Source organism: Cynocephalus volans, chromosome 12 (assembly GCF_027409185.1).
Source record: "Cynocephalus volans isolate mCynVol1 chromosome 12, mCynVol1.pri, whole genome shotgun sequence".
Lineage (NCBI taxonomy): Eukaryota > Metazoa > Chordata > Mammalia > Dermoptera > Cynocephalidae > Cynocephalus > Cynocephalus volans.
The window spans coordinates 99205742-99277830 of NC_084471.1; the positions used below are offsets into that span (position 1 = coordinate 99205742).

General features: G+C 42.3%; 2 protein-coding genes across 2 annotated transcripts; both read left to right on the top strand.

The window, feature by feature from the left end:
* Window positions 1-16631: 16631 nt before the first annotated feature.
* HEBP1 (heme binding protein 1) lies at window positions 16632-42726 on the top strand. Its single transcript, XM_063075992.1, has 4 exons — window positions 16632-16756; window positions 30043-30181; window positions 31856-32036; window positions 42178-42726. Exons 1-4 carry the CDS (start codon window positions 16679-16681, stop codon window positions 42347-42349), a joined length of 570 nt encoding a protein of 189 aa, XP_062932062.1. The 5' UTR covers window positions 16632-16678; the 3' UTR covers window positions 42350-42726.
* Window positions 42727-62807: 20081 nt separating this feature from the next.
* GPRC5D (G protein-coupled receptor class C group 5 member D) lies at window positions 62808-70179 on the top strand. The gene is made up of 3 exons (XM_063115521.1): window positions 62808-63702; window positions 68931-68998; window positions 70108-70179. Exons 1-3 carry the CDS (start codon window positions 62808-62810, stop codon window positions 70177-70179), a joined length of 1035 nt encoding a protein of 344 aa, XP_062971591.1.
* The last annotated feature ends 1910 nt before the right edge of the window (window positions 70180-72089 follow it).

Sequence of the window (72089 nt, forward strand, 5' to 3'; positions counted from 1 at the left end):
CCACAGGTGGTCATGCCATCTGACAGCAAGCCGAGTGGTAGCTCTGCCTTCCCTCATGGCCATCCACAGAGCTTCCAGGCCCGGCTGCACCAGTTCACGCCTACTCCCTGACCAACAGAGGATCAGGCAGCAGTTTGCCTTCCCAATGCAGGCCAGGATAGAGATGCTGAGTCCTGCTGTGTCCTTGCAGGCTTGTTACAGACTCAACAGCTAAGCTGGCAGCCCTCCACAGAGCTGCCAAACCCGGCTGTACCCGTGTGCACCTACTCCTTGTGCAACAGCAGACCAAGCAGTGTCTTTGCCTCCCCCTGCTGGGCCTCTGTGGAACTTCTGGACCCTGCTGTGCCCTTGCAGCCTTGCTCCAGGCTCAACAGCTGATCCAGCAGCCCTCTATGGAGCTCCCAGACCCTGCTGCACCAGTGCACACCTGCTTCTTGCTGGACAGTGGATTGGGCAGTGGTTCCACCTCCATCAAGTGGTTCTCTGAGTGGAGGACCAACGATCCAGTGGCCCTCCACAGAGTTGCTGGGCCCTTCTGCATCTGTGCACACCCGCTCCCCGCTTGACAGTGAATTGGGCAACAGCTTTATCTCCTTTAACAGGCTTCCATAGAGTCACCCATACATGCCAGCTTCTGGTCAGACAGTAGCATCCACTCGACTGACAGGCCTTCATAGAGCTATATGACTTCCACCCCCACCCTGCACCCAGGCTCACCTGTTTCCAACCCAGAAGCTAGTCAGGCAGCACACCGCCCCCTGGGAGAAACGACCAAAGCTGCATACCCACACCTGGTTTGATAACTGGTCAGACAGCAACTCTGTGCCTCAGAGAGAACACCAAACAGGCAGTTGGCCCTCTGCAGCTGCACACACCTGACCCAACAACAAACCTAGAGTCTCTGACCCAGAAAAATAGTGCTAATGTTGGCACAAGCTCCTGTAAATGTTGCTGAAGAGAATTACAACCAAAGAAACTGCACAGAGACTACGCTACTGAGTCCACCCAAAATCAAAGCCAATGCAACATATCCAGCAGACACCCTAGGACCCACCTACAGGAAAAAGTCATTTCTACATAGTCCACTCCATAAAATTGGGAAAAGCAATTACTCAATTAAATGTGCAAATATCAATGTAGGGACACAAGAAACATGAAAGGCAAGGAAACAAGATGCCTCCAAAAGAGCATAGTAAGTCTCCAGTAACAGATGCCAAAGAAAAGGACAATAATGAAATGCTTGTAAAGGAATTAATGATCTTAAGGAAATGTAACAAGATAGAAGAGAATACAGACAAACAATTCAATGAAATCAGGAAAACAATTCATGATCTGAATGAGAAATTTAACAAAGAAATAGATATCATAAAAGAAGAACCAAACAGAAATCTTGGAATTGAAGAATTCAATGAATAAAATAAAAACACGATCGAGAGCTTCAACAACAGACTAGATCAAGCAGATGACAAAATTTCTTAACTTGAAGATAGATCTTTTGAAATAGCATAGTCAGAGGAAAAAAATGTTTACAGAATAAACTCTCCAACTAAAAGAATAAAACAAAATAAAGAAAGCCTATGAGACTCATGGGACATCATTAAGTTAATAAATGTTCAAATAATACGTGTCCAGAGGGAGAAAAGATGGAGAAATGCACAGAAACCCTATTTAATAAAATAATAGCTGAAAACTTCCCAAGTACTGAGAGATATGGACATTCAGATTCAGGAAGCTCAAAGGTCCCCAATTAGACTCAACCCAAAAATGATCCTCTTAAGGGCCTGGCCAATTAGCTCACTTGGGAGAGTGTGGTGCTGGTAACACCAACATCATGGGTTCAGATCCCCTTACCAGCCAGCCACCAAAAAAAATAAAGAAAGAAAGAGAGAAAGAGAGAGAGAGAGAGAGAGAGAGAAAGGAAGGAAGGAAGGAAGGAAGGAAGGAAGGAAGGAAGGAAGGAAGGAAGGAAGGAAGGAAGGAAGGAAGGAAGGAAGGAAGGAAGGAAGGAAGGAAGGAAGGATGGAAGGAAGGAAGGAAGGAAGGAAGGAAGGAAGGAAACCCCAAAAGGATCCTTTCCAAGGTACGTCATAGTCAAACTGTCAAAAGTTAAAGAGAAAGAGAGAATTCTAAAAGCCACAAGAGAAGAGTGTCAAGTCACATATAAAGAAATATCCATAAGACTATCAGCAGATTTCTCAACTGAAACCTTGCAGGCCAGGAGAAAATGGGATGATATATTCAAAGCACTGAAAGAAAAAAAACTGTCAGCCATGAGTACTTTATCCAGCAAAGCTATTCTTCAGAAATGAGAGAGAAATAAAGACCTTCTCAAACAAGCAGAAGCTAAGGGAATTCATCACTAGAGAATTCATTCCAGCCTTACAAGAAATGTAGTGCTACAGTGCTTAAGGTAGTGCTACAACTAGAAATGAAAAGATGATAATTACTATCATGAAAACATTAAAAAGTACAAAACTCACCAGATATGGCAAATACATAATTCAAAATCAGAGATAAATTCATAATTTAAACTCACTCCAGTTAGGTAATGATGCTATATAAATCCTTCTATACCCTAGTGAAAAGGTCCAAAGTCAAAATGGTCAAAAAGCAACAATAGCCATAATTAGTGGCTAAGGAACATACAATAGATACAAACATAAATTAAAGCATCAAAAATATAAATTGTGGGGGGTGGGGGAAGTCTAGAGTATTTTCATTTGACCAAAGTTAACTTGCTATCAGTTTAAATAGTTTATTATAACTACAAGACTCTTTACATTAGCCCCAAGGTGATCACAAAAAAATAAATAAATAAAAGAAAATAAAAAATGACAGCAGATGCATAAATGAGAAAGAGAAAGGAAACAAAGCTTAACACTAAAGAAAACCACCAATCCACAGAGGTCAATAACAAGAGAAAAAGAAAGGAACTAAAGATCTACAAAACAACCAGAAAACTATTAAGAAAATGGCATAAATAAGTTCCGAAATATCAGTAGTAATGAATGTAAACAGAATAAACTCTCCAATTAAAAGACACAGAGTGGCTGAATGGATAAATAAACAAGAGCCAATGATATGCTGCCTACAAGAGACTCCTTTAACTATTAAAGATAAACACAGACTGAAAGCGAAGAGCTGGAAGAAGATATTCCATGCAAATGAAAACCAAAAGCGAGCTGGAGTAGCCATACTTATATCAGATAAAATAGATTTTAAATCAAAAGCTATAAAAAGAGACAAAGAACTTCATTATATAATGATAAAGGGAACAATTCAAAAAGAGGATATAATAATTGTTAACATATATGCACCCAACACTGGAGCACCCAGACATATAAAGTAAGTGTTATTAAACCTGGGGCAGAGGTACATTGCAATTCAGTATAGTAGGGGATTTTAACAACCTGCTTTAAAGAATGGATAGATCATCTAGACAGAAAATAAACAAACAAAAAATCTGACTTAAACTACACCATAGATTAAATGGACTTTACATAAATTTACAGAACATTCCATCCAACAGCTGCAGAATACACATTTTTCTCATATGCAAATGGAACATTCTCCAGGATAGATCATATATCAGGTCACAAAACAAGTCTATACAAATTTAAAAGGATAGAGATCATATCAAGTATCTTTACTGACCACAATAGTATAAAGGTAGAAATACACAAGAAAAACTTTGGGAACTTTATAAATGCATGTAAATTAAACAATATGCACCTAAACAACCAATGGGTTAACAGAGAAATTAAAAGGGAAATTTTTAAATTCCCTGAGACAAAAGAGAATGGAGACACACCATACCAAAACCTATGGACCATGGCAGAAGTAGTTCTAAGAGGAAAGTTTATAGCAATAAATGCCTACATTGAAAAAGAAGAAAGATTTCTAATAAACAACATAATGTTGCACCTAAAGAAACTAGAAAAACAACAACAAACCCAACCCAAAATCAGCATAAGGAAAGAAATAATAAAGTTCAGAGAAGAAATAAATAAAATAGAAACCAATAAAACAATTGAAGAGATTAACAAAACAAAGAGTTGATTTTTTTAAAAGATAAAGTTGGTAAACCTTTAGCCAGACTAACCAAGAAAAAAAGAAAGAAGATTCAAATAAATAAAAGCGGAAATGAAAAAGGAGACATTACAACTGATGCCATAGAAATGCAAAGGCTCATGAGAGACTATTATTAACAACTATATGCCAACAAACTTGATAACATAGAAGAAATGGATAAATTCCTGGACGAGTACAATCTACCCAGATTAAATTATGAAAAAATAGAAAATCTGAACAGATCAATAACAAGTGAGGAAACTGAATCTATAATACAAAGTCTTCCATTAAAGAAAAGCTGGGACCTGATAGCTTCACTGCTGAATTCTATGAAACATTTAAAAAAGAACTAATACCAATTATATTCTGATTATTCCAGAAAATTGACAAGTAGGGAAGACTTCCCAACTCATTTTATGAGGCCAGCATTACCCTGATTCCAAAACTGGACAAGAACACAACAACAACAAAAAGAAAATTACAGGCCAATATCCCTAATGAACATGGATGCAAAAATTCTCCACAAGATACTAGCAAGCAGAATCCAACAGCACATTAATAAAATTCACTATGATCAAGTGGGATTTATCCCAGGGATGCAAGGATGGTTTGACACACACAGATCAATAAATGTGATACAACACATTAACAGAAAGACAAACAAAAAATATATGATCATTTCAATTGATGCAGAAAAAGCATTTGACAAAATTCAACACTCCTTCATGATAAAAACTCTCTTTTTTTGACTGGTAAGGGGATTGCAACCCTCAGCTCAGTGTTGTCTGTCCCACGCTCAGCCAGTGAGCACACCAGCCACCCCTATATAGGATCTGAACCCGCGGCCTCAGCGCTACCAGTGCCGCACTCTCCCGAGTGAGCCATGGGGCCGGCCCAAAACTCTTAACTACATGTAGAAGGTACATAGCTCAATACAATAAAGGCCATATATAACAAGCCCACAGCTAACACCAGACTAACAATATTAGATCAGGAAAAAGACAAGGATGCCCACTTTCACCACATCTTTTCAACATAGTACTGGAAGTCCTAACCAGAGCAATTAGACAAGAGAAAGAAATAAAAGCTAACCAATGGAAATGAGGAAGTCAGACTGTCCCTGTTCGCAGGTGACATGATCTTATATATAGAAAACCCTAAAGACTCCACCAAAAACTGTTAGAAATAATGAACTGATTCAGTAAAGCTGCAGTATGCAAAATCAACATACAAAAGTCAGTAGCATTTCTGTATACTAGTAGTGAACTATCTGGAAAAGAAATCAAGAAAACAAAATTCCTTTTGCATTAACTACCAAAAAAATAAGATACTTAGGAATAAACTTAACCAAGGAGGTGGAAGACCTCTACAATGAAAGTTATAAAACTCTGAAGACAGAAATTGAAGAGGACACAAATAAATCGAAAGATATCCCATGTTCACGGATTAGAAGAATTAATATTGTTAAAATGGCCATTCTATCCAAAGTGATCTACAGATTTAATGCAATCCCTATCAAGATACAAATGATTCTTCACAGGGGTTTCAAGATGGCGGCAGCTGCGGCGGCTGGCGCGGAGTAGCTGAGGTGGAAAAGGTGGCCACTGGGCCTCAGGCAGCCGGGAAACTTGTGGACCTTCCTCTGGCCATCTCTTAAGGGAGGACTGCTGCTGCTGGCCGGTCGTGGGGGCTCAACGCCACTTTGCCCCCGGCAGGAGAGGCTGCCTCATTTACAGGCAACAGCTTTGAAGTGTGGAGCAGGAAAAGAACTGATTCTTAGCTGCAAAGGCGAGTCTTGAAACAGGGAACACGGCGCCAGGGCTGCTGTGGATGCAGCCAGGATCCCGGAGGCTGGGGCCGCACTGAAGGCGGCCAGCTGCCCTATTCAGGATTCGAGGTTTCAGGCCGGCATTAAAGAAGATTCCTGGGAGCGCCCGAGCGGCGCCGCGACTGAACAGCCCGAGGCGGCAGCGCCGAGAACACGGAAGGCAACAAACCAGAGACAGAGCGAGCGCCCGACCTGGCACAGCACTGTGAGTGATCCCTGGCCCACGCGGCTCCCGCCTGCACCACCAGGCCACTCACTGCCCCGGTGCTGCCTCCATTTTCCCAGGTGCGGGCAGCTCCGCCCTGCTCGGCCATCACTGAGCCCATTTGCTTGGCCTGGCGCGGGGCTTTCCGGACCCTGCGGGCCGGCCTCCTCTCCCACTCCCTCCGCGGTTCTCTGGCGGGGCTGGGGGTGTGGGGCGTCCCGACCAGTGTTGGGAGGGCTAGAAAGTACGGGCGGGCCGACTGTCACTCCACCACACCCTGGACTCCGGCCCCGGTAAACTTCCTGTTACTGGGAGGCAGATAACATCTCTGCGACCACCAGTTTGGAAAAAAGCCTAACGAATTTCTGGTTGGGAATAGTGTGGTAGGAGAGTTCCCAGGTCCGCTTGAACCTGCCGGAGAGCAGGCTGCAGGCAGGCACTAGACTCGGTTTATACCGGGGGGATACAAAGGTGAACAAGACCCGAGAAAGATCTACACAGTGCTACAAAGGCACCCAGAGAGACCGGTTGTCTGTGCCTAGCAGAAACCTGATAGACTTCCTGGGCGAGGCGGTGCTGAGCAGGGTCTTGAAGGCCCAGCTGATAGACGAGGGGTGCAGAAGACACGCCCCAGCCCAGCACAGTGTGCACAGAGGGGGGAGACTCCACAGAAACCACACACCCTGTGGGGTGGCCGCTGCACGATCCAACAGCCTGGGCCAGAGCGCACGGAACAGGGAGAAGTCCTGCACGGGAAGTGGAAGTTCAGCAGAGACCACACTCCCTGTGGTACCGCCCCGTGATCCAGCAGCCCAGCAGAGTCCAAGCTGACCAGAGACGCGGCTCCCCGGAGAGGCCCAAGACCCGAGGCAACCACACACACAAGACACTAGAGGCCAACTGAGCAGTCACGGCGGGAGCCATACCAAATTAGCAACCACAGCAACATCCTAGTTAGTCATTAGTCTCAAACCGGTGGACTGTGAAACCCCCTGCCACAATGAATAAACACCAAAAAAAAGACACCAGAAATACAAAAAATCAAGAAAGTACACCACCAAAAGTTAATAAATCTCATACTCTAGATCCTATAGAACAAGAAGCCCTTGAAATAACTGACAAGGAATTTCGAGTGATAATTCTAAGGAAACTGAATGAGATACAAGAAAACTCAGCTAGACATCATGATGAAATGAGGAAAAGTATACAGGATCTGAAAGAGGAAATATACAAGGAAATCAATGTCCTGAAAAAAAATGTAGTAGAACTTGCTGAACTGAAGAAATTATTCAGCGAAATAAAAAACACAACGGAGAGTTTAACCAGCAGGCTTGTCGAAGTTGAAGAGAGAACCTCTGAACTTGAAGATGGGCTGTTTGAAATAACACAAGCAGACAAAAAGAAAGAAAAAAGAATCAAGGACATGGAAGAAAATCTGAGAGAGATATCAGACAACTTTAAGCGCTCAAATATCCGAGTCATGGGTATTCCAGAAGGGGAGGAAAATGGAGATTCCATTGAAAACATATTCAACAAAATAGTGGCAGAAAACTTCCCAGGTATAGGAAAAATCACAAATCTTCAGATCCAGGAAGCTCAACGATCTCCAAACGTATTCAACCCAAAAAGGCCTTCTCCAAGACATGTCATAGTCAAATTGGCAAAACTCAGAGACAAAGAGAGAATCTTAAAAGCTGCAAGAGAGAAGCGTCAAATCACCTATAAGGGAGCCCCAATCAGGTTAACATCAGACTTCTCATCACAAACCCTAAAAGCTAGAAAGGAATGGGATGATATTTTCAAAATACTAAAAGACAAAGATTGCCAGCCAAGAATACTCTACCCTGCAAGGCTATCCTTCCGAAATGAGGGGCAAATAGTATATTTCTCAGACAAACAAAAACTGCGGGAGTTCACTACCACAAGACCACCCTTACAAGAAATCCTCAAGGGAGTACTGGGTTTGGTTCCCGAAAAATAACTACCACTGCCATAAAAACCTAAGAAAAATCTAAACCCGCTAGTACAATAAAAATGGCATTCATGAAGAGAAAACAAGCTAACAAAAACACTATCTACAACCTAAGGAACCAACAAACAAAGAAACCAAACAGTAAATCAGAAAGCAAGGAACAAAAGACACCTAAGACAACCAATCAACCAATAAAATGCTAGGAATAAATCAACACCTTTCAATAACAACTCTTAATGTTAAAGGCTTAAATTCCCCAATTAAAAGACACAGACTGGCTGACTGGATCAAAAAGCAGGACCCAACTATATGCTGCCTACAAGAGACCCACCTCACCCATAAAGATTCACACAGACTAAGAGTGAAAGGATGGAAAAAGATTTACCATGCAAACAGAAAAGAAAAACGAGCAGGAGTGGCTATTCTTATATCTGACAAAATAGACTTTAAACTAAAAACCATAAAAAGAGACAATGAGGGACACTACTTAATGATAAAAGGACTGATCCATCAAGAAGACATAACAATCATAAATATGTACGCACCCAATCTTGGAGCAGCCAGATTTATAAAACAAACTCTATTAGACCTAAAGAAGGAAATAGACACTAATACCATAATAGCAGGGGACCTGAACACTCCACTGTCAATATTAGACAGATCATCTAGGCAAAGAATCAGTAGAGAAACACAAGATCTAAACAAGACTCTAGACCAATTGGAATTGGCAGATATCTACAGAACATTCCACCCAACAACCTCAGAATATTCATTCTTCTCATCAGCACATGGATCATTCTCCAGGATAGATCACATATTAGGTCACAAATCAAGTCTCAATAAATTCAAAAAAATTGGAATTATCCCATGTATCTTCTCAGACCACAATGGATTAAAACTAGAAATTAATAACAAACAAAACTCTGGAAACTATGCAAACACATGGAAATTAAACAGCATTCTACTTAATGACATATGGGTCCAAGAAGAAATCAAGCAGGAAATCAAAAAGTTTATTGAAACTAATGAAAACAATGATACATCATACCAAAACCTGTGGGATACTGCAAAAGCAGTATTGAGGGGAAAATTTATTGCATTAAATGCTCACTTCAGAAGAATGGAAAGATGGCAAGTGAACAACCTAACACTTCACCTTAAAGAACTAGAAAAACAAGAACAATCCAATCCTAAAGTTAGCAGACGGAAAGAAATCATTAAGATCAGAGCAGAACTGAATGAAATTGAAAACCAAAAAACAATTCAAAAGATCAACGAATCAAAAAGTTGGTTTTTTGAAAAGATAAATAAAATTGACAAACCATTAGCATGGCTAACAAAAAAAAGAAGAGAGAAGACTCAAATAACAAAAATTAGAAATGAAAAAGGCGATATTACAACTGATTCATCTGAAATACAAGGAATCATTCGAGACTACTATAAACAACTATACGCCAACAAATTTGAAAATCTGGAGGAAATGCATAAATTTCTGGACACACACAAGCTCCCAAAACTGAACCGTGAAGACGTAGAAAATTTGAACAGACCAATAACAATAAAGGAGATTGAAGCTGTTATCAGAAGGCTCCCAACAAAGAAAAGCCCAGGACCAGATGGATTCACAGCAGAATTTTACCAAACATTCAAAGAGGAATTGACACCGATTCTTTACAAACTATTCCAAAAGATTGAAACGGACGCAAATCTCCCAAACTCATTCTATGAAGCAAACATCATCCTGATACCAAAACCAGGTAAAGATATAACCAAAAAAGAAAACTACAGGCCGATATCCTTGATGAATATAGATGCAAAAATCCTCACTAAAATACTAGCAAACAGAATACAGCAACACATACGAAAAATTATTCATCATGATCAAGTGGGATTCATCCCAGGGATGCAAGGTTGGTTCAACATACGCAAATCAATAAATGTGATACACCATATTAATAAACTCAAACACCAGGACCATATGATCATCTCTATAGATGCTGAAAAAGCATTTGATAAAGTTCAGCACTCATTCATGACAAAGACCCTCTATAAGTTAGGTATAGAGGGAAAGTATCTCAACATAATTAAAGCCATATATGACAAACCCACTGCCAATATCATCCTGAATGGGGAAAAGCTGAAAGCTTTTCCTTTAAGAACAGGCACTAGACAAGGATGCCCACTCTCACCACTCCTATTCAACATAGTGTTGGAAGTACTAGCCAGAGCAATCAGAGAAGAGAAGGAAATAAAGGGCATCCAGATTGGAAAAGATGAAGTCAAACTGTCCCTGTTTGCAGATGACATGATCCTATATATCGAACAGCCTAAAACCTCTACAAAAAAACTGTTGGAATTGATAAATGATTTCAGCACAGTGGCAGGATACAAAATCAACACACAAAAATCAGTAGCATTTCTTTTCTCCAATAGTGAACATGCAGAAGGAGAAATCAAGAAAGCCTGCCCATTTACAATAGCCACCAAAAAGATAAAATACTTGGGAATTGAGTTAACCAAGGAGGTGAAAAATCTCTATAATGAGAACTACAAACCACTGCTGAGAGAAATTGGAGAGGATACAAGAAGATGGAAAGATATTCCATGCTCTTGGATTGGAAGAATCAACATAGTGAAAATGTCCATACTACCCAAAGTGATATACAAATTCAATGCAATCCCCATCAAAATTCCAAAGACATTTTTCTCAGAAATGGAAAAAACTATTCAGACATTTATATGGAACAATAAAAGACCACGAATAGCCAAAGCAATGCTCAGCAAAAAAAATAAAGCTGGAGGCATAACACTACCTGACTTTAAGCTATACTACAAAGCTATAATAACCAAAACAGTATGGTACTGGCATAAAAACAGACACACTGACCAATGGAATAGAATAGAGAATCCAGAAATCAACCCACACACTTACTGCCATCTGATCTTTGACAAAGGCACCAAGCCTATTCACTGGGGAAGGGACTGCCTCTTCAGCAAGTGGTGTTGGGATAACTGGATATCGATATGCAGGAGAATGAAACTAGATCCATACCTCTCACCGTATACTAAAATCAACTCAAAATGGATTAAGGATTTAAATATACACCCTGAGACAATAAAACTTCTTAAAGAAAACATAGGGGAAACACTTCAGGAAATAGGACTGGACACAGACTTCATGAATACGACCCCAAAAGCACGGGCAACCAAAGGAAAAATAAACAAATGGGATTATATCAAACTAAAAAGCTTCTGCACAGCAAAAGAAACAATTAAAAGAGTTAAAAGACAACCAACAGAGTGGGAGAAAATATTTGCAAAATATACATTTGACAAAGGATTAATATCCAGAATATATAAGGAACTCAAACAACTTTACAAGAAGAAAACAAGCAACCCAATTAAAAAATGGGCAAAAGAGCTAAGTAGGCATTTCTCTAAGGAAGATATCCAAATGGCCAACAGACATATGAAAAAATGCTCAACATCACTCAGCATCCGGGAAATGCAAATCAAAACCACATTGAGATACCATCTAACCCCAGTTAGGATGGCTAAAATCCAAGGGACTATGAACGATAAATGCTGGCGAGGCTGCGGAGAAAAAGGAACTCTCATACATTGTTGGTGGGACTGCAAAATGGTGCAGCCTCTATGGAAAATGGTATGGAGGTTCCTTAAACAATTGCAAATAGATCTACCATACGACCCAGCCATCCCACTGTTGGGAATATACCCAGAGGAATGGAAATCATCAAGTCGAAGGTATACCTGTTCCCCAATGTTCATCGCAGCACTCTTTACAATAGCCAAGAGTTGGAACCAGCCCAAATGCCCATCATCAGATGAGTGGATACGGAAAATGTGGTACATCTACACAATGGAATACTACTCAGCTATAAAAACGAATGAAATACTGCCATTTGCAACAACATGGATGGACCTTGAGAGAATTATATTAAGTGAAACAAGTCAGGCACAGAAAGAGAAATACCACATGTTCTCACTTATTGGAGGGAGCTAAACATCAATATATAAATTCACACACACACATACACACACACACACACAAATCGGGGGGGGGAGGGAAGAAGATATAACAACCACAATTACTTGAAGTTGATACAACAAGCAAACAGAAAGGACAATGTTGGGGGGGAGGGGGGGAGGGAGAGGGGAGGGAGGTTTTGGTGATGGGGAGCATTAATCAGCTACAATGTATATCGACAAAATAAAATTAAAAAAAAAAAAAAATTCTCACCTTGAATAAGCAAAATACAAACTCCACAAAAAAAAAAAAAAAAAAAAATGATTCTTCACAGAAATAGAAAAAAACTATCCTAAAATTCATATAGAACCAAACAAAACATTGAATAGCCAAAGCAATCCTGAGAAAAATGAACAAAGCTGGAAGCATCACACTACATAACTTCAAATCATACTACAAAGCTGTAGTAACCAAAATGATATGGTACTGGCATAAAAACAGACACATAGACCAATGGAACAGAATAGAGAGCCCAGAAATTAATTCACACACCTACAGCCAACTGATCTTTGGCAATGGTGCCAAGAATACATATTGTGGAGAAGATGGTCTCTTTGAAAATGGTGCTGGGAAAACTGGATATCCATATGCAGAAGAATGAGACTAGACCCCTGCCTCTCACCATATACAAAAATCAACTCAAAATGAATTAAAGATTTAAATGCAAAACCTGAAACTATGAAACTACTAGAAGAAAATATAGGGGAAACAATCCACAACATGGGGCTGGGCAAGTATTTTTTAAGTAACACTTCAAAAGCACAAGCAATTAAAGCAAAAATAGACAAATGGGATTACATCGAACTAAAAAACTTTTGCACATCAAAGGAAACTATTAACAAAGTAAAGAGACAACCTACAGAATGGCAGAAAATATTTGCAAGCTGTACATCTGACACGGGCCTAAGAATATATGAGTAACTTAGACAACTCAACAGCAAAAAACAAATAATTTCATTGAGAGGTGGGCAAAGGATCTTAATAAACATTTTTAACAGAAAACACACAAATGGCCAACAAGCACGTGAAAAAATGCTCAACATCACTAATCATCAGTCAAATGCAAATCAAAATGAGGAGATACCACCTCACTCCAGTTAGAATGGCTCTTATCAAAAAGACAAAAGAAAACAAGTGCTGGCAAGGAAGTGGAGAAAAGGGAACACTGTTGGTGGGAGTGTAAACTACTTCAGCCATTATGGAAAACAATTCCACAACTGGGTATATACCCAAAGGAAATGAAGTCAGTATGTTCAAGAGATATCTGCACTCCCGTATTTATTGCAGCACAATTTACGTTAGTCAAGATATGGAATCAACCTAAGTGTCCAACAACATATAAATGGATTTTTTTAATGTGCTATATATATACACAATGGAATACCATTCAGCCATAAAAAAGAATGAAATCCTGTCATTTGTGGCAACGTGGATGGACTCAGAGGACATTATGTTAAGTGAATACACAGGCACAGAAAGACAAATACCACATGACCTCACTCATCTGTAGAATTTTTTTAAAATTGCCATTAACAGAGGTAGAGAGTAGAGACTGGGGAAGGAATAGGGGAGGGAAAGCAGGGAGAGGTTGGCCAACAGGTACACAATTCAATTAGGTAGAAGAATAAGTCCTGATGTTCTATTGCACAGAAGAGTAACAGTTAAGTTTTGTATATTACATAATAGCTAGAGGAGAAGCTTTTGAATGTCCCGGTCCCTCCGCAGACCAAAGAAATGATAAATGCATGAGGTGATTCATACATTAACTACCCTAACCCAATTGTTATACAACATATGTATGTATCAAAACATCAGATTGTACCCCATGTGTGCATAATTACAATGTGTCAATAAAAAAAGATATGAATTTTTACATGAACTTTTTGAAGACCCCTGTACAATATATTTTGTCTGTAGGACACACACACAGTCACTGTTATTCAATCACAATACCTAATAAATTGCAAAGGGAAGTGTCTCACAACATATCAGAGTCTTTGGATAAAGAAAAATATCTTATAATCTATGCTTTAAAATGATTCATCCATGCAATGCTCTTAAAGCAGCGGTGTTTATTTCTTGGTAGCAGAACAAACTTGACCATGGGGGTAAGGAGAGTCCAGCCCTTAACTGTGTTGTGAAAGTTGTCAGAATCAAAACAGAGTCTCTTGTGTTAAAAATCTTGACAAACAGAGATGGGGAAGGCCACAAAAGGAGGGTTCTCATGCACAAATGCCTGGTAACAAGAACTATCACAAAAGACTTCAAAAACCACAACTGTGCCTAAATGCCATCACAATCTTACACACATACAAAAATAATTCTGCAAGGACATCTGCCCAGCAACTGCTTGTCCATTCTTGGACTGACGCCACGCTTGTTATTGATCCTTGTAGAGAAGAATAATTATTCCAAAACAGTTACGTAAACATTTTTCCTTTAAAAACCTTTGTTTTAAAAACCTTTCTTTACCTCCCGGAATACACACATAGTTTACTATGGCATATGTATGCCCATTGCAACGCCTATTCCAAAACATACATCGTTTCTTTTAGAGAGCCTCTCTGTGTCTGTTATTTAGATTGACAGCCTACATACATGGTGCCTCTAAGTGCCTGAGCTCCTTTAATTCTCCCAACAGCACTGTGAAGTTGGCATCATTTCCCCAACTTAGCAGATGTCAAAACTGAATCCTGCAGAGGTTAGGAAATTTGCAGAAGAGGTAGTAGTCACACTAGTAGGTAGGAACCAGATTGGAATACAGACCTCCTGACCTACTGTCTTCTGATTCCCAAATGCTTTTTGCTGCTTGACCACGCTAACCAATAATACCCATTTACTGTACTAGTTTAATAGCTAAAATAGATTATTAGATCTAATATTAAGAAAAGTTTTGTTAATCATTCCACACTTACTGAACTACGCCCGGGTGTGCCTCCTGATGGAAAAATAGGTCTTTAAGAGATTGGTTTGTAATAAGGGAGACATGGCTATGAGCAGGAAAAATACTCAGGGACTCTTACAAAGCAACATAACAACCTCTTATGAATTGAAAGCTGCGTTTTATTTCACATTTTAATGTTTCTGAATGCTTTTAAAATCAATTGATTGCATAGTTTGGTAGCATTTTTCTTTCTTGGTGGCACATAAAATAACATCTTAGAGTCAAAGAATTGTGAAATAAATGGCAATTTATTTTACAGCAATGAACAAATATTTATTTGTCAAAAAGTAATCTGTTTTATGCTTAGTTAATGAAGTTAATATGTTCCCACAAAACCAGAGGTCATCAGTGTCACTGTTATTGATTGCCACTGCCTGGCTCAGGCTCACCTTTGCCCCTTCTCATGAGGGAGGTACAGCAGCTTCCACAAATTAAACTAACAATTAAGTTAACAATTCCAAATGACAACGTAACCAATGGGTAAAACGTGCATAAAGAATCGTCGTATAGGCAGAACATTAGAACAAACAAAGTGATATACATGGGAGTTAGAAGGACCACGCAGTGTTCATGGAGACACAGTGCTTGAGGTGTACTTTCCAAGAAGTCAAATGTCCAGGTATGAGTCATAGGGGGAGCCCGTCCTGGTGGGAAGACCAGTGTGGCACAGAGGCAGGAACACATAGAGAGTATTTGGAAAGCAGCGCCACATGTAGATGTCAATGTCAATGTGGATCCGTAAAAGGTCGGGCGAAAATGCAATCAAAGCATTCTCGACATTGACACCACAGACTTGGGTTCAAATGCTGACCGAGGTGCACACTGGTTGCTGACCTTGGGGAAGATACTTCTTTTGAACCTCGGTTTCTTCCTTTGTAAAAAGGCTACCAAATATTTCTCTTTAGTGGCATGAAGCATAGACATGATGTTTGTAAAACACTTAGCAGGAAACAGGCATTCAATCAATACATGGTAATAAACTTGGTTAGAAGATTTTTTTAATAGGAGTGAATGAACAAAGAAAGCCACGCTTTGAAAAAATAACATGGAATCTGTGATTAAAACCTATTGGAGGGTAGAAAGTGGTTAAGTAGGACACTAGCTATGAGGCTTTTCGATCGCCCAGATGAGCGGTAATGGGGGAGGGGGACGGCAAACAAGGGTGTCTGCGGGTGGAGGGATGGTCCCAAAGACTGTGACCCAGACTCTGCAGCGCCCGCTGGGACAGAGCGCTCCGGCGGGGGCTGGGAAAGTTGGAGCCCACGTACCGAGAGAGGACGCGGCGGGGGACAGAAACGGGGGAGGGTCGTGGGAAGTTCGCCACCACCAGGGCGCGAATCCTAGCCGGGGAGGATCTGTTTCCAGGTCCCGGGACAACAGTCAGACTCAGTGTGGGGGGAGGGGCGCGCAGCCGGGTCCCTCCGCAGACCCCGCGCGCAGCCCGGGCGCAGGCGGGCGCGGCCACTCGCTGCGGGTCCCGCCGCTTCCCGGCCCCGCCCCCCGCGTCCCCAAGCGCCGTTCCGCTGGGCGGAGCCGAGGTGGCACCGCCCCCCGCCCCGCCGCCACTGCCGCCGCCGCCGCCAGTGTGTCCCGAGCGCCTCGGTGACAGCATGTTGGGCATGATCAGGAACTCGCTGTTCGGCAGCGTAGAGACGTGGCCGTGGCAGGTCCTGAGCAAAGGGAACAAGGTAGGCCCGCGGGGCTGCCGACGACCCGAAGGACGGCTGCGCCCCGCCCCCACCGCCACCCGGCCGGGCCTGGAAGGGATTCTGAGGGACGGGTGGGACAGGGCGGTACCCCGGAATGGGCGTCTGGCACGGCCCTCTACGCCTCGCACTTGGACCGGGACCGGGACGGGAAGGAGCGAGTCAGAGGCCCCTGCAGCAGGGAGGGGGACCGCAGAAGGAGGGGACAAAGAGGAGAGGCTGGGTGAGGGGAGGGACCCGACTCAGTGAGCGGGACACCGCCTGTTGAGTGCCTTCACTTATTTAAACCTAACAGGGCTGGCCGGTTAGTTCAGTCGGTTAGAGCTCGGTGTCGTAACACCAGGGTTAAGGGTTCGGATCCCCGTACCGGCCAGCCACCAGAAACGAACGACATAAATGAACTTTCCAAACATTCTAAACTACTTTGTTTTTTGAGTAATCCTTGGTTGCAGAAATGACCGACCAAGTCTTTGTTGGCAAGAAACTCCCAAGTGCTGGAGAACTAAGTACAGTGGTCCCCCCTATCGGCGGAGGATGCTTTCCAAGACCCCCTGTGGGTGCCTGAAACCTTGGATAGTACCGAACCCTATACATGCTATGATTTTCTTATACATACATACCCATAATAAAGTTTATAATTTATAAATTAGGCACAGTGAGAGATTAACAATAACTAATAATAAAATAGAACAATTAATTATAGCAATGTACTGTAATAAAAGTCATGTGAATGTGGTCTATCTCAAAATACCTTTTCGTAATATATTCACCTATATTTGAACCACGGTTGTCCGTGGGAACCTAAAATAGCAGAAAGTGAAACAAGGTAAGGGGCGACCACTGCATAAAAGAACAAGATCTGTGCTGCATAGGCCTAAGTGTGCTAGGCGGGAACACTGCGGGAGGAGCTATCGGTTCTTGAGCTGGGCCTGGGAGATGGGTAGGAGCGCCCCAAACAGAAAGAGCATGAGCAAAGGCCCGGAGCTGTACCATCGCTTTTGGCCAGTAGAGCTGCAGGAGTGGGGTGCCTAGAATACAGATTGAATGAGGAGGACATGATTTCTGTATTCCCTCAGGTCTACATCGGTGCTAACATGGGCAGATTGGACTGCACCCCTGAAACAAGGAGTCTGCTACTGCATTACAATCTCCTTGCAGAGAAGTGCTTCGTACAATGCGGCTGTGTGTCTAGCTCCCTGCACCGTGCCTTGTTAAAGGACTGTGCTGCCTAGGGGCCACGTTCTCATGCCTAGTACAATGATCGTCATACCAAAGTCCTCACTAGATTCTAGTCTGGACTCCTCAAGAACCAGAGGCCCGTCACTTCATCTGTGTCTCAGTTTCCCCAGCTGTATGTAGAATGAGCAGTTCAACCCTGCATAAGGGTCTCTCATTCAAATGCCTGCAGCTGCCAGGCAGGTCATGGAAATGAATGGAGCTGGCTGTTTTAGACTATAAGGAAGGTGGGTATTGAGGCAAATCAGAGATAGCTTAGGTCCCTTTCTATAAAGGGCAACTCCAGCCAGTTGTCCTGCAGTGATGTGAACCAGTGTCGCCAAACTTTTGAAGAAAACCAGATATTCGAATTCTTCATGTGAAATCTTCCAGTTTAAAATTAATCAACAGATAACTATTTGTTGAGTGCCAACTATGTGCCAGTCACTCTTCTGGGCAATAATGATAAAGAGTGAACAAGCTAACAAAAATCCCTGGCCTCATGAAGCTTATGTTTTAGTGGCTAACGAACAAATAAATAAGTAAAGTCTATCATGTATCAGATGGTGATCAGTGCTGTGAATAACAGCAAGCAGGGAAGGCGAGTAAGGATCGGGAGTATTGGGGGTGAGGCTGAGGTTTTGAGCAGGGCAACCATGTCAGTTTTCACTGTTGCCAACTGACTAAAAATATTTGTAAACACTGTAAGGATTCTGTCTGCAGACCAGACCATGCCTGTGTGCGTGGCATCTGTGGACTGAGCCCTTAGGAGTGTTCTGTTAGCTCTAACAGAAAGCTTTCCTTTCTGTAGCAGAGTGGGCTCACTTATGCTTTGGGGGATGATGATTGTGAATGCAGGTGGACGGTCTGGGCTGGTCTGTGGCTTGTGCCCTCTGATTCTTTCCTCACCCATTCCCTGCTCTGCTTCCCAGTGTGGAGTGGGGGCTGACCCCTGTGGACTCTCTTTCCCAGGCTCTGCTGTCAGCCAGCTCCCAGCTAGGTTGGCCCAGTGGGAGGCACCGTGGGAGATAGAAAGGAAGAAGAAACCAGAGTATTTCGCCTTCTCCACCCCATCAGGTCTCTAACACCAGGAGGTTTTTCTCTATGACTTTGGCTGCTGCTATCCAGGCCACTGTGGTTCTAGTTTCTACCAGGTGATCCAAGTATCTGAGCTCAGGTAACAGGTGCTTACCAACCACTGGGTTGCCATCCTATCCCCTGTTTGGAATCTCAGCTCTTCTGTTATCTGTGTAACCGATTCTTTGCACCAAGGTGACTCTCTTCTGAATACTCTAGTAGTTTCTGTTTCCTGTTAGACCCTTATTGATACAGTGTTATCTGCCACTGGTTTGGTGCCTCTAGGCTTGATTAGCATCGTCCCTCAACATTTGATGGAATTGTGGGACCATACAGGATACTGTTGCCAGGCTGAAGCAAATCGTTTAATCCAAATGAACCTCAATTTCTGCAGCTGTAGAATGGGCATAAAAATATCTTTCCTATCTACTCCCAGAGTTTCTAAAAATATTTTTTTTAAAACATGAAGATGTTTTATAAACTAGTATGCTCTGCAAATACAGTATTATCATTACGTCAGAACATCTCAGCTCTGCTCTTACTAGTTGTGAGGTCACAGACCACCTCTCTGAAGTTAATCATGAGAAAAAATAAGAGTTCATATCTTAATAGATGGTTTTGAAGTTTAAATGAGATAATTATAAATTGTTCAACAGAATATCTTTCAGTTGGTTGGGCACAGTAACTGTTAATTTCCCTTAGTTTTACTTAACTTCCCTTTAGTTTTAGGTGATTTGGGTTAGTTACTTAACATTTTAACTTCTCTGAACCCTCAAATCCCTCAACTCTAAGATAAGAATGACAGTGCCAGTGTGACAATTAATTAAATATTCAAAGATATTTGTAAATCTTTTTTTAATATACAAATTCAGTGGGGGGTTTCAAGATGGCAGTGACTGCGGCGGTTGGCGCGGAGTAGCTGAGGTGGAAAAGGCGGCCACTGGGCCTTAGGCAGCCGGAAAACTTGTGGACCTTCCTCTTGCCATCTCTTAAGGGAGGACCGCTGCTGGTGGCCGGTCGTGGGGGCTGATCGCCACTTTGCCCCCGGCAGGAGAGGCTGCGTCATTTACAAGCAACAGCTTTGAAGTATGGAGCAGGAAAAGAACTGTTTCTTAGCTGCAAAAGCGAGTCTCTAAAGAGGGAACACGGTGCCAGGGCTGCTGTGGATGCAGACAGGATCCCGGAGGCCGGGGCCACGCTGAAGGCGGCCAGCTGCCCTATTCATGATTCGAGGTTTCAGGCTGGCATAAAAGAAGATTCCTGGGAGCGCCCGAGCCGCGCCGCGGACCGAGCGAGCAGCCCGAGGCAGCGGGAACCGAGAACGGGGAAGGCGACAAACAAGAGGCAGAGAGTGAGCGCCCGACCTGGCACAGCCCTGTGAGTGACCCCCGACCCGGCCCTGCTCAGGGAGGCTGACGCCTGCCCAGCTACCACCTGGATCACCGGGCCACTCACCAGTCCCGGGGCTGCCTCCATTTTCTCAGGTGGTGGCAGCTCTGGCCCGGCTCGGCTCCTCACTGAGCTTTCCCACTTGCTTGCCCCGGCGCGGGGCTTCCCGGGGCCTGCAGGCTAGCCTCCCCTCCCACTCCCGCCGCGGTTCTCTGGCGGGGCTGGTGGCGTGGGGCTGGTGGCGTGGGGCATCCCCGGCCAGCTTTGGGAGGGCAAAGAAGTATGGGCGGGGCCGACTGTCACTCCACCACACCCTGGACTCTGGCCCCCGGTAAACTTCCTGTTACTGGGAGGCAGATACCATCTCTGCGACCACCAGTTCAGAAAAACGCCTAACCAATTACTGGTTAGGAATAGTGTGGTAGGAGAGTTCCCAAGTCCGCTTGAACTTGCCAGAAAGCTGACTGCAGGCGGGCACCGGACTCGGTCCGTGCCGGGGGGATACAAAGGTGAACCGTGTGCTGCAGGGTCCTCCCCCGAGGAGCTCACGCTCTGGTGTGGGAAATAAGACAAGTACACAAATAACCACGATACCAGGAAGAAGGTGATAAGTCCCGAGAAAGATCTACACAGTGCTACAAAGGCATCCAGAGCGACCGGTCGTCTGTGCCTAGCAGAAACCTGGTAGACTTCCTGGGCGAGGTGGTGCCTAGCAGGGTCTTGAAGGCCCAGCTGATAGATGAGTGTTGCAGAAGACACATCCCAGCCCAGCCCAGTGTGCACAGAGCGGGGAGACATCCGGCCAGGGAGGCGGAGACTCAACAGAAACCACACACCCTGTGGGGTCACCACTGCGTGACCAAACTGCCCGGGCCAGAGCACATGGAACAGGGAGAAGTCCTGCACGGGAAGTGAAAGCTCAGCAGAGATCACACACCCTGTGGTACGTGATCCAGCAGCCCAACAGAGTCCAAGCTGACCAGAGAGGTGGCTCCCTGGAGAGGCCCAAGACCCAAGGCAACCACACACACAAGGCACTAGAGGCCAACTGAGCAGTCACGGAGGTAGCCATACCAAATTGGCAACCACAGCAACATCTTAGTTAGTCAATAGTCTCAAACTGGTATACTGTGAAACCCCCTGCCACAATGAATAAACATCAAAAAAATGATACCAGAAATACAAAAAATCAAGAAAGTACACCACAAAAAGTTAATAAATCTCAAACCCTAGATCCTATAGAAGAAGAAGCCCTTGAAATGACTGACAAGGAATTTCGAGTGATAATTCTAAGGAAACTGAATGAGATACAAGAAAACTCAGCTAGACATCATGATGAAATGAGGAAAAGTATACAGGACCTGAAAGAGGAAATGTACAAGGAAATCAATGTCCTGAAAAAAAATGCAGCAGAAAAATAACTACCACTGCCATAAAAACCCAAGAAAAATCAAAACCCACTAGTATAATAAAAATGGCATTCATGAAGAGAAAACAATCAAACAAAAACGCTATCTACAACCTAAGGAACCAACAAACACAGAAAACAAACAGTAAATCAGAAAGCAAGGAACAAAAGACACCTAAGACAACCAAACAACCAATAAAATGCTAGGAATAAATCAACACCTTTCAATAACAATTCTTAATGTAAAAGGCTTAAATTCCCCAATCAAAAGACACAGACTGGCTGACTGGATCAAAAAGGAGGACCCAACTATATGCTGCCTACAAGAGACCCACCTCACCCATAAAGATTCACACAGACTAAGAGTGAAAGGATGGAAAAAGATTTATCATGCAAACAGAAAAGAAAAACGAGCTGGAGTGGCTATTCTTATATCTGACAAAATATAAGAATATTTTGACTTTAAACTAAAAACCATAAAAAGAGACAATGAGGGACACGACTTAATGATAAAAGGACTGATGCATCAAGAAGACATAACAATCATAAATATGTGCGCACCCAATGTTGGAGCAGCCAGATTTATAAAACAAATTCTATTAGACCTAAAGAAGGAAATAGCCACTAATACCATAATAGCAGGGGACCTGAACACCCCACTGTCAATATTAGATCATCTAGGCAAAGAATCAGTAGAGAAACACAAGATCTAAACAATACTCTAGACCAATTGGAATTGGCAGATATCTACAGAACATTCCATCCAACAACCTCAGAATATTCATTCTTATCATCAGCACATGGATCATTCTCCAGGATAGATCACATATTAAGTCACAAATCAAGTCTCAATAAATTCAAAAAATTTGGAATTATCCCATGTATTTTCTCAGACCACAATGGATTAAAACTAGAAATTAATAACAAATGAAACTCTGGAAACTATACAAACACATGGAAATTAAACAGCATTCTACTTAATGACATATGGGTCCAAGAAGAAATCAAGGAGGAAATCAAAAAATTTATTGAAACTAATGAAAATAATGATACATCATACCAAAACCTGTGGGATACTGCAAAAGCAGTATTAAGGGGGAAATTTATTGCATTAAATGCTCACCTCAGAAGAATGGAAAGATGGCAAGTGAACAACCTAACACTTCACCTTAAAGAACTAGAAAAACAAGAACAATCCAAACCTAAAGTTAGCAGACGGAAAGAAATCATTAAGGTCAGAGCAGAACTGAATGAAATTGAAACCAAAAAACAATACAAAAGATCAATGAATCAAAAAGTTGGTTTTTTGAAAAGATAAATAAAATTGACAAACCATTAGCATGGCTAACAAAAAAAAGAAGAGAGAAGATTCAAATAACAAAAATTAGAAATGAAAAAGGCGATATTACAACTGATTCATCTGAAATACAAGGAATCATTTGAGACTACTATAAACAACTATACGCCAACAAGTTTGAAAATCTGGAGGAAATGGATAAATTTCTGGACACACACAAGCTCCCAAAACTGAACCATGAAGATGTAGAAAATTTGAACAGACCAATAACAATAAAGGAGATTGAAGCTATTATCAGAAGGCTCCCAACAAAGAAAAGCCCAGGACCAGATGGATTCACAGCAGAATTTTACCAAACATTCAAAGAGGAATTGACACTGATTCTTTACAAACTATTCCAAAAGATTGAAACAGACACAAATCTCCCAAACTCATTCTATGAAGCAAACATCATCCTGATACCAAAACCAGGTAAAGATATAACCAAAAAAGAAAACTACAGGCCGATATCCTTGATGAATATAGATGCAAAAATCCTCACTAAAATACTAGCAAACAGAATACAGCAACACATACGTAAAATTATTCACCACGATCGAGTGGGATTCATCCCAGGGATGCAAGGTTGGTTCAACATACGCAAATCAATAAATGTGATACACCATATTAATAAACTCAAACACAAGGACCATATGATCATATCTATAGATGCTGAAAAAGCATTTGATAAAGTTCAGCATTCATTCATGACAAAGACCCTCTATAAGTTAGGTATAGAGGGAAAGTATCTCAACATAATTAAAGCCATATATACCAAACCCACTGCCAATATCATCCTGAATGGGGAAAAGCTGAAAGCTTTTCCTTTAAGAACAGGAACTAGACAAGGATGCCCACTCTCACCACTCCTAGTCAACATAGTGTTGGAAGTACTAGCCAGAGCAATCCGAGAAGAGAAGGAAATAAAGGGCATCCAGATTGGAAAAGATGAAATCAAACTGTCCCTGTTTGCAGATGACATGATCCTATATATCGAACAGCCTAAAACCTCTACAAAAAAACTCTTGGAATTGATAAATGACTTCAGCACAGTAGCAGGATACAAAATCAACATACAAAAATCAGTAGCATTTCTTTTCTCCAATAGTGAACATGCAGAAAGAGAAATCAAGAAAGCCTGCCCATTTACAATAGCCACCAAAAAAATAAAATACTTAGGAATTGAGTTAACCAAGGAGGTGAAAAATCTCTATAATGAGAACTACAAACCACTGATGAGAGAAATTAGAGAGGATACAAGAAGATGGAAAGATATCCCATGCTCTTGGATTGGAAGAATCAACATAGTGAAAATGTCCATACTACCCAAAGTGATATACAAATTCAATGCAATCCCCATCAAAATTCCAAAGACATTTTTCTCAGAAATGGAAAGAACTATCCAGACATTTATATGGAATAATAAAAGACCACGCATAGCCAAAGCAATGCTGAGCAAAAAAAATAAAGCTGGAGGCATAACACTACCTGACTTTAAGCTGTACTACAAAGCTATAATAACCAAAACAGTATGGTACTGGCACAAAAATAGACACACTGATCAATGGAATAGAATAGAGAATCCAGAAATCAACCCACACACTTACTGCCATCTGATCTTTGACAAAGGCACCAAGCCTATTCACTGGGGAAGGGACTGCTTCTTCAGCAAATGGTGCTGGGATAACTGGATATCGATATGCAGGAGAATGAAACTAGATCCATACCTCTCACCGTATACTAAAATCAACTCAAAATGGATTAAGGATTTAAATATACACCCTGAAACAATAAAACTTCTTAAAGAAAACATAGGAGAAAGACTTCAGGAAATAGGACTGGACACAGACTTCATGAATACGACCCCAAAAGCACGGGCAACCAAAGGAAAAATAAACAAATGGGATTATATCAAACTAAAAAGCTTCTGCACAGCAAAAGAAACAATTAACAGAGTTAAAAGACAACCAACAGAGTGGGAGAAAATATTTGCAAAATATACATCTGACAAAGGATTAATATCCAGAATATATAAGGAACTCAAACAACTTTACAAGAAAAAAAACAAGCAACCCAATTAAAAAATGGACAAAAGACCTAAGTAGGCATTTCTCTACGGACGATATACAAATAGCCAACAGACATATGAAAAAATGCTCAACATCACTCAGCATCCGGGAAATGCAAATCAAAACCACACTGAGATACCATCTCACCCCAGTTAGGATGGCTAAAATCCAAAAGACTCTGAACGATAAATGCTGGCGAGGTTGCGGAGAAAAAGGAACTCTCATACATTGTTGGTGGGACTGCAAAATGGTGCAGCCTCTATGGAAAATAGTATGGAGGTTCCTCAAACAATTGCAGATAGATCTACTATACGACCCAGCTATCCCACTGTTGGGAATATACTCAGAGGAATGGAAATCATCAAGTCGAAGGTATACCTGTTCCCCAATGTTCATCGCAGCACTCTTTACAATAGCCAAGAGTTGGAACCAGCCCAAATGTCCATCATCAGATGAGTGGATACGGAAAATGTGGTACATCTACACAATGGAATACTTCTCAGCTATAAAAACGAATGAAATACTGCCATTTGCAACAACATGGATGGACCTTGAGAGAATTATATTAAGTGAAACAAGTCAGGCACAGAAAGAGAAATACCACATGTTCTCACTTATTGGTGGGAGCTAAAAATTAATATATAAATTCACACACACACACACACAAAACCGGGAGCGGGGGGAAGAAGATATAACAACTACAATTATTTGAAGTTGATACGACAAGCAAACAGAAAGGACATTGTTGGGGGAGAGTGGGGGAGGGAGGGAGGTTTTGGTGATGGGGAACAATAATCAGCCACAGCACGGGACGCTCCTGCCGCGGGTTCGGATCCTATATAGGAATGGCCGGTGCACTCACTGGCTGAGTGCCGGTCACGAAAAAGACAAAAAAAAAAAAAAAAAATCAGCCACAATGTATATCGACAAAATAAAATTTAAAAATAAATAAATAAATAAATAAATAAATAAAAACAAATTCAGGGTGTTATTATTTTGAAGAGAGCCTCTCCCTGAAATTATTATCCCGGAAAGAGTCTGGGCCAGAAACTGCTGTCTACTCTCCTGGGCAAATAGACGGCACACCCTCTGCCCCATGTACATGGGCTTCAGGCCCACCAGGTGTTTGGGACTAATTCTGGACACTTGGCAGGGAGGCCCACCCTGCTGCTTACCTTATCAGGTGCCTTCTTCAGTGCTCAGGAATGGAGGAGGATAGATAGCTCTCTGTGTTGGATTGGGTGGGTCTTGTGGTTGCTCAGAGCAGGGCTGATATGAACACCTGACACTCATATCAGATTTGTGTCTAGCCTGTGCACGTTGGTTAGGACCTGACAGCCTGGGTTTGAATCCTGTCTCCACTATTGGCCACTGTAACTTGGGCATATTGCTTAAATTCTCGTTCTCCAGTTTCATCTGAAAGTGAAGATTAAAGCACAAACTTCTTCACAGAGTTGTTGGAGGGATTGAATGAATAAACCCGTTTAAAGGAACACAGTGCCGATGTGACAATTAAATAAATGTTCAAAGATAGACACATAGAAAGTACTCTGTTAGGTTAATTATTTGTAATGAGACAGCAGGCTTCCTAAATCAACATATATACCCACCACATCAGGTAGCAACAAAAAAACTGACTTTGCAGAGGACTTGCAAATCCCATAGCAACATCATACACAAATCACATTTTTCCCTAGCAAGAGACATTCTTGCAAGACCTTTGTGTGGGACTTGAATTTGACCAGGGTTCCCACTGAATGCTGGAATTAAATGTTTGTGGCCACAGGCCAAAATCCTCATCTAGTAACTGATTGGGAGCATAGGCTAACTGGAGATGGGGCAGGGGAGGGCTATTATGTTCCGTGTGACAAGCAAATGTACTAAAGATGTTAAAATTTAAGGCTGTTAACTTAGGTGCCTTATCCTCTGCAGAAATACAGAACTCTAGTTAAATAAATTGAAATAGAGCTCCCTGGAGAACTATAATAGTTTTACAATGTTTGTCTCTCAAATCTAAGTTTTCACAGTGGTCCTGTGGTTCAAATAAGAGGTTACGGACATAGACGCTGTGAAAACAGGTGGTACCTGCAGAAGGACTGCCAGGAGTTACAGATTTGGAAGTAAATATGATCATGTTTATTCAATAGATCAATGAAGCTGGGACTGAACGTCCAGTTGGGTGATCTGTAAGCACCTCAAAGTCAGCTTGACCTGCCCAAACATTTAAACACATACACCCATGCCCCAGACTAACCTAAGCAGTCCTCTTCTGTGTTCCATGCTGCCCTGGCACTCCTTGCCCCTTAAACATATTATCAGATGATAACTTTCTCTTTTCCTGGTTTCTTCTTTACAAGACCATGCCTTTCCTGGTGTCTTTCATCTCTGTATTGTAACACCTGGCACACTGCTCAGTACATAGCGATGCTCAGCAGTTGTTGGTCGAATGAATGAAAGAAGGAAAGAAAGACCAAAGGACAGAACCACCTGGCTCTTTCTCCAGTAAGATCTTGTCATTGGTTTCCCCATTTGTAAAAGAAATAACTGCAGAAAATGACTTTTAATACCTTTGTTCTGAGTTTAACAGGGGCATATATGATGGTACTTCAAAAAATTCATTGAAAAACAGAAGTAAAAGATAATATGAATCTTTCCATGAACTCTTTGAAGTACCCTTATAAATGTCAGCCCGAAATAACTGACACACTGGCTAAAGAGAGAGCTTAAAATGCTCATTTTACCCCCAATAGCAGTAGAGAGTCTTGCAACAAGCTTTAGACTGGAGTTTGGGGACTGGGATTCTCATTTCAGTTTCGCAATGTAGTAGTTGCATCATCTTGGGCAACTCAATCTCTCTGGTTCTTCATTTCCTCTTTGGTAAAATTAGTGACATTAGGTGAACTTTAAAACCTCTTCTGAAATTCTGTGATTCACAGAGTAACATTTCTGGAATTTAAAACACTACAAGTGGCAAGACGCAGTGGGGTCTCAAATGAAGGAGGAACTCTCTGCTGTGACAGAGCCAGCAAGAGCAAAACACGCTGTGTTTTCCTAACAGTTTGCTACTGAAGGCACTCGGGAAGTGTCACACTCACCCAGTGGAGGGCCTCACAGCAATCCTCAGAACTGCAGGCACAATGAAGCCTCTTTGAAGCCTCTTGATTCTGGGTCTGGTGCAATTTCCCCTACCCCATGTGAAGGGGAGTTTAATCATGAGATTGACCCTCAGGGTTTACTTTCAGTTTCCCTTGTCCCTTATCTCATTACTCGCCTTTAATTTTGCATTACAAAATCAATAGGTATTTTCGCATTCCAAATATAAAATTACAATATTAAATATACTTGTTCAGACAACACATGCCACTCACAGCCCCACAATCCTACCATCCTCCACAGATACTTTATGTCTCCCTGGGATTCACACCCTCATCCCTAGTTGAGAATCTTCCATCTAAGATAATGTAGAAAAGGCTATTTGACCAGCCTCCAGCAGCTCAGTCCTCTTTAATGTGTTTGCTTTTCATAATCGTTAGTAGGAGAGACAGCTCCTTAAACAAATAAATATCTATTGAGCTTCTAACATGGAAATCCCCGTGGTAAAGTTCCTGCCCACACAGACTTTATGGAAGATTTTTCAAACTAAAGTAGTGCTCCATTACCACATGGTATAGACCAACTTTTCTTCTTTTAGTGGAATAGAATAAAATTCACCTTGGTAGTGTAGAAGAAAACAGGATAGAAAGGAAAAGAAAGTATCAGAATGCATTCCATCCATAAGGATGAGGTATTATTTTGTAAAACTTTGTTTGAACCATGTGTGTATTCATGATAAAGCATGATGTAAAAATATTTTTCTTGTGGATTGTGATCTTTAGAAAGTTTGAAAGACGAGGCATTGCAGTATGTCCAGGAATATAAAATTATGTCATACAAGACAGCACATGGCAAGGGAGCGTGAAGGAGTGTCACATGGGTCTGTAATGAGTCTAGACACCCAGCACAGATAATGTCCTCAGGACTGAGACTCAGTGTGGCAGTGGCGGAGGGAGGACAGGTGGGGGGGAGGGGACGGTGGATTGGGAGGCTGTGATTTAGTGAGAAAAGAGTCAGGGAGAGGACGTGGTGTCTGGGAGTACAGTGTGAACAGAACTACTCTGATTCTTCCTGAATTGCAGTCCTGCTACTAGAATAAGGCTAATATTGGGGCCTTCAAGTTTTGTGGGATTGTTGTTGTTATTGTATTTCTTTGTTTCCTTCCTTCCAACTTTTTCTTCTTCTCCTTTTCTGGATCTGCTGTTATCCAGATATTGGATCGACTGGCTTGGTCTTCTGAGTTTCTTTTATCTTCTATTTTCTACTTCTTTTACTTGACTTTCTGGAAGATATCCTCCAACTTTATCTTTCAAACTTTCTACTGAATTTTTCATTTCTGTTATCAGATTTTTTACTTCCAATAGCATTTTTGATCTCTGGACATTCCATTTTTATAGCATCCTGGTGTTTTGAGATGCTATATCTTTTCTTATCTCCCTGAGAATATCAGTTATAAGAAGTTTTTTCTACTTCTGATATTGTCTCTATATTTATAAGAATCCCAGAATCTATTTCTCACGGCCCTTCATATTCAGGCCTGTCTCTTCTGCCCAGTCACCGTACCCATTATGGAAAGTTCCTTAGAAGTTTGCACTACTTGTAGCTGGACTATTACTGCTTCTAGAAACATCACAGGTTGCTACTGTCTAGCTCTTAAGCACTGTGTCTTCTCTGTCTCTAGGAAGAAGTCTCCTTTGAGGAAAGGGCCTGTGAAGGAGGGAAGTTTGCCACAGTGGAGGTGACAGATAAGCCTGTGGATGAGGCTCTGCGGGAGGCAATGCCCAAAGTCATGAAGTACGTGGGGGGCACCAATGACAAGGGTGAGTATTCCTGAAGGACATGGCTCTGGTCTAGAAGTGAGCTTTGCATCATCTCACTTCATCAGTAGAAAATGTGAGAGAGGGGCTGCAAGACACCTGTCACTACTGTTTCAGTGGCACATGAACTTCCTGTTCTGCGATGAACAAGAATTCATCACAGGAAGCTCTGGGGAGACCACTCTGACGTCAGCCCAGCTCACCCCTCACTCTGAAGTATCCCAGCTCAGTATCACGGGGTTCATGCTTCTCTCCCAGATATGGAGTCATATGCTCTGTTATTGTTTTTTTTTTTTTTTTTTAGCCCTATAATGCTTATTGTGTCTTTGGATTGGTTAACTGGGTGAAGTGTGCCTGCAGTAAGCTGAGCCACAGTGCAAGGCAAGGCCAGCATCTGATCTGAGATCTCCTCCACCAGGCTGGATGTCCCAAGTCACTCCAGCTAGCTCAGATTCCGCTGGGTAGTGAGGGTTGGTGAGCAGAGATTGTGGCAGGTCCCAGATCTGTTCTGGCCAGCGAAGGCTCTGAGAATCCTCAGGCCCTCTTCAAGAATCCCCACTGTCAAACACAGGTCTTTCATGCTGGCTGCCTCCCTATTTTTAAAATGATAGGCCTGAAGTTTCAGGTAAGGTATACCTGTTTGCATGTAAACCATATTTAAATAATGAGTTTGACTCTTAAGCTCTCCAATTTGGGTGGCACTTTGGAATCACTACAGACCATAAACTGGTTAGAAAACAAGGTTAAAAAAAGAGGTGTCGTATTTAATTTTGAGGATATTTTCAAGCTGATAATTTAGATAGTCAGAAACCGGTATTAACCTTAGTAACATTTACTAGGGCCAAAGTAATCAGGCTTTGGAAAATAAGTTAACCAGGAGGAAATCAAGAAGAAATCTTTCCTTTCTTAACACTGCCATACATTTCTTTAGATAAGAATATGTATAAAAATGATGAAACTCATTAAAGAAAATCTTGAAAATAACATGGTGATGTTATTATTCTAATACAATCATTATTGTCTTTTGAATATATTGATTTAGGACTTTATAATCGGCTTTTAAATGTAATCTTACTATTCCTACAACTGCATGTCCTGCTTCTGTTACTTATTATTTCATAATTATTTTCCACTGTCACCGAATGGCCTTCTTAAGCACAATTATTCATAACTCCATTATATTACATCATACACCTATAATTTATTTAGATATAGTCCTGTTTTGAACAGAGTTATAAATTCTGCCATAATGAATATCCTGTTACCTATAGTCTTTTCTATATTTTGTATTATTTCCTTAAAATTGATGTTTAGATAGGAAGTAATTAGATAGTGATGTATCTACCGTCATGATCTGTATTGCCAAATAACTTTTTTCAAGACTTGTGCCACTACACTGCCACCTCCAATGTATAAAAATAAGAGGGGTTTGTGTGTCTAACTATATATTTTCAAGACCAAGACCTGAAATGTTCATTGTTAATTTCAAGCACAAAAAATATTGCCTTGGAAAAAAAATGAGACCAGTATGGGGTACTTCACAAAGTTCATGGAAAAATAGAATGAAAAGATACTACAAATCTTTCCACGAATTTTTTGAAGTACCTTTGTCTTCCACAGCTCTGAGCAGCTGTGTCTCTAACGCCCAGCTCACTCTCTGTGTCCCTCCACTTGCAGGAATTGGGATGGGGATGACAGTCCCTATTTCTTTTGCTGTGTTCCCTAGTGAAGACGGCACCCTACAGAAGAAATTAAAAGTTTGGTTCCGGATACCAAACCAATTTCAAATCAACCCACCAGCTCCCGGTGATGAAAGCATCAAGATCGAGGAACGGGAGAGCATCACTGTCTATTCCACGTAAGGACACAACCCTTTAGGCATCCAAGGGTAGCCTTTGAGTCCCACACGACTCCTGGGACCACCTCCAGTGAGCATTTGCATTGAATTTTTATTGTTGCTGAATTAAGTTAAGTAAGAAATACTGAATCCTAACAATTTCATACTTTAATTTTTTCAGGCCGCAACACACAAACATTTGCATTTTATCTGAATAAATGCCTTGGCCAGTTGCCAAATTGACGGGTAGAGAGAGTACCCCCTCAGCTGAAGCTCAGGATGACCACCTACATTAGCCATAGCAGGGTTCTGGGGGACTCAGAGCATACCTAAGTCAAGCTGTGGTGTGGGGTCATGGACACATGGGACACATAGGGGCTGAGGGATACCTGATTTCTACCCCACCCCGCCTTTGAGTGCCAGAAGGGCAGGGAGCGTTCACCAGAGCTGGGCTTCCACCCCCTTGTTCATGGTCTGCGGCCCTTTAAGCAGAGCACACACCCCTCCTATTGTCATTCTGGTCCCGTTCCATGGGCCTCAGTTGGGGTCACGTTCCCTTGACTGTAGAGAATAGCTGGTGTAAATGGTTGAATGCTTTTATCCTTTGGGCTCCAACCTCCCCTCAGAAACCAAGTCTATTCTAGATAACTAACAACTCGCCATTTGTAAAAATCTGACTATGTGACTTTAAGCAGATGGGGCTAATTTCTAATCATTTGTTTTACCAGACCTAGGGTAACGAGTTGGTACAATTTTTTTCTTCTGCCTTTATCTTTTCAGTATGGAAATTTTCAAACTTATAACAAAGATAGAGAGAATATAATGAAACCATATGTACACATCACCTACCCACAATGATGATTAACTCAAGGCCAATTTCGTGTCATGTGTACTCCTGCCCCTTCCACCCAGCCTTTACCCTGGATTATTTTCAGGCAAATTTCAGACATTCTATTACGTTATTCATAAATATTTCACTGTGACTACGGAAGTTTGTTTTTTTTCTAATATAATTACAATACCTTATTTCTCCTAAAATTTTAACAGTAAATCATTAATGTTGTAGTAATATGAAATATCCAGTGCTCAGACTTTCCTCATTTTCTTATAATTTGTTTTTATATTTTCTTTGAATCTGGATCCAAGTAAGGTCCATCCATTGCAATTGGTCAGTACATTTTTAAGCCTTTATTAATCTGTAAATTTCTTCATCAACACACTTTTTTATTTTTCCTTGCCATTTATGGATTGTTTGTCATTCCCACAGTCTGGATTTTGCTGATTGCATCTCCACGGCATTTTACCATGTCCCTCTGCAGCCTGGATAGCCTATAAATTAGTAGCTGGAACTGGAAGTGTGATCAGATTCAGGTTGGAGTTTTGGGCAGCAATATTTCCTAGGTGTTGCTGTGTATCTCCATCAGGAGCTCCTAACATCTGGTTGCCTGTTTATGTAATGTTAGTAACCACAGATCATCATTGCCTAGGTACCTGGTTTCATTAAAAGTTGTAAATGATAATGTTCTCTATTTTTCCTTCTTCACTTATTAGCTGGAATACTTCAATAAAGAGAGACTTCCCCTCATCTACCATTTGGTTTCCCTGAGTCCTACAGAAAAAGCAAGATACATGCTTGCTACCTTCTCTTTATTTACCAGTTTTCAGAATAATGATTTCATTCCTTAATATCCTCCAAAGGTGTGGTGGTCTGCATCTTTGTTTTTTTAAGAATAATTATAAACATATGAATTTAAACATATTTAGAATGAGTATTAGTCCATTTCTGTTGCTTATAGCAAAATACACAGAACTGGGTGGGTACTTTTTAAGAACACAAAATTTATTGCTTACAGTTTCGGAGTCTGGGAAGTTCAAAGTCCAGAGAACACAGCTGCTAAAGGCCTTGGTGGTGGTGACAGTAACTCAGGGGTCTCACATGGCAGAAAATGGTGGAGCAGAAAGAAACTAACCTCTCATGTGCTCTTCTTTTAAAGCCCTCAGGGCCACGCCCCTGACCACCATTTTTAATCCATTCACTGGGCATGGTCCTACAGTCTAATCACCTCTTCAAGGCTCTGCCTTTCAACTACCATAATAGGATTTCCCACCTTCTTGACAGTCACACTTGGGATCAAGTTTCTAATACATAAACCTTAGGGGACACAATCCCTATCAGTATGTTTCAGTGTGTTGCAGTTATTATTCTCACTAATGCTCAAGTTGTCCCACCTTCAGCCACTAGGATCCTCTTCAGGTTGTTTCTTAGTCCTCTCGACATGACTCTAGTAGTTTTCAGCAGCTTCCCTGCTTTCTGGTATAGCCATATGTTTTGAGCACGTCTTGACATTTCTTGCTCTGGAGCTGGAATTAGCCATTTCTCTAAGAACCCTGGTTCCTTATGATGAGAAAGGGTGTCTGTTTAAAACCAGGTCTGTGGTAGGTTCCTTCTAATTCTCTGAAATAGAAACAAATGAAAGCACCAAATGTGGTATCTAGCCTAGTGCCATGGTTCTGTTTTTATTCTCCTTTTTCTTTAACTTAGCATACAAGGATACTTCAGAAAGTTCATGGAGAAATAGAGGGCTGGTCAGTTAGCTCAGCTGGTTACAGTATGGTACTGATAACTCCAAGGTCCAGAGTTCAATCCCTGTACTGGCCAGCCACCAAAAAAAAAAAAAAATAGGAGGGGGAAAAAAAGGAATTAAAAGATTATACGAATTTTTCCATGAACTTTCTGAAGACCCCCGTATAGTCCTAACTTAGTATCTGATTATTCCTCAACTAGCCACTTGGTGTCACTGCACAGTCAAATGTACATTTAAAAGTATCTTAGAGTAATTTATGTTATTCCTGATTGTGCTGGAAGCAGAGTTAGTGAGCTGGCAGAAGGAAAAGTACTATTTCAAATAATGCAGTGAGCACATTAGATGAGAAAATTAATTCTAAAATGAAAACATTGCCATCCTTAACTAAGTCTTCCTTTTTTACGACCTTGTGAAGGGATGTCCACAAAGGGATTATACATGTATTAGCAGTATTAATTACTAGTGCTTTTTAGATGAATAGAATGCTGTGAAAAATAACACTGTCAGAATATTTTTAGTATTCATGAGAGGCAGTAGAACTAGAAGCCACGTTCCAGACCACCACTGTCCTCTCTATAGACGATAAAGGCCACTTAGGTTAGAGCTCGGTCTTCTCAGCTCATTTCAGTTCTGGGTTCTCAACAAAGACCTACAGCAGGAAAGGTTTGATGGTTTTAATGAAACTTTCACATTTTAATGAAATGTCTGGGTATAAACGAAAGAGTTGGAAATCAGGGGTATATTGTCAGAATAACTTGTGCTCCGGTCCCAGCTCTGCCATTTACTGGCAATAGGACCCTTGGCATATTACGGAGCCTCACTGTGCCTCAGTCTTCTCATCTGTAAGATGGGGGTAAGAGTGCCTAGCACACAGAGTATGAAATATAATATCTGTAAATGCCTACACAATGCTAGACACGAGGTAGACACTCAGCGAATGTTAGCCTGTTCTCTTCTTGACTTCTCCTCCCTTGAGAATTAAAGTTTCATTAGAATTAACAATTAAAAAAAACAAAGTTACTACAGATATACTTGGATTCAAACCTCAACTTTAACAATTATGAATTTTATAACTTTGGGCAAGTTGTTTAATCATTCTGAGCTTCAGTCCTCATCTGTAAAATAAGACTTATAAGGCATTGTTGTGAGGCCAGTGACATTGTGCATATGAAAAAACTTTACCCACTCCTGGCACCCAGGATTGCTGGTGTTATTTCTCCTCTACATGATCAGGCCCTAACAGAGGCCTAGAGGAAGAGTTTGGAAGAAAGACCCCATCTGCTAAGCCTGGGGGGGGGCTCCCATGTTACCACTTAGGAGACCTACAGACCAGTGTTGGCCCAGTTCCTAAACAACTCAGCACCCATGTGTAACCACAGGGAGTTTGGGCCAAGGGTGTTCAGTCTCACTTAGCTCCCACTTGTTTTGCTCCCTCACTTCAGTTCAACGGGGCCTTGCCTGACCATTCCACCAAAAATGGTACCCTGTCCTTTTCTGTCCCCTTACCCTGCTTTATATTTCTTTGCATCACGCATCATCACTTGCATTATATATCTATTTGTTCATGTCTTTATTGCCCTCTCCCCCAGTAGCATGCAAGCTTCCTGATGGCAGGGCCTTTGGCTAGAATCTAATAGGTGCTCAATAGCAAGTTGGTAAATGTGTAAATGAACGAAATGTCTGGATCCTTGCCAGCACTTCCTCTCTCTCTGCTCTTTCCCCTAAAGATCTTGGTCCTCTGTCATAGCTTCAGTCTGCACCTGTGTGTTGATAACTCTTCAACCCGGCCTCTGTCTGGCTCCCTTGAATGGCTTATCATCCTGTCAGATGCAATGTGGAGACTAAAGCAGTGTCATTTACCCATTCATTCATTCACTCATTCATTCATTCATTCATTCAAAAGATAATGGATTCGTTGTTCACTTGCAATGTGCCAGGAACTGTTTTAGGTGCTGAAGATATAATAGGGAACCAAGTTTCTGCTCTTTGAAGTGGGGGAAATATTCTAGTGGGAAGGAAAAAAAAGACAAAAAACAATTGCCTCAAGATATTTAAGGACTGTGTTGTTCCAGAAATAAGAAATGGTATCTGTGAATTGAAATTATAGGGAGGCGTATATGTATATTTCTACTCAAAAATAATAACATTCTGGCCTAAGGTATTTAAGAGAAAAATGGACATTATGAGGCAATGAAGTCCTTGTCCCTGCAAGAATTCTGGCACCAGCTGTACACATGTGACAGTTCTGCCAGTCACTGTTTGTATGAGGTGGAAAGTTTGGTTTCATTTGACAAATTTTTCTTGAGTACCTCTAATATATAAGCCACCTCACCTCTAAAAGCTATTCCAATGATGAGATCCAGTACCTAAATCATAATCTATCACCATCTCATTTCCCCCACAACCATCAGCTGTCCCGCCAGTCTTCTGCAAACTCATACTTGGCAGGGGCTTCAGTCACCAGTTCTGAGTGGACGGTCGCCCAGTCAGCATGTCCAGTGCTTCCTTTTCTCCCAGGCACCAGCCTTCCAGTTTCAACTCCCAGGGAGGCATCACCACATAAACCTCCTCAAGTATCCCCCCAAATGTGCAAAATGGAACTCACATTTCCTCCCAAAATCAGATCCCTTCCTGTGTTCTCTGTTGCTAGCCGTCCCATCTATCCTGCCCACAGGTTCAAATGTAACCTTGACTCCTTCACCTCCACATCTAACCATCACCCGTCCTGGTCACCTCCTTGCTGTCCCTGCCTTCCGTCACACTGCCAAGGTCTTTACCATCTCCTGTCTGAATGACTGCTTCGCCTTCCGGCTTCTAGTCCTCCCACCTCTGCCCCTTCAAAATTGTCCTTTTATCACCTCCAGCTCTAAAGCACAGAACCAGTCACATCTCCTCCCCCTGCTCAGAAAACCAACTTCACAGGAGGCTGCTCAGCTCTGACTGTGGACCTCGGGCCTGTCCCTGACCTTGGTGCACATTAGGATTTGAGCCAAAGCCCAAGTTAAGAACTAAACACTGCATTCCCATGAGGAGAGGGATGGGTAAACTCTGGGCTCCCAAATGTTTAGCCAAGCAGGAAAGCCTAGTAAAGACGCCTTGTCGTGGCATTTACCACCTCCACTCCCAACTGCCCTCCTGGCCTCAGAGCATGCCACCCCCCACTCCACCCCTGACACAACTCCACTCCCAGACCTTTGCTTGTGCTCACCCAGCACCTCTGCACCCCTCCCCAGTCCCTGCTTAGTGGAGGCTCTGTGAGAAGAGGAATTTTGTCCTGCTGTTCATTGCCAGCATCAGGAAGAGATGCCAATAAACAATTGCTTCATATCATGTTCTCCAAAATGCCTTCCCTTCCTGTTCTGCGTTAGAACCAATCATTCCCTATCCTCTGCCTGCAGAGCGTCCTGATTGTGCCTTCCACCTCCATTCCAGCGTTGCCATCGGCCTAGTACAGGCTTCCTATGTGTTTTGGTTGGACCTCCCAATGTCTTTATCATCTTCACAGCTCTTGTGGCATCTCCCTCATGCTTTGCACTCTGCGATGTTCAACGCACCAAGCACTGGCTCCCTCTGGTTGAATGCAATGCCTGCTTGTGTTAAGCTTCTTTTCCTGCTGGTGTGAGATGCTCAGTTCCTCCTCTGATGTTCCTTTTGCCTAGCACAGAGCTGCATGCACGGCAGACTTGCCACGAATGTGTGTAGACCTGCTGATCTAGACAAAGTTGGATGGTCGAGTTCAGAGTCATTCTGTTTTTCTTTCTTCCTTGCTGCATGCCTGCACCAGACACTCCCTGAAGAGGGCACATTATAAGTTTTTGCTTCCGTGGACCAAAAGCCACCCTCTGTAAGCCTTCCTCACAGATGCCTGCATGATCTCTCCTCCTTTTTAACTCTTCCAACCCTTTCCAATCAGCTCCTTTTGTGTTTCTGGAGTTGTGTCGTGTGTGTGTGTGTGTGTGTGTGTGTGTGTGTGTGTGTGTGTGTGTGTGTGTGTGTGTGTGTGTGTGTGAGATTCCTCAGTTCCCAAGGTAACCAAATTCTTTGTTCTGAATACCGAGCTCTGACACTGGGTGAGATAAAATACAGTGCCCTGGAGGAGAGCTTCTTTGAAGATGGGGAGTTAGAGACTTATTAACAGGCTTACAAAACCAAAGTATGTCCCTCATGTTTATTTCCTTTTAGGAGCTCAAAGCACTTTACGAGCATTCCTGAGCTCACATGTAAGCATGCTCGTGAATTTGGAGAGCTGTGGCACTACGTTGTTATCTTCCGTGTACAGGTTGGAGGCTGAGGCAGGGAGGAACAAGGACACAGGCTGAGTCACCAGAGCTGGGCTTCCTTCACATCCCAGGGCCATGTGCCTGGTTGGATTTGGTTTTCTGGCTTGTGTGTGCAGTTCTGTGACTGGGGCTAGGGTGAGCTGGTTACATTAGCAGAGAGAACACGTGGATCTGTTTCCACTGCCCACCCTGCTTTGTTTCCTAGTGAAATGCTTCCATGGCGAAGCAATAGGGAAATTTTTATCTTCATTTCAAGTATCTCAGTTCACCTGGCAATAAATATAAAGAACTGGGGGTTTTCCAGTAGGAAATTTCAGGAATCACAGAATGATGACATTCTCCAGATCACTGCCCGCTGGCCTCCTCCTACTGCTCAGACAGCCCCTTCTCAGTGTCCCTTGCCAAGTCCTCTTCTGCCACCCACTGCTTAGGTTTTAGGGTTCCCATAAGCAACCTCGGACCCTCTGTTTGCATATGGGGATACTTCAAAAAGTTCATGGGAAGATTCACAGAGTGTCAGAGGCACATTTAGATACTCAGTGAATACTTGCATGAATGTATTTCACAGAGGCTCTTTAATATCAACATGCCCACAAACCAGATCCTGAACACCCCCATCCCGCCCCTCCTTTCCAAAGTTATTCTTCAGCCTTTAATCCTTATTCTAGTTAGAGGCATCTGCTTCCTCCCAGAGGCTCAACTGGAAGCCCTGGAGAACGCTCTACTGCTCCCTCTCTTACCTCTCCTCCACCCGGTCACCTCTCGAGTCAGCCTTTGTCCAGATGTTTCATCATCTCACACTTGTCTGTTCCTGCCTTCAGTGACTCCACATCTCTCAGCTCCCTACCATTTCCACCAGAGGGATCTCTCTAAAACACAATCTGATCATGTCGGTCACCTACTTTAAAATCCTTTCATAGGTCCACCTTTGCGTCTAGGATCAGGTTCAAACTCCTTGCCATGACATTCAAGGCCCTTCCAGTCTGGCTCCAGTCAATGCACTTCTCCTGTTTTAGTTCCCACCCTGTCCCCTTAGTATGTGCTCAGGCAATTATTATATAAATGAGTGAATATTGGGTCAAACAGACTTTTTTAAACACTCAACTCACTAATAGGTCTTCAGTGCTATCGCCTTTAGGTCTCTCAACCTGAAGACAGTCCCTTTTATTGTTTATCCCAGAATTGTTCATTTAGCCAAAGGGTCTAATATGTGGTGGGCACCGTGTGGACAAAAAGTGACAAATAGCGTTCCCATCATGGAGCCTGTATATTCTATCAGGGGATACAGACCATAAACAATGAACATAATAAGTAAATTATGCACTATGCTAGAAGGTGATAGGTGCAGTTAAGAAAAGGAAAAGAAAAAGTAGATCAAATGAAGAAGACCGGGAATGGGGTGGGGAGTGGGATCACAGGATAACATAGGGTTTTGAGAGTGGGACTAGCTGAGAAAGTGAGAATTGGTAATTGAGCCAGTTCATGATATTACCATCCCGTCCCTCACCTGGGGACTCAGGGGATTGAAAGGCTGCTCCGAGAGAATTGGAAAGCAACAAGAGTAACTATTGTTTGTATGGGCTTACTACGTGACGGGCTGAGCACTTTGCACAGTCTTTTCTCCTTCAGTCCTTACAACAGCCCTCTGAGATTGAGGCTGTCATCATCCCTATTTAACAGATGTAGGACCTGAAGGGTAGAGAAATCAAAGAATTTGCCCAAGACCATGACCCAGAAAGTGGCAGAGCCAGGATGTGGCACACAGTAGCCATTTTGCCTCCAGCTGATGAAAGGAGACATTTGAGAACCACTCCTTTGGACCTTTCCAAAAATCAGTACTTAGAGAGCCAACATTGACCCTTTTCACAGCATGAGTAGGGGCTGCAAGGAGCACCCAACACCTGCTCCCATGTCCAGCATCTGATTCATTTCAGACAGGTGGTTCTCAATCAAAGACATTCTTCCCCAAACAGTCCAGTGTCTTGCAGGCTTTTATTGCCAGAAAGATTCTTCCTGAATGTTCATGCTGTGTCTACTAATCCAATTTCCTCTCATTTGAGCCTCAATGAAGCTAGAGCCCAACTTTCTTCATCTGCCTTGTAATCTTTCTTCAATATATTTGAAGCACCAAGCCTCTTCTGTTCGAAGTTGACCTCAGCTTCATCCAGGTTCTGTAGCTGCTGTCTAGACATTAGAGTAACCAATCCCTTACAGATGAAATCCTGGGTGTTTTCACATCAGTAACCCTGTAATCAACGTGCTGAATGCTTGCCAAGCGTGACTAACCACTTATAAAAGAGCAAAGCATGATTCAGAGAACTCCACCAAAAATAAGGCATTGTTTGGCCTAATCTTGGCCTGGTGCAAATTTAGACTTTTGAGTCATAAAGCTCATTAGACGTGGGGATGTATTTGACTCTAATAAAGATTTCAGTGCAACCCAGATTTAGAGTGGAATATTTTAGGTTAGGCTACAGGACGAATTTTGGAATCGAGGCAGATGACGTAAGGGACAGAATAATAATCTTGAAAAGAAAGGTTTAATTGCTTCTCTGTCCCCAACTTCTGTCATCAAGAGAAATATCTGATTTAGGAAACGTCTCATTACTTAACTAGAAAAAGAAGGTTTTCATGATTTGAGCAGGAGAAGGGATTTACTAGAAGTGATTTCTTTATTTGAGGCATGTTTAAAGCTTTTGTAGGGGCCCTGCAAGTCTCCCTTGGGTCCCTGCCTTTGTTAGCTCTGTTTTTAACAAAGCTGCTACGTGTCACTGCTGCAATGTACTTGGTTATTAGAGGTGCTCTGCTGTGCAAGAAACATTAGCTATAAAGCTGCAGCTCTAACGTCACTCCGCTTTATCCTTCCTCCTGCCCCATCTGATGACAGACTGGCAGAGAAGAGGAGTGGCTGAGGCAGGAGAGGGAGCTAGAGAAAAGGGGGAAGGCTTGGCCTTGGGGAGAGTCAGCCTGCCTTCTCTAGGAAATTCCAGCAAAAGAAGAGAAGCTCATATTTCGTATGTGATTACTATGTTTCAGGCCCTGCATTAGAGTTTTTCACACCCATTATTGCATTTAATGCTCATAACAGCTTTGGAGAAAAAAGGAAATATACCCCATTTTTACAGCTGAGGAAACTGAGGCTCAGAGATGTCAAATCCACGCATCTAGGAAGTGGTGAATCCACAGTCTCACCACCCTAGCATGCATGTCATATTAAGCGTCGTGAGTGACTTTTTTTTGAGTCCACCTCTCGGAGGTCACGTCCTTTTGTAACCAACCCTTGCTCTGTGTCCTCAGGCAGTTTGGTGGTTATGCCAAGGAAGCAGACTACGTAGCACATGCCGCCCAGCTGCGAACCGCCCTAGAGGGTGTGGCCACCTACCGGAGTGACATCTACTTCTGCACTGGATATGACCCTCCCATGAAGCCCTACGGACGTCGCAATGAGGTCTGGCTGATGAAGACATGAGTGACTTGCTGAGACGGGAACTTGCTGGAGGTGTGCACCTGTGTCCCCTTACTCGGGACACAGAAGGGGTGATGCTTCTAGAGATCCACCCGCGACTCCAGCTTGACCAACTTCCTTCAAAGCCAGGCACTGCCAATTTTCTGAAATAAACACCGAGGCTCTTTTTGTCATGGTGGAAAATAATACAGCTGAAATAGGCAAGCATCCTTCTTAGGGATTTAAAAAATTCTGTGGTAGACCAGGAAAAGCTGGCAGCATTTTCCCGGCCATATGGGTCACCAAAAACTGATTTTTTTTTAACTACTGAATTTGTATTTTCGTTACTGAGGGGAAAATGTGATTTGTGCATGATTCTGTGATTCTTATAAGAGCTTTGTCAAAAGAGAAATCAAAAATAAAAATCTTTGATTTAAAGAGCTGAGACAAATCCTAAGTATAATTATTTCCAAGGTTCTACAGTCCTAGAGATACTACAGTTATAAGTACTACTGAAAGTCTTTGCCATAGCAGGAATCCTATATTTAGAGTTGCAGCATCTTTCAGAGTATCATCCCAGAGATTCCAGGGGAGGAGGCCATGCACCATGTTTTTGAATGTCCCTGAACTAGACATTTGCCGTGACTGTGGTGTGGCACTTCTGTGATTGTAAGTTGAGGATAGTGCTGGCCAGTGTGGTCCAGGAAGGGTTCCAGGAGTCACAACAGCAGACTGAGGAGAAAAATCATCATACTCCAATACACCAATAATCCTGGAGGCAAGACATTTGCAGGGAGGGTTTTTTGGGGGTGATGAGATGAGATTAGAAAAAGCAGGGATCCAGTTTCACTAATTGAAGAGGATAGAAATGGAGAAACAATTACACTTTGGCCTGCACAGAAGGAAAGGCTATGCACAGACATGAGCGGGAACTGGGGAGCACAGCTGAGCTGGAACAGGGTGCGAGGGTAAGCAGGCAAGGACGGAAGAGCTCGGTGGGTCACAGGACACGTGGAGGGTGCTCTGATCCTCACAGGATGCAACAGGGTGCAGCCCCATCAACAGCCCTACTGAGGACAGCTGGAAAGATTTTTCAGAGAAACCCACCTCAGCAACCACCCAGGCCCCATTTGCAGATACGACGTGAGCAACATGGGGTGCTCAGGAGCAAAAAAACAGAAAAATGAACTTTAACCCACCGCGAAGGTGTCTTACTGGACATAAGTGAAGTTTCCTAAGGAGAGGAACTAGAACTTTCATTAGCTTCCCGGAGGCCTCCCAGTGTCTCTCCTGAGGGACAGTCCTTGATCATTTCTGAAGACCAGTGGTAAAGATCACGAGCTCCCGAGCCTTGACGTCAGACACAAGGCTGGTGCCTTGCATGCAGCAGCCTGCTCACTCCGTGTACACCCTGCATGAGGGAGGGGCTGTCACCACCTCACACACAGGTGAGGAAGCCAAGGGTCCCCCAGGCTCACACGCTGAACTCGGGGCCAAGACAGAAGTGCAGCTACAGGGCCCTACGACATGTCAAGGAGTTTGAATTCTATCCTAAGAAAAAAGAAAAATAAAGGATGGCTTTGAACAGGAACATGAGACTATCATGTTTTAGAAGGAAAATTCTGGTCACAATGTAGAAAATATACTGGAAGGGAATGTGACTGGGGGCAGGGAGACCAGTCGCAAGACCAAGTAAAAGGTAGTGGAAGCCTAAACTAGGATCATAGCAGTGGGGACGGAGCGAAGTGGACAGTTTGGAGCAAGAGATAGGATCAACGGGACTTGGCGGATAACAAGTGAAGGAGGTGAGGGAGAAGGGTTTGAAGGGGGCCAGAGTACACCACCCAGAGCACGCCACTTTGACGTATTGATTACTTCGAGCTGAAGGCAATTGAGAAACAGCAGATACAGGAAGGGCCCTCTGCCTTCCTCTTTTCTACCTATAAGCAGGGCATGCACTGCCCCTGAGAAAGATGCCCTCCCTGTGCCAGGAAGAGGAGAACATTCTAGTCTCTGGAGAAGGGAGTCAATGCTGAGGCGAGTCTGTAGAAACAAGCCTTACTAGAATAACCTTCATCTTCCGTTAGTTTCTCCCGTATGTTTCTAGTCCCTTTGCCACAACTTACCACCCCAGCTCAAACCCCTTTTCTTATGTCTTGTCATGTCTCCACAATGTATTACTCTTTGTTAAAGTGGTATATAAGCCCTGGGTCTAACTGGTCCTTTGGGGTTTCTTACTTCTTTCTGTGAAGCCCTGTGTGCCACATAAAAATATTGATATCAGATAAAATTTGTACGCTTTTTCTCCTGTCCATCTGTCTTCTGTCAGTTTAATTCACAAGCCCCAGGTACAGAACTTAAGAGGGTAGAGGAAAAGTCTTTTCTCTCCTGTGGGTGAAGTACCATGCTCAGGATTTTGGCTTGGGCTCGTGGGTGGATGGGGCTGCCACTCACTGAGATAGGAAACACTAGCAAGAAGCAGGTTGATGCGGGAGCAGTGTCCACAAGGGAGTTTTTAGGCCTGCAGAGTGTCCAAATGAGGCTACTAGTGGACAGTTGGAAGTATGGGTCTGATGCTAAAAACAGAAACCTAACATGAAGACGCATGTTTGGATGTCATCAATAGATCGAGTGGGTGAATTATGAACACTCCCAGGAAAAGGCTGTGGAGTAAGAAGACCAGCTAGGTAAGAACTCAGAGGAACCATAATATTTAGAGACAAGCAAAGGAAAAGAGCCTGACAAAGATCAAAAAGAAATGGCCAGTGGAATAAGAGAAATCTCAGAAAATCAAAAAGGAAGAGGTAATCGGTGAATATTGAACATCAGCAACCCCTACTGATACAAGTCCCAAGTAACCTTGAGGGCATCTCTGCTGGTACCGTGCTAGGACATACACGTCATCGTCATTCTTACTTGAACTCCTGCAACAGCCTCCTAACTGGTCTCCACATATTCACTCCTACCTTCCTTTAGTCCATTTTCTACACAACTTCCAGAAGGATCTGTGCCTAAGAACTCTCATTTTGCACTTAGACAAAAATCCAGACTCCATTTTACGACCTACAAGGCTGTACGTGATTTGACCCCTCACTGATTCTGCAGCTTCCTTTCTTGAATCTCTCCCTTGCTATCCTCCAGCCATAGTGGACCTCTAGTTCTCTGAACATGCTAAACTCTTTTTTTGCCCTTGGGCCCTTGCACTAGCAGTTATGTCCACCTGAAACCCTTTCCTCCTCCCTTTTATATGGCCAGGTCTTTGCATTTTACAGGTCCTAATTTAATACCCTCTTCTTCAAAGAGGCCTCAATGGCCCCTCTATCTAAAGTAGTGCCACCCCTATAGTTCCCTATCATAGCATTATGTTTTTGTTTTTCTTCGTAATGCAAAGCACCATTTGTATTTTTGTGAACTTATTTATTTCCTTTTTTTCTTTCTGTCTCTCACACTAGATTGTAAGTTTCATAAAAAGGAGGCTTTGTTCATTATCTGTCCAGCACGTAGCTTAGAGTTATATCCTTTAGGAATGCATTAAGCTGTAAGTAACAGAAAACTTAATTGACAGTAGCTTAAACCAATAAGGTTTTCTTTTCTCCCACAGCAAGAAATCCAGAGATGAGTTCAGTGGCTCAGTGCTGACATCTCTACACGAGTCTTGCTCTTTCCCTCAGAGCTACTCCTGCCATCTTATCCATGTTCAAGGCAGGAAAATGGGGAGAGAAGGAAAGGTCATATCGTTGCATCTGTCCCATTTTAGGATGAAACAAAAGCTTTCCCAGAAGTTCCCCCAGCAGAGTTCCATTTATACATGTCTCCTGGGCCAGAACTAACATGCAGTCCCACCCACAATTGCAAGGAAGAAAGCAGGAAAATTGTGTGCATTTTGCTTTCTAGCTTCCATAGTGAGGAGCAGCGAGGGGGAAGGAGTTTCGGAATGCCTCTGGGGTAACTAATCAACAGAGGTTTCTGCAAGAGATGTACTTATGTAGGTGTGTATATTGCAGTCAAGAGCTTGGGAAGGTGCAAGGTGGGAGCCAGCTGGAGAGATGGGTTGAGGACAGATTGCAGAGGCTTTAATTCCACATTCTCACTTCTCAGCCAATGCAGACGGCTTAGGAGCTATTTGCTACCTCCCCCACCCCCCCACTGCCGGCTTCCCCCATCTCTCCTGTGTTCCTCTTTGAAAACCCAAAACAGTGGAGCAGGCCAAGATGAAGTCCCCTTTTCAGTCCTCTACCCCACAGTGAGGGCAGAGGGGTTGACCGGATGATGGTGATACAGTGAATTAAGAGAAAAAAAGGGACAGGGACTAAGGAAATAAGTTTATCCTCACTCTGAATTTAATAATGAAAAATGGAACCACAGAGGCAGGGTTTCTAATTGACAATCTATGGACTAGTAAGGCAATCTTTTTTCCTGATTTCCACCCACTCTCTTCTCAGTATCTTTCTTAAAATGAAAGCTGGTGAAAAGACCCCCTGGGCCCATCTCACTCTTGCTCTCCCCGGGGTCTCTAGTAGAGCATGTGGCTAATATTATCGATTGTTGTATAACAAAGATGAAAACAATAAACAGAAGAGTATAGATATTAATAAATATCTAAACTATACTCTAGGTTTAATGCTCAGGATCAAACATGAAAGATGCAGCCTCCCAGAACTGCATATGCCATTAATATTCCTGGTATGTTTTGTGAGTATCGCCCAATAAAATGTGCTCTGCAGGTCCCACAGTACAGGACCACACTCTTACATTTGAGTGAGTATTTAGAGTCACGGGGCAATTGTGTGCACACAGTGGAAGACTTGGCTGAGTTAGTTGGTCATCACTTGTTTAAGGAAGACCTCCTTAATTTACATTTGGCTTCTCCACTCTTGAGTAATGTAGCTTTGATCTTGAACACAGTAATTAAGGTTTCATAACATGCTACATTGATGAGCATTTATTTGGTTGAATGCCATAGATTTTGCCTTTGAATTTATGTTCCTGACTGGCTTTAGGCTTTTTCTTTGGAAATATTTTTGTTTCCATAGCAACATTTTCTGCAGGAATTTGGGGACAGACTCAAGCACTATCCACAAATGCAGACTCAAAAATCAAACTGTGTAAGGTGGAAATGCCAGAGCAGACTGAAGGTGGGGCAAGAACTGGTGTGGACTGTGTAGAGCTATCTCATGATCGAACTTCAGTAAAACCACCTCATCTCTCCTTGGCAATGAATTAAGTAGACCCACATCAGAAAGTCACATTATGAGCTGGCTCAAACCCCAGCCTCTTCTCTTCCTCTCTCCTGGGTGTTTTATCCTCCAGCAGCACTAGAACAATGGCTAGATCCCCACTGTCCTCCTCCACGCCTTCACTCATACTGCACCTGCCTGGGCCTAGACCCTCCCATCCCTCTCTGTCCATCTTTCCCCTATTCCTCAAGTCCCAGCTCAAAAGTCTTTGGGTTCTTCCCTAATCCCTCCAGTAACATTCCTCCTCCTCTGTGATTTACACTCCCACCTCATTCCCATAGCATCAGGATATGTGCATGGGAGATGGTAGTTTTACTAATGTAGATAGGTTGGAAATTTTTTTTTTTGACTTTTTTTTTTTTTTTTTTTTTGTCGATATACATTGTGGCTGATTATTGCTCCCCATCACCAAAACCTCCCTCCCTTCTTCCTCCCCCCCTCCCCCCCAACAATGTCCTTTCTGTTTGCTTGTCGTATCAACTTCAAGTAATTGTGGTTGTTATATCTTCTTCCCCACCCCCCGGTTTTGTGTGTGTGTGTGTGTGTGTGTGAATTTATATATTAATTTTTAGCTCCCACCAATAAGTGAGAACATGTGGTATTTCTCTTTCTGTGCCTGACTTGTTTCACTTCATATAATTATCTCGAGGTCCATCCATGTTGTTGCAAATGGCAGTATTTCATTCGTTTTTATAGCTGAGTAGTATTCCATTGTGTAGATGTACCACATTTTCCGTATCCACTCATCTGATGATGGGCATTTGGGCTGGTTCCAACTCTTGGCTATTGTAAAGAGTGCTGCGATGAACATTGGGGAACAGGTATACCTTCGACTTGATGATTTCATTCCTCTGGGTATATTCCCAGCAGTGGGATAGCTGGGTCATATGGCAGATCTATCTGCAATTGTTTGAGGAACCTCCATACCATTTTCCATAGAGGCTGCACCATTTTGCAGTCCCACCAACAATGTATGAGAGTTCCTTTTTCTCGGCAACCTCGCCAGCATTTATCGTTCAGAGTCTTTTGGATTTTAGCCATCCTAACTGGGGTTAGATGGTATCTCAGTGTGGTTTTGATTTGCATTTCCCGAATGCTGAATGATGTGGAGCATTTTGTCATATGTCTGTTCGCCATTTGAATATCTTCCTTAGAGAAATGCCTACTTAGCTCTTTTGCCCATTTTTTAATTGGGTTGCTTGTTTTCTTCTTGTAAAGTTCTTTGAGTTCCTTATATATTCTGGATATTAATCCTTTGTCAGATGTATATTTTGCAAATATTTTCTCCCACTCTGTTGGTTGTCTTTTAACTCTGTTAATTGTTTCTTTTGCTGTGCAGAAGCTTTTTAGTTTGATATAATCCCATTTGTTTATTTTTCCTTTGGTTGCCCGTGCTTTTGGGGTCGTATTCATGAAGTCTGTGTCCACCTATTTCCTGAAGTGTTTCTCCTATGTTTTCTTTAAGAAGTTTTATTGTTTCAGGGTGTATATTTAAATCCTTAGTCCATTTTGAGTTGATTTTAGTATATGGTGAGGGTATGGGTCTAGTTTCATTCTCCTGCATATGGATATCCAGTTATCCCAGCACCATTTGCTGAAGAGGCAGTCCTTTCCCCAGTGACAAAGGCTTGGTGCCTTTGTCAAAGATCAGATGGCAGTAAGTGTGTGGGTTGATTTCTGGATTCTCTATTCTATTCCATTGGTCAGTGTGTCTGTTTCTATGCCAGTACCATACTGTTTTGGTTATTATAGCTTTGTAGAATAGCTTAAAGTCAGGTAGTGTTATGCCTCCAGCTTTATTTTTTTGGCTCAGCATTGCTTTGGCTATGCGTGGTCTTTTATTATTCCATATAAATGTCTGGATAGTTCTTTCCATTTCTGAGAAAAATGTCTTTGGAATTTTGATGGGGATTGCATTGAATTTGTATATCACTTTGGGTAGTATGGGCATTTTCACTATGTTGATTCTTAGGTTGGAAATTTTTTAAATAAGAGCTATTGATAGCTGACATTTACTGGGCATTCACCATGTCCCAGGCACTGTGTGAACTCATTATATAAATTGTCTTTCTTATTCTACATAGCACCCTGTGAGGTAGTCACCAGCACTGCCATTTACAGATGAACTGGGACAGCTCAGGGAGGTTTATTAACATGCTCCAGGCTACACAGGTTGTACTTGACAGTGTCAGAATTTGATCCAGAGCCCATGCTCTTATCCACTGTGCAGGACAGCACTAAATTCTTGGTTCAGTGTCTGGTTTCCCCAGCTGCCAAGAAAGGAAACGAGGCAAGGTGTGAATCCATATGTGTGTATGTTGGGCAGGTGCTTCCTCATCTCTCTGTAATTTACTCTGTGGCTCAGCCAAAGTGGCAGTGATATAATCCCTGTGTCCCTAGGGTATATGGCTGGATTAACCATCTCCAAGAGCTTGAAACTCCCGAAACAGCACAGGTGCCCAGCAGCAATCCATTTGCCACTTGTTACATTATCAGTCCTTACTGTGTATAGTGAAATTCAGCTAAAAGACATTCTTATGCCACCAACACAAACATAGGACTATTGCTCTTCCTTAAATATTACTTGTGACTCACTTTTGAGTTTATAATGTATGTTTGTAATCATGTCTCTGCTCTCTTTTTAGGGTCCTTTCTATGGGCTGTCAGGTTGCTGTGCGAGCAAAATGTGTTTTGTGAGTGCGGGGCCCCTAACTAGAGGCAGAGTCCAGCGAAGTCTTGATCATTCTAAGAATCAGAAGGAATGTTCAGTACTTGGATGTATCTGCAGAAGCTCCCTGGAGAAAGAGGAGAGATAGAAGTCTATTTAATTCTTGGGAGAAGAAGCTTATTGGTCACTGAAGAACACCATTCTTTTTCTTCTTTTTTCTTTAAAGATGATTGGTAAGGGGATTTTACCCCTTGACTTGGTGTTGTCAGCACCACACTCTCCCAAGTGAGCCATGGGCCGGCCCTACATAGGGATCCGAACCCTTGGCCTTGGTGTTACCAGCTCCACATTCTCCCAGGTGAGCCATGGGTCAGCCCTAGAACACCATTCTTGATTCCTTCCCTCTCTCAGAGGATTAGGTGTCCCACCTTCCACCCACGGTTAATCCTATCACCCGTACTGGGGCCAGGTCTCTCGCTCCCTTGAGAATTTCATTCTACCATCTATTCTGTCCTTGTGATTTCAGTCTCTCTTTTGTCCCTGCCTCTTTCCTTGAAACATAAAATCATGTTCATGTCTCTCCAATTAAAATTTAAAAGTCTACCTTCAAACTGATCTCGCTCTCCAGGTACACCTGCAGCTCTCACTCTGTCTTCACAAATCGTCTTACAAATTACTTTACACACAAAGCGTTTGTATACTTTCCTCTCATCCACTCCCTTCACTGACATTTACTTCCTCTGAAATCGATCACCTTTCACAAAGCCCAGCACATGTTGGTCATCACAGGTCGGATGGCTCCTCTGTCCCATCTGCCACTGAGACCTGTCCTCCCTCGCACACCTGCCTTGGTACCTGTGGCCTGCCATTCTCCAGGTGCACCTGTCTCAGACTGCTCCCCTACTTCCTTCATAGGCTCCTCTCTGCCTCCCCAGCCCTTAAATGTTGGTGTTCCCCAGGGGATGCACTCTGTCTTCTTATTGCCACGTTGCGTCACTCTGTACCCTCTCCCAGGATGAGCCCATCTGTGACCATGCAGATCATGCACATGGGTTCTGTGACCATCCCTGTCCTGTTGATGCCCAAGTATTTATTTCCAGCCATCTCTCTTCTTGACTTAATTTTTTTCTTCGTTCTATCTTCTTTCAAAATGTTACCCTTGGGCATGTAGAAATAGGAAATGGGCTCATTGCTGAGACATACACTGAACAGTCCCTCCCTTAATGACACGAAGACTTAACAAAATTTTGAAAGAATCCCTTGTAAAAGCTTACTAGGAATTGATAAGACCCACTCTGTTTGGGGGGGTCTCTTTCTATTAAGAAGGGAGGTAGGGGCCAGGGAAGTATTAATTTATTCTTCAAGTTGCATGTACTTCACAGTGCATAAATCCCACCTGTTTATCAGCACATCTCCCCAAGTAGATGTGATTTTCTGGAGTGCTGATATTAGTTGTATTTTTTGCACTCTCAGTTTTTTTTATTTTTATACTCTCAGTTCCCACAGACTACCAGTATACAGCAAAAGCTCAGTGTATGGTTGTGGAATGAATAAATGAACGGAATGTTGCCCAATTCATGAATCTGCCAAAAGAAAGCTGGGAAGTAAGAATGGAGCCAGCCAGCCTGTACATGTCTATAGCACCAACAGGAAGTTGACACATGAGGAAAATACAAAAACGCAGAAATAAGTCTATACACTCCAGGTGCATATATCCAATGACCTACTTGACCCTTTCACACAAGTTTCAGTTCACAACTCTCTTGAACTGAACATTTCCAGACTGAACTCTTGGTTCACACCCTCCATCGCCCATCCTTTTCATGCCTCGGTCTTCCTCAGATCTCTAATCAGCACTGCCATTCACCTGCTTACTCAAATCAAAAACCTGGAAATCATCCTCAGGAGGGACAGATCTTCCTTGCTTGCTGGATGGCCTCTGGTCAGCATCCTTCCCCCCATGCGACCATAATCTGAGATTAGAATACCCCTCTGGCCAGCTACAGCATCCCCCCCTTGGAAAGGCCCCACTTTTACCTGATCAGTTGGCAATTGCATCCCGTCTCCTCCCAGCTTCTCCTACGTGAAATGGCGGGAGGGGTGCGGGAGAGTGGGGACCCTCCCCTGGAGCACAAACCCCAGTGCCTCCAGCCCTGCCTGGCCGGAGGTGAGAATCTGGGCGACCACGTGCATTTTGCTGGCTCTCTGCCCACACGTCTTCCATAGTAACCAGGCTTTAGCCGGTACCTGTCGTTTGTGGCGTTTGGGCCAGCCTCAGGCTTGATGCGTTCTGGATTTGTTGTCATCATTCCTTCATTTCACAAAGATTTATCAAGCCCCTCCTATATGCCCAGCACTGTGCTACACCATTAGATTTACAAGTGAACAAAGCAAAGATATAGAAAGCAAGTAATAGGCATATCAATAGTATGTTACATTATCTCTCAAAAGTGAGTGCCATGGCAAGATTAAAAAGGAGAGCAGGGTAGAGAGAAAGGGCAGTGTTAAGGAAATGGTGCAGAGAGGCTGCTATGTGGATCTACCAGGGTGGTCGGAGAGCCCTCCTGGAGAAGAATGGACGGCAATGAGCAAGCTGGCCATACGGATATCCGGGGGACGCACATTCGAGGCAGAGGGAATGGCAGGTGCAGAGGCTCTCAGACAAGGTGAGCCCGTGTGACTGAGGACTGGCCGGGGGGTCAGAGCAGCTGAAACACAGTGAACGAAGGAGTGTAGAGAAGCCGGGGTCACAGAGGTCCTGGGAGTGGGCAGATCATTTAAGGCCTTAGAGGCCGCTTCAGAGGCTTTAACTTTTCTTCTGTATAAAATGGAGAAGCCCATTGTAGGATTTCAAGCAGAGGAGTGGCATAATCAAACTCAAGAGTTAAAATTACCCCTGTGGCTGTTCTATCAATGATATGCTGTAAAAGGCCCAGGGCTGGGGGGTGGGGTTGGGGTCGCAGGACAAGGGCAGAAGCAGATGACCAATTGGGAGTCTACTACAGTAAGGCAGGCAAGAGAGGATGTCACTTGAACACGGATGGTGACACTGAGCTGGTGAGAAGGGATCAGAGTCTGTATATATTTTGAAGGTAGAATCAACAAGATTTCCTAATGGACTGTATACAGGGTGTAAAAGAAAAGAAGAGTCAGGATGACTCCAAGATTTCTGGCTTGAGTGACTAGAAGGACGGATTTGCTGTCCACTGAGATGTGGAAGGCTGCTGATGGAGCAGGGTAGGGGTTATCAGGAGCCCTTTTCCCTCACTCTGTCTCCTGACAACCTACGAGGCAGAGATTCCACCTCCAAAGTGTCTCTTGAATCTTACTGGCTCTTTCCATCACCCCCACCCTACCTTAGGGAGCTAATAGCCACCACCACACCTCACCTGGGCTCTTGAGATGGTTTCCTGCTTCCTGTCCTGGTCCTTTCTAATCCATTCTCAAATGCCTGGTGTTCCTTAGTCCATTAGACAATCTGCAGCAGATTGATCATTGTACAGCATGATCTGGATTGTGTCACTTTCCCGCTTACTGCCCTTTAGTGGTTTCCTGTTGCATCAGATCCATTCCCTGGGTCTCTAGCCCCTGTACCTTCTGACACCCCTTCCTACTCCACTCTCATCCTTTGTTAGTCCCCTCCTTGCTGCAGACACGTGGACTTCTTTCGGTTTCTCAAACACATCACGTCTTTTGTCATCTTGGGCTCCTGCTGGTCTTGACCTCTCCCCCTGGAATGCTCTTCCTCCCACTCTGCATGGGCATGGCTGGATCATTCCTGCCCTTCAGGTCCCTGCTTAAATGCTGCCTTCTCAAGGAAACCCTCCTAACCCACCCTCATAGAGGGACACCCACTCAATTATTCTCTATCACAGCATCTTTCACAGCACTCCCTACAATCAGTAATTACATATGTATGTTTTGTTTGCTTTTCTATTGGCTGCTCTCCCACCAAACTGTCAGCTCACTGAGGGCAAGGACTGTGTCTGCTTAGTTCACCACTAGATCCATAGCGTTTAGCTCAATGGTTAGTTATGCATACTCTACAAAGATGTGTTGAATAAATGAGTGACTGAATATTAAATGTTGATGCAATTTATAGCTTAAATACAATAAATAAAATTGCTCTTAGAATAATGCCCATCCTCCTTAACACAGCCATAGCTGCCCTGGGTGATCGGGCATGGGACCCGCCTTCTCCTCTCTCATCCATCGTCTCCCCACTACACTCACCTACTTGCTGCCTGGTGAAGAGCCTGTGGACTTCTCACCTTGGCTGTGGTGCAGGCTGTCTCCTCTGTCTGGAGCACGCTTACCCTCACTTCACATGGCTTAGATCGCTCTTCCTCTGAAAGGTCTTCTCCGAACCCCTCTCCTGGGTACCCACAGAGTACCCACTGACTATCTACTGCTGTTTTCATGACCTGCTTACCCTCTTCCCCATCCCAGCTGGTAAGCAACCTGAGCACAGGCATCGGGTCCCCAGTCTTGTTTGCTGTGATATCTCAAGCACAAGCATAGTGCCTGGCACAAAACAGGTGCTCAAAAAAAGGCACTAGGAGCATGAACAAGCAAATGAATGGATTAATGCCGACAATATATTTCTAGGGAGATGGTCTAAGAGTAAATAAATGGGCTACTTTATTTTTTGTTATTGAAACATAATTGATTGTACATACCTGTGGGGTACAGAGTTGGTTATCAATATCCATGTGCAGTACATGATGCTCAAATCAGGACGATTAGTATATTCAGAGTTACACAATGGAATCATTTTTTGTGGCCGTTTACCAATTTCTCGCTAACCTCTCTCCCCCTCTCCCTTAAACAGGCCACTTTAATATGTAGACTTAACATTTGAATTTAACATAATATTATTCATGTCGATAAAGTGTAAAAGTCCTTTTAAATTGTTAGTACAGTATTCTTAAGTAGGTTAAATCGTCTTACTTAAGCTTTAATATGGTTTATACCATCAATTTGTTTCCAAAACCTTTTAACTCAGCTCAGACCAAATTACCACTAAAATCATTGATGATTTTCCTTTATGTAAATATACCACAGGGAAGAGGAAACATGTGTTTAAATTAGAGAGATCAAGAAATCTGCCCAAGATCAGAGAGCTCATTGGTAGCAGACATCCAAACTCAAGTCAGACTCCAAGATCACTTGATGGACTAGAATTTTCAAACTTTTCTTTTACCCCAGCCCACAGTCAGAAATACATTTTACATTTCAATCCAGTACAAACACATGTACACACATTTCAGACAAAGGTTTTATGAAACAATATTTACCATTACTACCAATGGTAAAATAAAGCAGAGCAAAGTTAATATCACATATTTTATTGATATTTACATAGATTATAAAAATCCAAAATTATACAAAACAGAAATTTGGACATGATTTTTATTTAGTGAACGGATATGATAACCTGTTTATAAATTTATTCCAGTGGAGTATCTGGTGATAAGACAATATCTACCTGTAGTACATTGCTTTACTTGGTTCTTTCCTTTTTCAAAATTCAGTCAAAGTTGAAAGCCTAGAAATTCACACAAATTGGTTGTTGTTGTTGTTAACAATAGTAATATGCTAGGAATAATAGGAACACCTGAAATTCTTCTTTAATATTAATCCAAATAATATACATAATGCCTTTTAATCATTTTTCAGTATAAGAATTAAATGCAATCATTTATTCTCTTCTTGGTTCACCAACTTTAACTCAATTATTGATTCAGAATTTTGAAAAGAAAATAGATCTTTAATGCAAATATGTTTCTTTCAAGCTTCAGATTTTCTTCTGAAAAATAATAAGTGTGACCTTGAGAGAAAAGTGAAATGTAACAATATCTCTAATTTTATTTCATCCAAACTGATTTTATAAGGTTCCCTTCAATGTGTTGCAACAGTGTTGGGGACATACAGCCGCTGTAATTATTACATTTATAAGAAAAATTTTAGGACTTTGGAATGAACAAACATCCTTTCCATGGAATGCTGGTGCCTCTGTAATTATATGATCCTCTAGGGATATGTGTGTTTGGCTTTTACTGGGATATTTTAGAACACTATAGAAATAAAACAACATGTAGAAAATTGAAAGCAATGCAAGTAACTCTTACATATAGACATGTACATAAATTCTGTTCAGTAGAGGTTCAATTGAACTGTTGAAACTAGAGCATTCATTTCCCAGATGGCTTTTCCGTTGGCTAGGATAGTTGGACGGCTGGGCTCAGCTGGTACTGTTAACCAGAGAACCTACATGTGGTCTCGTGTGTGTGTGGCTAGGGATTTTCGGTGCATGGCAGCTGTGTCCCAGGAGAGAGCAGTTGGGGTTCAAGTATTTCAAAGCAGAAGCTTTGACCTAGCCACGGAATTTACATATCATCACTCCCACTGCATTTTATTGGTTACAAGAGAGTCACTAAAGCCAGCCTAGATTCAAGTGGAAGGGAATTAGACCCCACCCTTTAATGGGAAGAATGTCAGATAATTACAGCCATCTTTTAAAACTGCCATGTCTTTTGGATTCCTTAGCTGTGTTTGACATATTAAAATGTATCATAGTTGCCTCCCATAATTTAAATTTTAGTTAAGAATGCCCAAAAATCAGCTAAATATGCATTTTTACTATCCAACTACCATGTTCAAAAACATTTGCCAAATGAGATAGTTTTTCAATTCAAAAAATCTAAGTCTTGTTTCAGAGTTTATATACCACATTTAGCATAGTGTTTTCCCTCATGGCCACTGGGAATTTGATGATGGATGACAAGTGGATATGGTGGGCTCCAACATCTGAATAAAACACGTCTATGAGTTTTGCTCACTGGCATCTCATTTGATTTTAGTAAATCCATGAAGTTTAGTAAAATTTCTTTAGGCACGGAAGGCTCAGGCTCATGACGAATAAACCATGGTTGTGAGCCATTTCTTTAATGATTTTTAATTGCTCTGCCACATCTTCTGCTCGTATTTGTTCGCACTTGTAATTTCTTTAAGATTTTTTCAGTTTAAATAATACTGAATCAACAATATACTTTTCCATCTAGGAGATCATATCTACTTCAGTCCTGGGTAACATTCAATTTCAACAGTGCAACAAATTCTCTACAAAAATTGTCTTGTCACTCAGATCTGATCTAACTAAAAGTGCTGGCAACTTGCAACATCAATGCTTTTATCAAGTTCAGTTGCAAAATCTATACCAGCTGTAATTGCATTTAAAACATTGCCTCTTTTTTGTTCTGCACTAGCACAGATTTGATGTGATATTATGGTATACCAAGAGGTATAAATTTTAATTTGTCAGCTGATTTATCATTTTGTGATCAAAAATCATATGTACCACTCCATACATCCTGGATGAATAATTTTTGGCAGCTGTGTGGCCCATTTTCTTTTTTGCCACTTAAATATAGTATTAAATAGATGATTAGAAGGCTCTTTGCCTAACCATAGTTGACAACTTAGAAATTATTAATAAAAGTATGTATTTTTCCTTTGGAAACATGTAAGGTACTTATTGACAAGATATCATGTATTTCCAGGTGTGTGGGTTTTTTTTAATTTTGAATGTTTTAAGATTTTTATTTATAAGAATTTTATTAGAAATAATATGTTGTCTGTCATTTTTGTTAAGCCTTGCACATTGTATAATCCTCACTGCAAGGTCCTGCATCTACTTTTTCCTTTTTAGAATGCAACTCAAATAAAATAAAAATTTCTAGTGGTGTCAACATTTTTCTCAATGTTGTCATATTTATACTTCCAGATGCCTCAGTTAAATTTGAACATACCTTTATATTTTTCACATCATCTGCTTTCTTCTGATAATACAACAAAACAGTACAAGGAAACGTGTACTAGTTCAATTAAAACGCTGTAACAGTCACAAACAGGAAAAAAAAGTAGAATAACTTTCTTCCCCAAAAAAACCCTGACATTCATAAGTGATACTCAGTTGAGACTCTTGACTATTTGCCCATTGAGATCAATTGCAGTATTTCACAGATAACTGCACATTATATTAATATACAATTAAACTGTACAATGTTTACATCCTGATCTAAAATTGATCAAATTATCCATCGCATACCAGAAAATTGAATGAGATCACCGAGGTCGGCTGCATCATTCCTGGGCCCAGTGCAAAATGAAAACATGGGACCCTGTGTGGACGTGGGTAAGTCAGTCCTCCCTTTCCAGGTGAGGAGCAGCAGCAGTCGTGGGGTAGGGGCAGAAACGGGGAGGCCAGGTGACCCAGGCCACCAAGTAGTAGCAGAGACTGGGTGGTCAGGAACCTGTCTCAGGGAGGCAGGGAGGCTATCGGGGCAGGATCGAGTGTGAGTCAAGGCTCTGAGCCCCTGCACATGCTCCAGTGTCCTGTGCCATGTCACTTACCAAACATGAAGGCAAAGATAAAATTATTAAGAATTTTAAGATGGCGACGTGGCAACAAACTCCAAGCACAGGGCCCTTCTGGATGGGGGCCCTGTACAGTTGCACTTATTGTACCCCCGAGAAGCCAGCCCCAGAGATGCCAATGGGCAGAAGGGCAAGTGATCCCATCCCGGCCAGGGCGTCCCCACCTGCACTGTCCTCACTCGCCCAGGCATAATCACTGCAGGACCAAGAGTGCTCCACTCTCATATCCTATTTTTTTTTCTTCTTTCTGGTCATGATCCACAAGTCATGTGTAAGGGCTCGTGTATCTCTAAGAGCCTGTCCTTAGGAGGTGGCAAGTGTCAGGAAAGCCAGCCTGGTACAGTAGCAAGAATAGGACCAGGATCAAGAAAAACCCTGGCTGCCTTCTTGATCATTCCATATCTTGGGTACATCCCCTCATCTCTCTGGGCCTCTCTTCCCTCATTATTAAATTCCTCATGTTATAATATTGGCTTTCTTATTACTCGTTATTAATAAGAGGGTTAGACCAGGTGACCTTTACCATTCCCTCCAGCTCTGTTTCTGTGAGATGGAAACAACACAAGTAGGTGTTTGGCAGAAGGCATTTGGCCTCTTGACTGTTTCATCTCCATTTTTAATGGACTTCTTGTAATCAATGTAGTTTGATTGATCAAAGCCATATCTCAGCTGTTTGTTCTGGTGTTTTTGCCATATCGAAGCCAAAAGAAATGAGGTGTGGGTAATTTGAATGTGTATAGGCTAACAGGGCCCTTATATCCTTAACGCCCAGCAGCAAATGGGTTAAATCTATAACGCTAGATTTTAAAATAACATAATTAATACCTGAGACAGGTCCTTTTATTTAAGGTGCTCAAAGGGCTTTGTGGTTTTTAACCCATTAATTCTCCTGCCTCAAGCCATCAGGAGGTCAGGAGGAATCTCCTTAGAAGACAAGCAAGCCAGAAACTAAAACATCAGAACAAAGAGCAACGACCAGGGCTGGCAGGAAAGGGGTGGAGGTGAGGGGTGACCAAAATAGCTCTCTGGGAGGAGTGAAGTGGAGAATCGTCCTGGTGTTCTAGTGACAGCAATTTAACCACTCACTAGGCTCGCTGAGTGAATTCTCACGGCTGGCACATTTGGTCATCTGGAAAATCCTTTTGTCCTTAATGTAAACTTTAGCCTTTACAGCCTCAGAAAGACCACAATTATGCCCAAAGCAAGTACAGGGAGCACTGTCATCCCTAGAACTTTCTTCTCTCAAAAGAGAAAATGGTTTTTTTTAAGTTAAGGAGTCTCTGAAGATAGAATACCACTTCAGAATATATTTGTCAGGGATTTTTTAAGTTCCTGACTTATTTGCAGGTGGTTTCCATTAAAAAGCATTTGCTGAAAAACCACACTGCTAAAAAATACCTTCTGAAAGGTCTGGGATTTTATCATTAGAGTCATTCAGTCAAACCACCCATCACCTAAAAAGTGCTCCACATGGGTCGCTTGCTCTGGGTCTCCTTCCATCAAGGCATTCCTATGTCCCAAGATAAAAGAACTTACCATTAAAGGTCACCAGCTGGTGTTGGAATATCATATTACTTTTCTGCTAGAGTGACGTATCACAAAGCACACAGTATACCAAATGCCCCCTGTCCCTCCCAGTTTATGCTCTGGGGGGGCATAAAATGAGAAACTTGACCCCCAAGCAGCTGATAAATCTGATCAGGGAGATGAGATTAAAGCAAATAAGATAAATTTATAAGTTTATTAGTATTACTCATTTATTTCTATTTATTATTTATTGCTTAATATATCTGTTAATAAATTCATTAATAAAATAGGATTTTTGTCATTTCGAACAGTACATACCCTAAGTGTTGTGGAGTTCACAGTGGAAGGTGATCAGTGGGGCTAAATGATGAGGGGAGGCAGGAGGAGTCAGAGAGGAGATAAGATGAACCAACTCTTAGCAGCAGGGAGAGTGTGTGGGTCAAAAACAGGATCGCTGGGAATGAAGCCACAGAGGACGGAGGATCCACGGGAATAAAGCAAAAGGCGGTTCAGGACAGGGATAACGTCTACGGGAAGGTGAGCAGATGGGAGCCTATTACTTTGTTAGGCAGTGGGAAAAATAACCTGGCTAAACCATAGGGCCTGGAGCCCTGAAAGAAACACAGCGGATGGGCAAGGCAGAGCCAGATCACGAAGCACCTTCAAACCAGACTAAACAGGCACTGATCTGAGGTCTTCAGATGTCTCTGTCAAAATGCAAATATTCAGGAAGAGAACCAAGGAGTAAATTGGCAGGGAGCATTTGGTTTACTGTGTGCTGAACGATATGTCACTCTGGCAGAAAAGGAATATGTTATTCTAACATCAGCTGGTGACCTTTAATGGTGAGTTCTTTTATCTTGGGATGTAGAAATGCCTCAATGGAATGAGACCTGGAGCACCAGCATTCCAATGGCGACGAGGAGGGGAAGGACAGAGGAAAGTTACAGCCAAAGCCTTGGGAAATACCACAAATGGCTGGTCCAGGAAGGATCCCACAAATGATGGACAGCCAGGGCCTGAGGAAGTATTTCCAAAAGAGATCAGTAGAAAAGACAAATTTCTCCTAATTAATAATTCGGCCTCCCACTGAACATTTTAATGCCAGTGGTAGGCAAAATTAGCCTTCCTTATGACCCGGTGAAACTCTCATTACTTTGTTGAATGAATGCCTTTTTGAATCTCACAACTAAAATCAAGATGTGAGAAAGTCTCTGGAAAGGCTTTTTTAGGGAGCAGGCGAGAAGACAGAAGAGGTGAAGGGTCCTCGGGCGAGGCGGGCTGAGGGCCTCTTGTAGCATCCCAAATGCACTGGGATGTAGGGGGATGCAGTCTTTCCTAAATTGACACCCCCTTCAGAACCTCCCTGAGGCCAAGGTGCCTCTGGTCAGCAGTCGAATGAAAAATGATTGTTCTCACCAAAGAAATCTCTGTAGAAAAGTCGCTGTGAAACTGGAATAGGTGTGTCTTTCTGTCCTTCCGGTTCTTTTTATAGGCACTGCAGGAATCTGAGTGAGGGACGACAGTTCTTCCGCCCATTTGGGAGAGATTAAAGAAGCTGAGGTCGTCTCCTTCTTACTCACTGGCAGTTACAACCTCGCCAGCACTACAGCTCAGCTTCCAGAGTGGATGCAGAGAAGGTAAGTCGGAATTAAGGGGTGCAAACCTGCGAACCTGGACCACTCCAGCCATCTGGTTTGGGGATAATTGAAGGGGAGTAGAGCTGGGGGTATTCAATCGCAGGTATTTTTTTCTAAATGAGTATGTGGTGTGTTTTTTCTAGATCACCTCAGTCAAGACAAGGGATTTGGTGTTAGGCTGTCCAAAAAGTTATTTGAAGGAAGGATTGTTTTGTATAATTCGCTAATGAACAAATAGTAGGTGTTTAATAATAACCTGTTGCATTGGATCAACTTGAATTAAACTGAATGAAGGAACAGTTATTAAATTTTCTTGGGGAAAATTATCTCCCTGTCTCCTCCAAGCAGTGCATTAGTATCTAGAATAATCCAACGATCCATTAATGTTGGCAACCCTTGTTCTAGAGCACGATATAACTAGAATCCCATCAGCCCTGCAAACATTGTCACACATCCCATTTTATGAGAGAGACTCTTTATTAGCCTTCAAAAAGCCTTGGAAATTGTGATAGCCTTGGAAATGCATAAATTACGTGGAGCTCCCCAATGAAGTCTGTTTTGCCTTTACCAGCAGAAGGATGTTGCTAAGATAGTTTTGAGGGGGTTAGGTTGGATTTCTTATTTTCTTTACTGACATCCTATACACAACAGTTACAGATTTGGGGCTAATATATGTGATGGCATTTCCCATCCCCTTAGACCATGTTTGTATATATCTCTGATTATCCCCCCTAGCAAATGTTAGATTTAGGTAAGTATCAGGAGTCAAACAAAATGTAACTCAGGCTCTCTCTAGTGTCCTGGTGACAATTTATTTCCTATGCCTAGGTGTCTTCATTTGGGCCTGAGAGACATCATAGTGCCCTGCAACAGGCATTCTTAAGGGTAGATGGAAAGTAATAAGTTTGCCGCATCTTTTTTTCTGCAGGGGATCAGAAGACCATTCTTGTGAGGTCCACCTATAAGTCACCATGTATGAGGACTGCATCAAGTCCACTGAAGACTATTATCTCTTCTGTGACACTGACGAGACATGGGGCATCGTTCTGGAGTCCCTGGCAATAATTGGCATAGTGGTGACAGTTGTGCTCCTCTTGGCATTTCTCTTCCTCATACGAAGGGTCCAAGACTGCTGCCTGTGGAATGTCCTCCCCACCCAGTTCCTCTTCCTCCTGGCTGTGCTGGGGCTCTTTGCACTTGCTTTCGCCTTCATCATCCAGTTCAATGAACAAACCGCCCCCGTACGCTACTTTCTCTTTGGGGTTCTCTTTGCTATATGTTTCTCATGCCTCTTGGCTCATGCCTTCCACCTGGTGAAGCTCGTCCGGGGTAGAGTCTCCTTCTCTTGGACGACAATTCTGTGCATTGCTATTGGTGTCAGTCTGTTGCAGATAATTATTGCCATTGAGTATGTGACTCTCATGATGACCAGAGGCATGATGTTTGTGCACATGACACCTTGTCAGCTCAATGTGGACTTTGTTGTACTCCTGGTCTACGTCCTCTTCCTGATGGCCCTCACATTCTTCATCTCCAAAGCCTCCTTCTGCGGCCCATGTGAGAATTGGAAGCAGCACGGAAGACTCATCTTCATCACTGTGCTCATCTCCATCCTTATCTGGGTGGTGTGGATCTCCATGCTGCTAAGGGGCAACCCACAGCTCCAGCGACAGCCCCAGTGGGACGACCCGGTCATCTGCATTGCCCTGATCACCAACGCATGGGTTTTCCTGCTGTTCTACGTCATACCTGAGCTCTGCATTCTCTACAGATCATGTAAGCAGGATTGTCCTACACAAGGCAATGCCTGCACAGCCCCAGTCTACCAGTGCAGCTTCCGAGTGGAGAACCAGGAGCCTTCAAGAGGTAATTTCCCTGGGGGACTCAGGGGCAAACAGGCACTCCTGTGGGAGAAACAAGAGAGAAATAGGACAACAGAATGAACCAAAAGGGATCAAAAAGAGAAGGGTCAGGTTTTTGGTGGGTCACTTTATAGCTCAAACATGAAGATGAAGATTCCCAGAATCAAGGTTAAATTTTTATGAAAACTCTGTCCTTCCAAAACATAGAGTTTTATGGGGAAAGACCAAGACAGAAATGAATCAAAGTCCCTAAATAAAGAGGGTGTGACTCTGAGTGCTCATGCTGGGTAAAGAAAGGCACCCACTATAAAATGAATTAACCAGCCCCAAATTAGGCTTGGACCATGCAATTGCATGACATCTAATGCTAAATCCAAATGTGTTAATTGTCAAGTGCAAAAGTCAGTCGTGGCAACAGTGATTGACATTTGCTAAATTTAAGCCTCAAAGCTAATTTGCCCAGACATAATCTTAAACTGATTCATAGGACTCACCACCTCATTAAAGTCGCAAAGCCCAAAAGCTTCTGGTTTTCTGCTTTTCAAACCATTCACTGTTTAAAATCCTTCAAGGTTTACAAAAAGCGATAGGAAGAGCCATTACATCAGAATTCTCACTAGAGGCTCAGATGTATAATCATAGAAATAAAGCAACTCGCTTATGTGACATTTTCACAATAACTTCTGGGCCATAGTTTTATCCTTACATAAGACCAAGCCACCTGACTATACTTAGTTAAGGGATAAAATATATTATCCATGACAACAAGGATGCTTGGAACCCAACAATCTGGGAGAAATAGTGGCTAATTTTGTTTATCTGGAAATATGTCAGAACTCATTAACTCCTTTTCTAAAACATCTGGCCTATTATTCTTAATCCAATATCATAGTTTTACATCAATTTTTGTGTCTTACTAGGCATCTGACTTCTCATATTTTATTTCTAATGTGTAACGATGATGTTATTTAATATATTATATAGCACACATAATGTACACCAGGCTCAAAAAAGTTAACATGAGCTTTCCTTTAAGTACATACACTATTTTTTTTTTTTTTGGAGCTGTAAACTATGGCTAATTACACATTCAAATTAAATCCTGTTCAGATAAATACATCCATTAATTCTTTTCAGTTCAGTTGACCAAGAGTAGGAAATTGACACTCTACATCTTTCCTGTAAGAGTTTTTTCATTGCTGTTGATGTATAATCAGATAACTGAGGTTTGTGGCAAATTTGCAGAGTCAATCTTTCTTGAGCATACTTCTCACAGTTGCTACTGAAGATAGGCTGAAAATTCTTGTGTTTGTTTTTGTTGTTGTATATTTCTAGGAAACAAAAGTTAGAGAGAAAAAAGTTCTCAGAGTTTCACAATAACCCAAAACACACTGGGACTTGTAATGATCAATATTCCATACCCCCAACATATTGGGCAAGTGTTTAAAGTGTCCAAAGGAGTATTTTAGTTGAAAAGCAAAGGCTTGCAAATGTACAATATTCCCTGGTTTGGCAAGGACTATCCTGTTACTCAAGCAAGTTTAGAAAATCCATTTCTGTGCAGGAAATAGTCTGCCAGTGGTAGTTATTGTCAATGTAGTTTGATATTTTGTGGGAAAAAAAATCAATAGTGTAGTAAAGAACATATAGATTGCTCTCCAAAATTGAGTAGAATAACCAGAAACTTGAGCTCAGAGAATAGAATCGGAATTTAGGTCACCCAGAAAAAGTACAAATATCAAAAATCAAAAGAATAATTAAACCTCAATAAAAAGTACAGAATTACACCTACCTAGGAAAAAACATACAAATAGCTATAAAATAGGTAAGAGCCAGACAACTGTAATAACAGTAAAATCCTGAGTGTTGTAGGTCGTGAGTAATAGTGAGAAAGGAGCTTCCCACTGTCCCTGTTTCTGTTTGCAAAGAAGCAGTCACGGTGTTATATAAACAATGCGGTCAGCGACAACAGCCATGCCGCTGTCCTCAGCATCGGCCGGTCTCCAGAAGGAATACCCATTCCAGGTCTGGGCTCCACTAATGAGAAGTGTGGGGAACTTGGGGAGGCCCAGCAGAAAACCACAAAGATGATTAAAGGCTTATAACATCAGACCTATGTGGAAAGGTTAAGACAATGAAACTGAGATGATAGCTCGGAAGCTTTATGTGCCTTTCTCATAGCCGATCCAAATCCTCTCCCTCTAAATTCTGTGCTAAAATGCATTTTGTTCGAGTCCATGAGGCGGGCATTTATCGTGTGACTCTTCTGACTAATGCTGTTTGTAGCTGTGACTCCAGTCGCATAATTATTTGATTTACCAGTGGGTTATGAGACTAGAATTGTTCAGTTGAAAGAACAGTCAGGCAAGGGGTGATGAGCAGAGACTTTCACAAGTAGGAAGACCTCTCTCCAAGAGGCTGGTATCCTGCCGTTTTCTATCTCCCACTGAAGACAATGGGCGGAAATGGAGTCAAACTGAGGCAGGAGGGATTTAGGTTAATTATGAAAATAAGAGTTGGTAAACACCGAAGCAGATCGGCAAAGGAGATGAAGGACTCCATTTCCCTGGAAGTCTTTCAAAGGAAGATCAGGCTTTATCTCTCTGAAGTGGCTTACGGACTTCATCCTTCGGTAGAAAAGCACACAGATGGAGGATGAAAGTACAATCAGGAGGGTGACGACAGGACACTCAACAAATGGGGATAAGTGTTCCTTTCCCTGTGTTATAAATGTGTTCCTGCAAAGCTGTAAATTGATTGAACTTTTAAAATCAGTTGCTCTTAACCAGAACCTTGAGCCAAAAATATACATATATGTTCTCATGGCATTTGATTAAAGTTTTAGAAGCTCAACATACTGTTAGGCACAGGAAACTTTAACTTAAAGATGCACAAGAGTAGAGTAAAGAATTTGTGCACACACAAACGAAGTAATTAAAATGCAAAATAAAAATGAAGAAGCAATTCTGAAATTATGTTCATGTTTACTTACTTCACTTACATGCATCTGGGATTGTGTTATTTTTTGACATATCCTTCATTAATTAGACTAGTGGATGGATCTGTTACTTGTTTTATAGTTAGAGCTGGTGAATTTTGGAATATTTGTGTCCCTGCATAAAGTATAGCTAACTTCTATACTCCAAAAATTTAATGAATTAATGAATGAAAATCAGTTCTTTTCACTGAGGAGTTTAAATGTGATATAATTTGCAGAGATCTTAAATATAGTAGACTAACACCTACGAATCATTTTTATAAGGGAAAGCTCCTCTTCTAATCATTGCCTGCTTCATCTATTTCCGATTAATTAAAATATTGTTATTCTATGTTTACTAAAAGTGAGAACCATTTGTACTTGAAAGTATCACATTACTGTGGGCATTTTTCCATCCAGTGTTTGAATGTGTACAGACAAACCTAGTTTGATTCTTTTTGAAGATATTAGAACAAAGATAATCAAAGAGTCTACATAATGATAAAATGGGTCAATGAGCATAAAATGAGGCGAACCAAAAGAAAACTGTTTTTGCAAACAGACACCCTTTGTTTACTTTCCCTAGCAAATTCCAACTTTTGCTGGACATAGCCCTTTTTGACAACTCGCAACATTTCTTCCTCAAGACACACCTACCTTACCAGGGGAAACCCAGTTTGAATGATCCAAGCAGGTGTCATTTTTGTTTGTTCATTCACCGGAAGCTCTTTTTTGTCATCCTCAAGAGTTACAAGTCACAGAGAGAGAACTAGCATAAAGCAGAGAAGACCATGAGTCATGGGCAAAATCTGTTTGGTCTGAGGACAGATAAGGAGAGAATAATGACATTCATAAAGACTTAGGAAGCATGAACATAACTAAGCAGCACGGGGGGCCTCACGTGCCCTGACTTTGAGACTCAGGTCTGCTGCTCACCAACTTTGAGACCAAGCCAAGGTCCTCAACCTCTAGGAGCCTCAGACTCCTTGTGTGTGAATAGTGATTACAATGTCCCTCCCCATCTGCTCCACATAGAAATGTAAAGTCTTACCAACTCATTCTCTACCATGAGATATTATGGATTTAATATACAGAAACAGTCTTTTGGTAAATTCACGAACAATAACCAGAGCTGGAAGAATCAGGCCTTTTTTAAATTATGGTCTGGTCTGATGAGAATGTTGGATGAAACTTGGTCACCAAGGTACTGAGTGTGAAGGAGTCTTGTTGTGCCACAAAGAAGTTAAACCGAGGATTCAGTTCCTTCTGCCATGAAGGAAGGACAAGCGTGTCCTATATCACAGCATCGAGCCCCTCTAAAAAATGCCAGTAGGAGAAGGCTGTTAGAGCATCAATTATAACCACACCTCCAGCTCCACCACCAATAATAATACACAACGGAGAGCACATACGGTATTTTCTGTATATCATGCCCTGTTCCAAAGGCTTTATACATAGATTAATTGATTTAATCTTCGAAACAACCGTATGAAATAGATTTACTGTTATGCTATCATTATCCCCCTTTCATTCCCATCAGGAAGCAAAGGCAACAAAAGGTTAAGGCTCTTGGCCCTAGACAACACAGTTTGGAGAGCTAAGCAGTCTTTCTCCTTCTCCAGGGTCCATCCACTCAATACTACAGCCTCTCAGTGTGAGCACTAGCAACACACTTATGTCTGTGATCATCAAAAAGCAATATATATCGAGCAAGTTCCTGGCCTTAGAAGCAGACACAGTTTCTGTCTTCATAGAGCTTCCAGTCTGGTTGAGGAGACAGGCGTTACACAAATAACTGTGCGTGTGGTATTCTATGACAGTATAGAACTGTCTTTAGAAATCTTTTTTATTATGTCCAGTTTTAAAAATTGAATTCAAGCTTGTAGAGAATTGAATTGAAAGGGACTGTTGAAGAGAGTGGGATGCCAAGTTCACGTGCGTAAAGCTGGGAGAGCAAGGACTCGACCCAGGCTTGGGCTCTCTGTCTAGAAAGTCATGAGGATTCTGCAGCCTCTTCAAACACTAAACACCTACGTGCTTCTCTTGAACATGCATATGCTTTCCATATACAACCTTCCTCATAAACTTTAAAAATACTCTTCAATCATCAGTTCTTTCAGTAACAGCCTCCACTGAGAATTCCTGTTAAAGGGTCAGGAGCCCCTTTGCAAGCCACCGAGTCTTCTCGTAGTCCTCATGTGCCATTCCCACGTGAATCTGACACTAACCCAGCCCTTCCCTCCTTTGGCTTTCAGCCCGAGACAGTGATGGAGCTGAGGAGGATGTAGCATTAACTTCATATGGCACTCCCATTCAGCTGCAGGTAAATGTGCTGGTCTACCTTCTCCTTCCTGGGGAGAGCCTTCAGGTGTCATTTCCAATGGCTTTACTAACCTGAGGGAGGAGAGGCAGGGCAGAACCATCCCTAAAGGCTTGTGGAGCCTGAGCCATCCAGATTTAAGCCATGCCAGGGTGATGCAAGAGAGGCAAAGCACGCTTTTTGCTTCCATGAACCCCTCCCGATCTCCACCACCACCGTCAATGAGCAAGATACTCTGATGCAGGTGCATGTCCCTTGAAAGAGACGGAAGCTTGAAGGGTTTGTATGAGGATGAAAAGGCGTAGGCTCCCTGAGTTTTGCCTTGGGGACAACAGAGGATTGTAAACATGTATGAGTGTCGGGTCTGCTTCTAGTATTGGTTGTCTGCATCTACCCCCTAAGTCCCACTGACTGCCTCTCTGAATCACTGTCTAGCTCCAGCAGCCCAGGCTGCCCCAAGGACTGGGCTAGATCTGTCACCATCATCTGGATGCCCAGATGGATGAATCAATTTTAATCTTTTCAGGCAGAAACAGAGGGAGCACTGCTGAGTAGATTGGAGGTAACTGACATTTGTGCTGTGATGGCTTGAGGACATGCAAATCTAGACATCCAAAAATACCGCATTGGGACACAAATCTTGTATTATGTAGATTGAAAGTAACTAAAATCCCAGAGTGAACGCCATGCTCAGACTGTTTGTTCCATGAACTTTACTAGGCAACTAACTAAGCTAATCTTTCTGGTCTGTTATCTGAGACTTTGCCTTTTCCTGGAATAACACCTGGACCAGGACATAGCTATATCATTTGCTGTAATTAACCCTCAGGAGGGCATTTACACAGTGAGGAAACCTTTATTATCCCCTCCAAGAGCTTCTTGGATTAGTTTCAATTTCCAGTGATGAGCTATTCAAGAACATTGCAAAAAGATACCTGTTAATGGCTAAGCAGGTAGCCTGATATGGGTAGGCTCACTATTTTTTTTTCCTCTTTTTTTAATTAACAAAGAATTAAATGATGGTGAGATGATAATATTTCCAACATGGTTCTGAAGAGTATCATCCCCTATGCCGGCTCAGAAAGTTGATCATGGCATTTCTTCCTTTCCAGACTGTTGATCCCACACAAGAGAGTCTCATCCCACGGGCTAAAGGAAGCCCCCAGCAAGACGCAGGATTATAAAGTCTACAGGAAACATGAGTAGAGAAAACCCGGAAGACCATCCTGGTTAACATAGCCCTGATAGGCCACTGGGGAGCCCACAGAGTCACGCCACCAGTGCAGTGTCAGCTCGTCCCTCCTCTCTGTTTCCTGGCCCTTTCTACCCATCTGCACCTTCATCAGAAGACTGCCCCTTCAAACATAATTACAATCTTGGCTGGACACCCTACCTTGACTGTATGTCTCTTTCTTCATGCGTGTAACTGAAAAATTCCCTTTCTTAGCAATGCTGGAAAGAATTGGTGCCTCTTGTTAAAGGGACTGAAAGACCCTGGTCTGAGGAAATTAAGGTCATTTTAATGTGACAAAGTATAGAGGTTAGTAAGAACTTACTACTGGATTACTTTAGTCAATTTTTTAAATTTTGATTTTAAAAAACACACCTAACATAAAATTTACCATCTTAAGCATGTTTAAGTGTACAGCTCACCTGTGTTAACTGTATTTGCATCGTTGTACAAGAGATCCCTAGAACTTTTTCATCTTGCAAAACCAAACTTCTGTACGCACTGAATAACTCCCCCGGCCCCTGCAACCATGGTTCTACTTTCCATTTCTGTGAGTTTGACTACTTTAGATACCTCATGTAATAGAATCTACAACATTTGTCATTTTGTGACTGGTTAATTTCACTTAGTGTAATGTTCTCAAGGTCCATCCATGTTGTGGCATGAGACAAGCTCTTCTTTTTTTAAGGCTGAATAATATTCCATCATGTATATGTACCATCTTTACCTATTCATCCATTGACGGACATTCTGGTTGCTTCCTCTTCTTGACTATTATGAATAATGTTGCAATGAACACAGGTGTGAAAATATCTCTTCACAATCCTGCTTTTAAATCTTTTGGATATATACCCAGGAGTGGGATTGCTGCATCATATGGTAATTCTATTATTATTTTTTTGAGAAACCTCCATATTGTTTTCCATAGCTGTACCATTTTACATTCCCACCAACAGTGCACAAAGACTTCCAATTTCTCCACATCCTCGTCAACACTTGTTATCCATGATTGTTTTTGTTTTTACAGTGGCCATCCTAACAAGTATGAAATGTCTAGGTACTTTTCACAAAGGAACCCAAAATATGATTGACCCAGAATTTTCTTTGTTATAGCAGAATCCCCAGGATCACCACAATTAGGCAATTTCAATAACATGAACATTTCCATGGACTTGCAAGTTAGTAGGCTTTTTCCCATGGTGTTACCAGCCCGTGATAGCTAATATGGCAGCAGACACAACTGAGGTCAGTGATCTGCTTTGATGAACCAATAACAGCAAAGGAAAAGCCACCCTGGTTGAAGCTCATAAAAGATTTTAAGGGGTGAACATAAAAAGCATAGTCTGCCTGTCTTGATGTTTCTAACGAGCTGGTGCCTCTGCACTAATTGTCTTGTCTTCATACCTCATGCAGCCCACATCCTTCCCAGTGGTTTCATTTGTCCTTAAATACTCATTTGTCCTAAACAACAGGTATAACAGGACCAGAAGCAGAGACCTGCCTCCAGAAGAGTGCTGAAGGTCTAATTCAGCCCTCTCACCTTGCAGATGAGAAAACATAACTTTAGAGAAACAGAATGACCCAAAGCCACACAATGGTTAGCGGAGGGCCAGCCTGCTAGGTCAGTTTTCTTCCCCCTCTACGAGGCTTCTTCATGCTTACATTTCTGTATTAGCAAGTTAGGTGTGTTCCCTTCAAAAACCAAATGAGACATTTCAGACCAGTGAGTGTTGAGTGCCTACTATACGAAAGTACTTTGAAAAATAACTAAGACCCCATACATGTAAGAGAGCCTTTTTAATGAACAATGTACAGCCTAGATGGTTCAATAGCAACAAATATTTCCTGAGTATCTGCAAGGTA

What these genes read in the sequence shown, in the direction of transcription:
- HEBP1 (XM_063075992.1), top strand. Translation starts at nt 16,679, where the DNA reads ATGTTGGGCATGATCAGGAACTCGCTGTTCGGCAGCGTAGAGACGTGG. An exon ending in GGGGGGCACCAATGACAAGG is followed by an intron (nt 30,182 to 31,855) that starts GTGAGTATTCCT and finishes CTCCACTTGCAG; the next exon opens with GAATTGGGATGGGGATGACA. An exon ending in AGCATCACTGTCTATTCCAC is followed by an intron (nt 32,037 to 42,177) that starts GTAAGGACACAA and finishes CTGTGTCCTCAG; the next exon opens with GCAGTTTGGTGGTTATGCCA.
- GPRC5D (XM_063115521.1), top strand. Translation starts at nt 62,808, where the DNA reads ATGTATGAGGACTGCATCAAGTCCACTGAAGACTATTATCTCTTCTGT. An exon ending in GAACCAGGAGCCTTCAAGAG is followed by an intron (nt 63,703 to 68,930) that starts GTAATTTCCCTG and finishes TTTGGCTTTCAG; the next exon opens with CCCGAGACAGTGATGGAGCT. An exon ending in GCACTCCCATTCAGCTGCAG is followed by an intron (nt 68,999 to 70,107) that starts GTAAATGTGCTG and finishes CTTCCTTTCCAG; the next exon opens with ACTGTTGATCCCACACAAGA.